The sequence below is a fragment of the Chiloscyllium punctatum genome, unplaced genomic scaffold (assembly GCF_047496795.1).
Source record: "Chiloscyllium punctatum isolate Juve2018m unplaced genomic scaffold, sChiPun1.3 scaffold_341, whole genome shotgun sequence".
Taxonomy (NCBI): Eukaryota; Metazoa; Chordata; class Chondrichthyes; order Orectolobiformes; family Hemiscylliidae; genus Chiloscyllium; species Chiloscyllium punctatum.
The window spans coordinates 51,786-123,874 of NW_027310075.1; the positions used below are offsets into that span (position 1 = coordinate 51,786).

The 72,089-nt window shown below is 44.6% G+C and overlaps 1 long non-coding RNA gene across 2 annotated transcripts; it reads left to right on the forward strand.

Annotated features, from left to right (window-relative positions):
* Positions 1 to 25,298: 25,298 nt before the first annotated feature.
* On the forward strand, positions 25,299 to 43,229 carry LOC140472459 (uncharacterized). 2 transcript variants are annotated; one of them, XR_011957644.1, is made up of 4 exons: positions 25,299 to 25,311; positions 37,605 to 37,691; positions 41,416 to 41,520; positions 42,902 to 43,229. It is a non-coding gene; the product is annotated as an uncharacterized lncRNA (long non-coding RNA). The 2 variants fall into 2 exon arrangements; XR_011957643.1 differs by lacking the exon at positions 25,299 to 25,311 and adding an exon at positions 34,439 to 34,473.
* Positions 43,230 to 72,089: the final 28,860 nt, after the last annotated feature.

The following is a 72,089-nucleotide window of genomic DNA, read 5'->3' on the forward strand; positions in this document are numbered from 1 at the left end:
GAAGTGTTTAGATGATCACACCAAGCACTACAATATCGATTACACGCTGAGTGCCAGAACGTGGGACTAGAATAAATAGGTGCTTGATGACCAGCATGAAACGATTGGGCTGGAAAGCTGACATTTTGGGTCAGGGCTATTTATCAAGACTGACAAAGGGTCCTGACCCAAAACATCAACCTTCCTGCTCCTCTGATGCTGCCTGACCTGCTGCACCTCCCCAGGTCCACATTGTACAGACTCTGACTTCCAGCATCTGCAGTCCTTAACTATCTGCACATCCCAGGACTCATCTGGTGATTCTCCTTTCCACTCTCTCAATAACCAGGAGAGCCTTCCTTGGAAAAGGGAAACAAAGGTGTAAACAGTACTCCAGGTGTGGTCTCACCAAGGCCCTTCCAGAAAGGGATCCCTGTCCCCATCTTATCCATAATGGTCATCAAGCACACATGCCTGGTGTGATCATCTCAACACTTCTTCAAGGCTGCAATGTTTCCTGCATCTGTCACCATTTCAGATGCTGCCAGACCTGCTGAGGATCTCCAGCACTATCTGTTTTCTCTGTTATAGAGTATTGAAAGGGGCGATTTGCAGTTGAGAAATTCAATTTCAACTTCATGTTACTGGATCCGTGCCGATCTGAATATCAATGACCTTTTCATCTGGATGGAAAGGTGTGCATTCTGTCCATGGACGAATATTTCAAATGTCCGTGTGACTGGAAAAAAGTACTGAGACAGCGAAGTCCATGTTAGCGTGGGGACTGTGGAGAGAGATTTCATTGGTTTTTGAAAGTCTAAACAATCATGGAACATTTCCCTGGAACAGGTAAGCCACAGATTGGTTTTGTATGAGGACAATTAACCATGAAACCAGAAAGAAAAAAGGATTCCTGCATCATGGAAAAATCTATGAAAATGGGATTGTTGTAATGGAGTGAATTATCGATCATTGATTGTAATCCATTGGCGTTGTCACATCGGTTCCAGTGCCGTGGGGAAACCCAGGAAATGTGATGAGTGCAGTGTAGGTCTCAGTTATTCAACTGGAAAGGTGAAGAAGAAATTTACAAGGATGATGTCAGGTCTCAGGGGTCTGAGGTACAGGGAGAGGTTGGTCAAGCGAGGACTTTTTTGTTTAGAGCAGAAGAAACTGCGGGGGAATATTCTATCGAAGTGTATAAGACCATGAGGGGCGTGGGTAAGGTGAATGCACTCGGTCTTTTTCGCAGGGGCTCAAGGATTGGAGGGCATCAGGTTAAAGTTAGCGGAGAAAGAATACATGGGAACCTGAGGGACAACTGTTCTACACAAAGGTGGTATGTATATGGAATGAGCTGCCAGTGGAAGTGGTTGAGGTGGGTATATTAACAACAAGTAAAAGACATTTGGACAAATACATGGATAGGAAAGTTTCAGAACCAGATGGGCCAAGTGCAGGGAAATGGGGTTAGCGTGGATGGACATTCTGATTGGCATGGGCCAGTTTGGGCCAAAGGGCCTGTCTCTGCCGTAGGATTCTATTAAGTGCATTTGCTATTTCTCCCCCTAACTCTGTTGGTATCCTGGGATGTATTCCATCAGGGCAATGAGACTTGTTTACCTTTAGCTCCATTAGCTTGCCCAGCTCTAACTCTATCGTGATAATGGTCGTTTCTCGATCCTCACCTTCCTCAGTCTCCTTATCAATTACTGGCATGTTCTTCGTATCCTCCACTGTGAAGACTGACTGCTGTGTGCTCATATTCCTGAACCCTGCTGGATCGGAATAACTGGACACAGAACTCTGAGAGGTCTTCTTTGAGTCTTTTTTATTGATGAGACACGGCAAAACACCTCCAGGCAGCATCAGGTAACTCCCCGCCTGTCCGATATGCCACTCCCATTCTTAAACCTTTGTGGATTAGGACCTTGAATACAGACTGTCTCGCAGTAGTATCTCCATGGCAACGGCAGTTAGACAGTCTAGTTCAGTTCAGCACTTTGTGGTTAAACCACACACCCCTCCCCCACACCCCTGTGGCTCCCTCAAGTACCTGAGAGGCGCTTCAGTTTCAGTGGGGTATCTGTCAGGATTCTGATGTGCAGGAGCCGGGGTTGGGGTGGTGTCGACAAAGTTAAAAATCACGCAACACCAGGTTATAGTCCAACAGGTTTATTTGGAAGTACAAGCTTTTGGGGTGTGCTGTGATTTTTACTTTGATCAGGATTATCTCTATGGTAACAGTTAAGTACTTCAACAATTACAGAGGCCATATGTTCCCCACACAATAGGTTTCCCTCTAACAGTGTAAACTGCTATTCTGTCCCTGGGGATAGTTACTCATCACTTTTTATCCCCAATTCCATCATGCTTTCTGTTGATCTTTGAAGTTTTTCCAATCTCCGAATTTATCCTTGGTCTTTGACAGTTTGTATGCCTTCTCCTTCAATTTCATAGACTCCCTTATTGCCTTAGACATGGCAGATTACTCCTTTTCCTACAGTCCTTCCTTTTCACTGATATACTTTTGCTGAGAAATTTGAAAAATTACTTTGATATTCCTCCACTGTCTGTCAACTGTCCCACAGTAAAGTCTTTGCTTCCAGTCTGCATTCGCCAATTCCTACCTCCTCCTATTGTAGTCTCCTTTGTTTAAGCACAGGATCTTGGGATTGGATTTAATCTTCCTGCTTTCCATCTGTGTTCTAAATTGTATCAGACTTATGACAAGTCTTTTCATCAGATGACGAGGGGAGGCGATGTTTCCTGGGTGTTTTGGGTTTCATTGTCAGTGACCTTGGCTTTGTAACAAAGTCCAGAATAGATATTCACAACAGAGTATTCTGGACGCTGTGAATGTCCTACACAGTCTAAAACCATAAATCACTGTCTCCCCTCAGTTTAAAATTGCAAAATCGTTATCTCCTACACGCTTCCTCACTACCTAAGTTTGGAACGCTAATCCACCTGACTATCCTGCTGTTTCTGAAAATCTCCTTTGGTGAAGATGGTGAGTTTTGGATTTAGCTTTTCAGTTATTACCGTAAGAAGATAAGCACTGGGCACAGGGGAGGCAATGCAGCCCTTCGAACCAGCTCCACCATTTAATACGGTGATGATTGAGCTCACCTTGGTCTCAGCTGGATTTTCCCGCCTGCTCTCTCTCACAGTTCAACTCATTGCAAATTAAACATCTGTATCTCTTCATTAAATTGGCTCATTGTCCTGGCATCCACCGCATTTTGAAATTCCACAGATTCACAACACATTGAGATAGGTACATTCTTCTTCATGAGAATAGAATAGAGTCCCGATAGTGCAGAAACAGGGTATTCATCCATCGGGTCCACACCAACCCTATGATGAGCATCCCATTCAGATCCACCCATTCCCTGTAACCCTGCATTTCCTGTGGCTAATTGCCTAACCAGCACATGCATGGACCCTGTGAGCAATTTGGCATGACCAATCCACCTAACCTGCACATCTTTGGACTGTGGGAGGAAACTGGAACTCTGAACAAAACTATGCAGACATGGGGAGAATGTGTACACTCCACACAGTTGCCTAACGCTGGAATCAAACCCATCCCTGATGCTGTGAGGCAGCATTGCTAGCCACTGAGCCACCTCTGCTTAAAATCTGCTGCCCATTATTAACCTCCCCACCCCGCAATTGGCTGAATGTATATTCCTTACGTCAGAAATCAGGGTGTCTAAGCGGATGTCTCAGTAAATCCCAGTGACCGCCCACATGTCCTGTGTGTCTGAATAGATATCCTATAGACAACACCCTCCAGCCCACACTTTCTCTCACTTTCCAGGGACAGGTCTCCAGAGGCTTCATGGGGACTACAACTCCCACAGTCCCTGAGGCAGGGACCACACGTGTGTGGGGGAACACACCACTGGACATGGACAGAATGTGGGCGGGTTTTGGAGCATGGTCTTTGGAGTAACTAGCGGAAAGCATTTCACACTGTGATTGGCAGGAAGGAGACGCATCTGCCTATGGTATTGATCAGTTGGGGGGGCGGGGGGGGTCAAAGTGTCACTACGCCCAGATGGGACCAAGTTCCATTCGCAACTTGTCATAACACTGGGAATTGACCAATGGGAAACAAGGAAGAATCTGACCCATTCTCCCAGACGGAAGGTTCCTCTTCTGTCCAGTATCTGCCACCTCCCTTTCTGTTTCCTTTTGTTTCATTCTGCTGTTCCATTATTGACTTGCAGCAACTGAAGGGAAAGGAAGTGAACCCAGAAAGAGTGCAGAGTCTAACCAGGGACGGGAAGTGGTGGCATGGATCTGTTTATCAGTTACTCCATGAGAATGAGGAGGGTGTACATTAGGGGGTAGTAGAGTCAGAATGGTAGGAGAGAGTAAGTGGGCTGCAGGGTTACAGCTTTGGGGGAAGAAAGGGGGAAAAAGATATTCCAGAGAAACTAAATTGTTTGCTCTGAATTTCTAATCTGTACATATTCCTTTTATAAAGGGTGCTAGATAGTGAAGATTTGCAGACTGAAATCTCAACATCAGGTGCAGATCGTGATTAAGTTAAACAACATTTGATGAACCAAAGATGGAGAATCACTGGGCCAAAATCCTGCAACATACTCCCTCCCAGCATTGTCGGTCTCTCTGCGCCAAATGGACTGTGAATGGTTCAAGACAGCAGCTCACTACCATCTTCTCGAGGGTAAGGAGAGATGGGGAATAAATGCTGGCTGAGACCGTGATGCCCATATCCTGGAAACGGTTTCTATCTCTAGTTGCTGAAACTCAGTTGATGTTACTGCAGGATGATGAGGAAGGCTGAGTGCAACCTCCAGGAGGCAGCACCATCACATTACCCCTGCCTACACCCACACAGTCACACCACAACACCACTGGAACAAAAGGCAGTGAACCCAAAGGAGGACTGAGATATAGTTCTTCAAGGTAAAGTCATGAAAGGGGATTGGAACACAGCAGGAACAGGAGACTGAGCTGGATGGTCAGCTGTTTCCCATTGAATGGTGGAGCAGGATTGAAAGGCTGAATGGCCTCCTCCTGCTGCTATCTCCCAGGTATGTATGTAGCCATGGAGCCCATGTAGGAAAGAGTGGGCAGGGATTCTCCAGGAGATTGCACTTTCACAACAGTTTTCAGTGAGGGATGGTTTGATGGATTTTATTTCACATTTATCTTTAACACAAGGTTTGTGAATTTTGGTTTTAAAATGTAAGAGCTTTTTGCACCGCAAGTAAAATTAAAGAAAATAAATTGAACTGTTTGAATATAACAGTTTTAAAGCTTTCAACCTTTGTAAATCATAATCCCGTCTATTCCCAGACACCATCACTTTCCAGCTCCTCAAACTCCAGGGAAATATTCCCTCAATGTCTGAACCTTTGGTTTGATTTAACAGCTTTTCAGTTCTCGTTCTTTTCCCAATTTCTCTGACCCAGAAATGTTATCACAGCAACCTTCCCACAATCAAAATCATCATTACGCCTTTTTGCTTTTGGTTAATATATGATCACCAGCAGTGCAAAACTGATGACTGCAGATGCTGGAAACCAGAGCCTAGGTTAGAGTGGTGCTGGAAAAGGCCTTTTGCCAAAACGTTGATTTTCCAGCTCCTCGGATCCTGCCTGACCTGCTGTGCTTTTCCAGCACCACTCAAATCTAGACATATAATCACCAGCAGTAAACTATTTGTGTAACCAATTGAATATTTCCAAACAAAGCCCATTACGGGCCAAGCAAACCATTACAAGTGACAGAGTGAGAAGGGACTAAATCAAAGTACAGTTGTGGGGAGGGGGCAGCGGTGGAGATAAAGCACTATATCCCCTGTGGTGCCCACCTCTCTCTAAAGGCATCGAGAGCATTGATCCACACTACATGTTCCTTCTCCAAGGGCACCCTGCTGTGTAGCCTTAGAATAAAATCCCTACAGTGTGGGAGGAGACCATCCGAAGAACATCACTCCCAGAGCACTCCATCCCTGTAACACTGCATTTCCCATGGCTGATCCACATAGTCTGCACAATCCTGGACACTGTGGACAATTTAGCACAACTGATCAACCTGACCTGCACATCTTTGGACTATGGGAGGAAATCAGAGCACCTGGAGGTGATCCACACTATCATGGAGAGAATGTGGGACCTCCACACAGGCCGTTGACCAAGGCTGGACTCCAACCTTGTACTTGATGCTGTGAAGCAGCCGTGCTACAGTCACAATTTAAATCAAAACAGATGATCCCTGCTCATTGTCATATTGCTGTTTGTGGAGACTTACTGCCCAGAGAGACATCCTGAGGTTCAGAGAGTGGCAATGTAAGTTCAGTCACCTCCAGCCCAGTTAATGTGGTTAACAACAACAACATCAATACTCCAGCAGTGTCATCATGTACAAGGTCCACTCCTGACTCTGATGGACAGTAACATCAGAATCAGAGTCCTGCAGTCCACATGGAGCAGGGGGATGACCACTTCCCTGTGAGCACTCACTGGGCTCTCAATCGTGTTGAAGATGCAGCAAATCCCTTGTCACACAGAGGGGTGAACAGCTCCTACCCAGTGTGAACCCGCTGGAGTCTCAGGGGATGGGATGAATCACTGAATCCCTTCCCACACACTGACCATCTGAATGGCCTCTCCCCTGTGTGGCCTCACTCGGGTCTCAGGAGGGCAGGATGAATCACTGAATCCCCGCTCACAAACTGAGCATCTGAATGGCCTCTCCCATGTGTGGGCTCAGGGGGGCAGGATGAATAACTGAATCCCTTCTCCCACACTGACCATCTGAATGGTCTCTCCCCCTGTGTGGACTCACTGGGGACTCCGCAGGTGCTGCGTTTGAGTGAATCTCCCCCCACATTGGGAACAAGTGAATGACCTTTCCCCAGAGTGAGCTCGCTGGTGTTTCAGCAGGTCAGAGGACTGAGTGATTCCTTTCCCACACACTGAGCAGGTGAATGGCCTCTCCCCGGTGGGAATGCACTAATGTCTCCGCAGGTGAGAGATTTGAATGAATCCTTTCTCACACGTGGAGCAGGTGAAGGGTCTAAATCCACTGTGCCCTCTCTGGTGCCTCAGCAGGTTGTAAGATCGTGTAAATCCCTTCCCATACATGGGGCAGATTAACGGCCTCTCCCCAGTGTGATTGTGTTGGTGGGGGTCCCACTGGGAGGGGTAAGTGAATTCCTAATTCTGATTGAGCCCGTCCTCTTGTTTTCTCAGTTATTATTGACAATCTCATTCCCCGCGCACCAGAACCTGTTCCAGAGAGTGTTACAGAAACGGCAGAATGGTCAGCTGCAGCTGGTCACTGGACACGAACGGTTCACTCTCCACAGATGCTGCCAGACCTACTGAATTTTTCCAGCAATTTCTGATTTTGTTTCTGATGTCCCAGAGTTTGCAGATGTTTAGTTTTCCAATACTCATCTTGTCTGTTGCAGAGGAGTTTGTTGATGAAATTAGAGGGGTTTGACAGTTGTACGTTAGGTCACACATCAGCTATGATCATCATGAATGGCAGAGCAGAGTTGAGGGGCTGAATGGCCTCCTCCTGTTCCAATGAAAGTTATCCCTAGGCAGCTTGTGGTAACATTTCCCCTCACTGCTCACTTCACCTCCATGTCGAACACACTGTTACCGACTGAACAAACCTCCTGTGTTTGAACTAAACCTGCTCATATTCAGTGGATCCCTCTCCTGCCACCCGGATTTAACTCTCATCATGGAATGCTGTCTTGTATTACTGCGGGAATGCCCACAAAGGACTAATCCCGGAGTCTGTATCCCCTGGGATCCACAATCACCGTTTATTTCCTGCTTCCTATTTCATTCTGACATTGAACTCTCGGTTTCAATCCATTCTCCTGTCATGCTCTTCAACGTGCCCATGTGGGTGGATGCGAGACAGCTGGGATTTAATGAAGGGAAGTGGGGATTAGGCGGAAACACGAGGAGAGGCAACAGCAAAAACAGTTCTCATTGTAAGGGCAGAGTTTCTCCGTGACCAAGTGAGTGGCGAGACACCTGAGATTGTGGGGGAGGCAGATTCAATCAGGGATTTGGTAAGACACACAGACATTGACCTGTCCATCTGATTGTTAACTCAGATAGATAGAAAGAAAGATGCACATTTAGATAGCACCTTTGATGATCTAGTGCAATGATACATGCTTCTAACCCAATGATTTCAACCACAAATCTCTGAAAACACAAACACAAAGCTTTCTACTTGTACCAGGCTGTCTCTGAGCCTCCTCTTTTCTTGAGAAAAGCGTTTTGAGCTGTTCAGCCTTTCCTGGTGATTATAACCGCTATGTTCCTGTAAGAATTGTGACTGAACCTTTATTTCCCTGTTCCTTGTGAGTGATGAAAGGAGCAGAAACAGTTCCTGACCTGTGAGGGGTTTTGTTTGGAGTATTTATATTTACAAATCCATTCCCACCCTCTCATACAGTGTGAAATTGATGTAAAACTGAAGGGAATGAGTGAGTGAGCACCCACAGAATCATATGTGTGAGTTGAATGAACCTGGAATGAGGAAAATGGGACAACACCTGCAACTAGTTAGAATCACAGAATCTAGTGGGTGCAGAAAGATTCTATTCTGCCCATCGTGTGCAATGACCTGCTCACTCACCCTACCCCCATGACCCCACGTTAACCATGGCTAGCCCAACCCACATAAATTGCACACTGCAGCCATGTTAGCATAGCCAATCCAGTAACGTTACACATCTGTGGGAGGGTCACAAATGACATCCAAATGCTCGGAATTGTGGATGAAGGTTCACAAATTCTTGACTCTGACACAAATGCTCTGCTTTTCAAAATAAAATCAGGGGGAACTGCATCCGGAAAGATTTCTGATTATCTCAGGAGGAAGAGAATTCAAAACTCGTGCCATTGACCCAGGGGGCGCAGTGATAGTTACAGAGGTCTGGGAACCATCAGAAATGTAACAGGTTGTGAACAAGGTGGGGGTGAGACAAGGACATAAAGACACTCTGTCACACTGGGGAAGGCAGGAGAGATTAAATAGCAGAAATAGTCGACCCCCCCCCCCCCCCCCCAGGTCACGGGGGATAGAATTAGGACTGGGAAAGAAACAAGGAAACAAGGTGTGCAGCTGTAAGTAGGAATATTTTAAAATCGAGATAAAAGGAGCGTTCAGCACCAGCATGTTCCTGTTAGTGTGCAGCTCAATGCTGACTAAATTAGGAAACACTGGCTGAGTTTTGAGGCTGTGGTCAAGAAAAAAGGGGTCACATGTCAGATATAACTGGCTGACTCAAGGGAATCCCTTCAGGAGCATCGGGGCTGTAGAAATACACTTAGGGTGGAAATCAGGAATGTAAAAAGGGGACACGAGATAGCTTTGGCAGAGAAAGTTAAGGAGAATCCAAAGAGGCTCTACAAGTGTATTAAGAGCAAAAGAAGAGCTCGGGACAAACCCGGTCTCCTTAATGATCAATGAAGGCAACAATGTGTGAAACTACAAGATCCAAAACAAATATTTCACTTTGGAACTTACTGTGGATAAAGACTGGGGCACTCAGGGAACTAAACAGTGTTTGTCCTGACCACTATTGGAATACTGTGTGTAATTCTGGTCTCAATGCCATCGGAAGGATGTCGTGGAACATGAAAGGGTTCAGAAGAAATGACCAAAGATGTTGCCAGGGTTGGAGGGTTTGTGCTTCATGGAAAAGCCTGAATAGACTGAGGCTGTTTTTCACTTGAACATGGGAGGCTGAGGAGTTAACCGATAAAAGGTGTTTAAAATCATGATGAGCATCGACAGAGTCAATAGACAAGGTCATTTCCCCAGGCGAGGGAAACTTTTCAAAGGGATCTAAAGGACAACGGTCTCCCGCAGATTGGATGGGGTAAGCTGCCAGAGCAAATAGTGGAGGCTGATAGAAATACATTTAAAAGGCATGTGGATGGGTGTATGAATAAAAAAGGTTTAGAGGGATATTGGCAAAATTGTGGCAAATGTGACTAGAAACGTCATGCAGGAGTTGGTCCGAAGGGCCTGTTTCCGTGCTGTACATCTCTATGACTCAATGTCTTGAAATGAGTCCACATTATAGAAAAGGAGGTGCTGGTGGTTTTAAAATGCAAAGGTAGATAAATCCCCAGGACCTGATCAAATGGATCTCAGGACATTGTGGGAAGCTGGTGAAGAAATTGTAGGGCCTCCAACAGAGATATTTGTCCCATAGAGAGCTGCATTTGATAGGCTGATAGACTGGAGGGTGGCATTGTGGACAGTGAAGAAGGTTTTCTGCGATTACAAAGGGATCCTGATGAAATATGTGAATGGCTGAAAAACTGTTGATGGAGTTCAATCTGAATAAATGCGAGGTAATGCATTTGGTACAACAAACACGTGCAGGACTTATACAATTAATGGCAAGACCTTCGGTAGTGTTGTAGAACAGAGGGAACTCAGGGTTCAGCTACATAATTCTTTAAAGTTTGTAACATGGAGAGACAAGATAGTTTTAAAAAAGGTGCTTGCCTCACTTGCTTTCATTTCTCAGTCCTTTGGATATAGGAGTTGGGAAGTCATATTGAGATTATACAGGCTATTGGTAAGTCCTCTTCTGGAATACTGTGTCCAGTTCTGGTCGCTCAGTTATAGGAAGGATATTATTAAGCTGGAAATTGTTGGGAGGAGATTTACTGGGATGTGGCTGGGTACGAAAGGCATCAGTATAAAGAAAGGCTGAATAGGTTGATATTTTTCACTGAAACCTGAATGTTGACAGATGACCTCATAGAAGTTTATAAAATCATGAGGGGGATAGATAGAGTTAATGGGAGTTGTCTTTTACCATGGACAGGGGAGTTTCAAGACAAGGCACTACATTTTTAAATTTAGTGGAGAGACATTTTAAAAAAAAAGACACGAGAGGCACATTGTTACACAGAGGGTGGGTGGTGTGTGAAATGAACTTCCCAAGGAAGGGGTGAACATGGGGACAATTACAATGTTTAAAAGACATTTGGATTAGTACAGGAATAGGAAAGGTTTGAAGGGATATGACACAGGAACAGGCAGGTGGGGTGAGATCCGTTTTAGAGTATGGTTAGCGTGAACCGAACAGTGCGGTATGACTCTCTGACTATGATTATAATGTTGTGTCATCAATTAATTAATTAATTGTGTCATTAATTAAGAAATCCAGGGAACTACAGACTGATGAGCGAGACATCAGGGTGGGTCAGTTGTTGGAGGTCATTCTGAGAGGTAGGCCTTACATGCATTTGGAAAGATAAGGCCTGATTACGGACAGCCAGCATGGCTTTGTGCATGGGAAAACATGTCTCACAAACTTGACTGGAGTTTGCTCAAGATGTGACCAAAAGGTTAGACGAAGGCAGAGCAACAGACGTTGTTTCTGGCTTCCGCAAACTCTTGTTCAGAGTGTAGCATGATACATTGGTTAGTAAGGGTAGATCGCAAGGGATCAGGGAGAGCTAGCCAACTGGATACAAACTGGGATGACAGTGGGAGACAGAGGGTGGTGGGAAAGGGTTGTTTTTCAGACTGGAGGCGTCTGACCAGTAGTGTGCTGTAACGATTGGTGCTGGGGCCACTGTTGTGCACCATTTACATAAACAATCTGAGTGAAAATATAGGAGTCCCTGTTCGTATGGTTATGGATACCAAGATTAGCGGAAGAGTGGGCAGGGAATATAGTTATCGAAGGGGATGTTAATCAACTGGGCCAAGGAATGAAAGATGGAGTTTAATTCAGGTGTTGGATTTAGTTAAGACAAACCAGGGAGGACTAACACGGGTAATGGTTGGGCACTGGACAGTGTTGTAGAAAAGAGAGAGACTAAGGGGTGCAGTTACATTGTTCCTTGGACTGGCATCACAGGGCGACAGGGTGTTGAAAGCGGCAACTGGCACACTTGTCTTCATTGGTCAGAGCATTGAGTACATGAGTTGGAGATATTGGTAATAATGTCATCAATATTTCTCCTGGGCAGAGGAGGCCACGGGGTGAACTTATAAAGGTTTATGAAACCATGTAAGGTCTAAGTAAGGTGAATTGCCAAGGGTAGGTGAGTCCAAAGCTGGAGGCATAAACGTGAGGTGAGAGAGCACGTATTTAAAGAGGGATCTGAGGGGCAACATTATCCACAGAGGATGGTGCATAGACGGAATGGACTGCCAGAGGAAATGGTAAAAACAAGTACAATTACAATATGGAAAAGACACTCGGGCGGGTTCATGGAGAGGAGAAGGTTTGAAGGGATATGAGCCAAAAATAGGCAAACGTGGCTCATTCCATTTAGGAAACCTTGACCAAAGAGTCATGCCGCACAGAAACAGACCCGATGTCTCCAGTTATTGGAGGAGGAGACTATCGAGACAAGGCATGTTGTAGAGACTGAAGCAAGTTACAGCGATACGGATGGTCATCTGGACTGGAGGTTTCAAATATGTGAAATAATTGGTGAGAGGGGAGGGGATGACAGAGATAGGAACTGTTATAGGAGTTAGAATGATTGAAGACACTGGTCCTCAATACAAGCCATAGATACAGTGTTGGAGAGGCAATAGGAAACAGAAAGATCCCAGGCAGCATTACCACCCTCTCCTGGGAGGCCTGCTTTCCCCTCAGTTGTTCTGATGCTCCCTAAGAAAGCACAGGCCTGGACTGATAACTGGGAACTCCCGATGCTGTCTCATTACAACAACACTTGCAACAGGCGTGGTGATTGAGCCTGGGGTGTGTCTGTACTGTGCTCCCCCTCCAACACTTTCTCTATGTCAATTCTTGTTAGCTGATGTTTGGATCCCCCTTATTACTTTCTGCTCTGTGCACTGGAATGATCTTACCTGGCAGCAGGATTTATTGAAGACTCCCGACCTCCCTGACTTTGTCTTTCTAGCTGACTAACCATCGTCCCAACCAGCTGTTGGCAAGTCTATTGAGTCAGGAACTCCATGACTACCTGTAGAAGACACAGAAATAGGCAGAATGGGAATTAGACTAATGCTTTGAGGGTTACACATATAGAGTGGCACTGAGCCCACAGAGATCTGGAAAATCCCAGTCTCCATTCCTGACCTGTGTTGCCTCATTTCTCTGGAGTGGAGAATTCTGTTGGCTCATGATCGGGAGTAGCTTCAAGAGTGAGAGACGCTGACAGAGGCAGCAATTAGACCCACACAGTGAGGGATACCACATGGAGAGTCACATCACCAGAGTGCCGGGTCAAACAATTGTGCAGGAAGAAAGAGTTTTGATTCATGTTGCACTGCGATATACAAACTGTAAGCAGGCGAAGTAATGGCCAAGTGGCATTATTGTGTGATAATTTATCCAGAAACTCAGCAAATGTTCTCTGGACACAGGTTCAAATCCCACCATTGCAAATGATTGAATGTGAAGTAAATGCTTCAAAACGATGTAATTAAAAACCTGTAAGTGAGTATTAAACAATTGCTGATGTTAAGAAAAATCCATCGGGTGCATTCCTGTCTTTAGTGAAGTAATCTAAGATGGGACTGGGATATCACAGGTATTACAGAAACAACAGCTGAGGGAGGGACAGGACAGGCAGCTCAATGTTCCAGGGGACAGATGATGCAGGAAGGACAGAAGGGGAGCTGAGAGAGGAGGAGAGCTGCTGGTTCTGATGGGGTGAAACATCCCAGCAGGACTGAGAGAGGAGATTCCTGCAGGATCGCCCAGTGAAGCTGTGTTCGTGGAATTAATCAATAACAATGGGTCTTCCCTTTCCTCGGATTGTTCTACAGACCCCCATAGCCCCGCCCTCCTGCTCCTTGACCTTCTCAAGATGGCGGCCCTGAGCGCTCCCTCTTCCCTCAAACAAATGGCGGATTGAGCCTGGGCCGCTTCCCTGATCAGAGACCGCCACCTCCTTAATCGGGCCTCGATGGTCTTTTTCGAGTTATTTTTAAACTGTATCCAGGACTTGTGAAATCTCTCCGATCCTTTCTCCCAGCGAACTCCCACACACCGTCTGTGAGCGCCGCTCTCTGAAGCCGATCGCAGCCGCTGCCAGAAAAATCAGCTCCATGTCTTTTTTCTCCGTAACCCGTTCAATGTGACATTGCGCATGCTCTGCATGGAAACCAAACCGCGCGTGCGTCTGAGGTTATCAGTGAGTTTACAGAGAATATTCATATCTGCACAGGATCATGGGTGAAATAATAGTCATTGACAATTGCTCTGTCGAATTACAGTCATTGAGATGATTAGTCTGCAAATAGATTGTTTGGTCCAACTTAACCATACTAGCCAGGTATGTAAATTACCAATCGTTCTGGGAGTTTGAAAATAAGTTTCTTACTCGAGTTGTGTAAACCGACCTGTGAATTATTCACGCCGACCTATGAATTATTCTCAGCTCGTCCCCCTACACTATTGCAAAATCACCCATGTGTTTATCTAAGGATTGTTTAGACCTCCCTAATGTACGTTATCATATTTACATCTCAACTATTTCTTAAAAATCTCATATTGATTCATGGGAGAGGCTTAATACTCCACTATATAGTGAGAATGATCAATCCTGAAGCGTTCACTCTCCGAGAATGCTTTGGCCGCACTCCTCACTCACTCTGGTTAGACGAGCGGCCGCTGCTCGGTCCTCCTGTTCCGCCCCTTCCTCCCAATTGCGGAGTTGATTCAGGCGCGATTCAGCAGGCTAAGGGACAAGGGAAGTTAGAGTCGATGTCTTGTGATGTTGTGAAAATATCACGAATCTTGGATCGAGAGGCCTGAGTTCATTTCACAGCTTGTGCAGGTGTGTGTAATAACGACTTTATTAAGAAAAAACAAGGGAAGGCAGGAACGGAGTAAAAACAATAGAACATGCAAACAATGTGGTGGGGCTCTCAATGCTCTGGTGATTTTAGTCTTTACCATGTGTTTCAGGGCCCCAGTGCATCCCAGTACAGACTGTGCCACTTCTCTTTGTGCACAGCCAGATACCACGATTGTGGGGCAAGGTGATGTGGTGGGTACAGATTCTGGATTAGTGGTGCTGGAAGAGCACAGCAGTTCAGGCACCATCCGAGGAGCAGTAAAATCGACGTTTCGGGCAAAAGCCCTTCATCAGGTATAAAGGCAGAGAGCCTGATGGGTGGAGAGATAAGCTAGAGGATGGTGGGGTTTAGGAGAACGTACCATAGAGTACAATAGGTGAGTGGGGAGGGGATGAAGGTGATAGGTCGGGAGCAGTCGGAAGATGGAGTGGATAGGTGGAAAAGAAGATAGGCAGGTAGAACAAGTCAGGACAAGTCACTGGGACAGTGCTGAGCTGGAAGTTTGGAACTGGGATGAGATGGGGGAAGGGGAAATGAGGAAACTGTTGAAGGTTGCCCTGGGGTTGAAGTGTTGCGAGGCGGAAGATGAGGCGTTCTTCCTGCAGGCGTCTGGTGGTGAGGGAGCGGCGGTGAAGGAGGCCAGGACCTCTATGTCGTCGGTAGAGTGGGAGGGAGAGTTGAAATGTTGGGCCACCAGGGCAGTGGGGTTGATTGATGTAGGTGTCCCGGAGATGTTCCCTAAAGCGCTCTGCTCGGAGGTGTCCAGTCTCCCCAATGTAGAGGAGACCGCATCGGGAGCAACGGATACAATAAATGATATTACTGGATGTGCAGGTAAAACTTTGATGGAATTGGAAGGCTCCTTTAGGGCCTTGGATAGAGGTGAGGGAGGAGGTGTGGTTGCAGGTTTTGCAATTCCTGCGGTGGCATGGGAAGGTGCCAGTTTGGAAGGGTGGGTTGTGGGGGGCGTGGACCTGACCACATAGTCATGGAGGGAACGGTCTTTGCGGAAGTCAGAAAGGGGTGGGAAGGGAAATATATCCCTGGTGGTCGAGTCTGTTTGGAGGTGGCGGAAATGTCGGCGGATGATTTGGTTTATGCGAAGGTTAGTGGGGTGGAAGGTGAGCACCAGGAGCGTTCTGTCCTTGTTACGTTTGGAGGGGTGGGGTCTGAGTGCGGAGGTGCGGGTTGTGGACGAGATGCATTGGAGGGCATCTTTAACCACGTGGGAAGGGAAATTGCGGTCTCTAAAGAAGGAGGCCACCTGGTGTGTTCTGTGGTGGAACTGATCCTCCTGGGAGCAGATACGGCAGAGGCGGAGGAATTGGGAATACGGGATGGCATTTTTGCAAGATCTAGTGTGGGAAGAGGTGTAATCCAGTTAGCTGTGGGTGTGTAAAAAATATCAGTGTCAAGTCGATCATCATTAATGGAGATGGAGAGGCCCAGGAAAGGGAGGGTGTTGTCAGAGATGGTCCAGATAAATTTAAAGTCAGGGTGGAATGTGTTGGTGAAGTTGATGAGGTGGCGCCAATGGGGTCATCAATGTAGCGGAGGAAGAGTTGGGGAGGGGTGCCGGTGTAATTACAGAAGGTCAACTGTTCTACATAGCCAACAAGGCAGATCTGGGGTCAATCATGTTCCCATGGCTACCCCTTTGGTCTGGAGGAAGTGGGAGGATTCAAAGGAAACTTGTTAAGGGTGAGGACCAGTTCGGCCAAACGAATGAGAGTGTCGGTGGAAGGGTACTGTTGGGGACGTCGGGAGAGGAAAAAAACAGAGGGCTTGGAGGCCCTGGTCATGGTGGATGGAGGTGTAGAGGTATTGAATATCCATGGTGATGATGAGGCGTTGGGGGCCGGGGAAACTGATGTTTTGGAGGAGGTTGAGGGCATGGGTGGTGTCTCGAACGTATGTGGGGAGTTCCTGGACTGGGGGGATAGGACAGTGTCGTGGTAGGTAGAGATGAGTTCAGTGGGGAAGGAGCATGCTGAGACAATGGGTCGGCCAGGGTGGTCAGGCTTGTGGATCTTGGGTAGGAGTTAAAACCGGGCAGTGCGGTGTTCCCGGACTGTGAGGTTGGAAGCTGTGGGTGGGAGATCTCCTGAGGTGATGAGGTTCTGTATGGTCTGGGAGATGATGGTTCGGTGATGGGGGGGTGGGATCATGGTCAATGGCAGGAGGAAGAGGTGTCCTCGAGTTGACGTTTGGCTTCAGCGGTGTAAAGGTTAGTGCCCCAGACTACCACCGCACCCCCTTTATCTGCTGGCGAAATGGTGAGGTTGGGATTGGAGCAGAAGGATTGGAGGGCTGCGCGTTGTGAGGGTGAGAGGTTGGAGTGGGGGAGGGGGGTAGACAGGTTGAGGCGGTTAATGTCCCGGCGGCAGTTGGAAATGAAGAGGTCGAGGGCAGGTAATAGGCCAGCACGGGTATCCAGGTGGATGCAGTGTGTTGGAGGTGGGCGAAGGGATCCTCAGAAGGTGGGCAGGAGTCCTGATTGTGAAAGTAAGCTCGGAGACGGAGGCAATGGAAGAATTGTTCGACGTCATGGCGTGTATTAAATTCATTGATGCGTGGACGGAGGGGGATGAAGATGAGTCCTTTCCTGAGGACTGATCATTCGTCCTCAGTGAGGGGAAGGTCTGGAGGGATGGTGAAAACTCAGCAGGGATGGGAGCTGGGATCTGGTGTCGGTGTGGAGCTGGGAGTGTGAGCGGAGCCTGTAACTGGAGTGGGGGGAATGGAGGTGGATTCATGAGCAGGGTTCCACCCCCATTCCCCCCACGCTGACGTCATCATCCTAAGAAAAATAATTGCATTGTCTACCTTTCTAATCTTCTGATCATCTTGTAAATCTCTATCAAATCCCCTCTCGCCTTATTCTTGCCAATGAGAAGAGTTTCAAGTCTCTCAGCCTTTCCTCACAAGACCTTCTCTCCAGACCAGGCAATGTTCTGATAAATCTCCTCTGCACCTTTTTCCAATGTTTCCAGATCCTTCTGGAAATATGGGCACCAGAACTGAACACAATATTCCAAGTGTGGCTGCACCAGCGTTTTGTATAGTTGCAGTATGGTATTTCAACTTCGGAACTCAATCCCTCCACGAATGAAACCTAACACACCGTTTGCCTTCTTAACAGCACTATCAACCTGGGTGGCAACTTTCAGGGATCTATGTACATGGACTCAAAGATCCCTCTGCACACCACACTACCAAGATGTTTTCCATTGTACCAGTATTCAGCCTTCCTGTATTCTCAAAGTGCATCACCTCACATTTAAGTTGCATTGAACTCTATTTGCCACCTCTCAGCCCAATTCTGCAGTTTATCCAAGTCCCCTTGCAACCTGTAACCTTCTTCCACACTGTCCACTACTACACTGACTTTAGTGTCGTCTGCAAATTTCCTAATCCATTCACCTATACCTGCAGTGGTCCCAAAACAGATCCTGGTGGCACATGACTAGTAACTGGACTCATCACGTTCGCCTCATACGCGAAAAGGCCCCAGTTTGAAACTGGGCAGAAAATCTTTTGTTCTTCAACTGCAGCTTTTTACATGGACAAGAATGGAGCTTTCTTGCTTGGTTTCCCATCTACAAACCTGCCTTCGAAGTTGCTTGAACAAATCTGCTCTCGTAGTGAGTTTTGTTTCTATGCTTCTGCATTTTCTCCAACAGTGTACTATGTGGAACCTTCTCAAAGGCTTTACTTTTGTCCATGTGCATCACGTCAAATGCCCTACCCTCATCTACAAGCTTGGTGACCTTCTCAAAAAACTCAATGAGATTTGTGAGACATGACCTGTCCTTGACAAAACCAAGATGACTATCTGAAATCAAATTGATGTTTGCCAGATGATTTTAAATCTTATCTCTTATAATCCTTTCCTAAACCTTTCCTACAACAAAAGTAAGGCTAACTGGTCTCTAATTACCTGGATCATCTCTACTGCCCTTCTTAAACAAGGGCACAACATTTGCAATCTTCCAGTGCTCTGGTACCAAATCTGCAGACAATGACAACTTAAATATCTAATCCAAAGGCCATGCTACCTTCTCCCTAGCTTCTCAGAGTATCATTGGATAAATCCCATCCAGCCCAGGGGACTTGTCATGCCTTCCAGCATTGATAATACCTGTTCGTAACTAACTTTGATAATTTCTAATCTAATATCTCATTCCTCATTCTCCTCCTCTACAATATTCTCCTTCTCCTGAGTAAAAACGAATGAGAAATGTTCATTTAGCATCTCTCCGATCTCCACAGGGTCAACACTCAACTTCCCATTCTCTCTGTGATTGGCCCTATTCCTACCCTAATCATCTTGTTATTCCTCACATACCGAAAGAAAGCTTTAGGGTTCTGCTTTATTCTATGTGTTAAAGACTGGTCGTATCCTCTCTTTGGTCTTTTTAACTCTCTCTTTAAATCCTTCTTAGCTGATCTGTAATTCTCCATCGCCTCATCTAAACCATCTTGCCTCATCAACACCTAAGCCTCCTTCTTCTTCGTAACAAGAGATGCAGTTTCTGCAGTAAACCATGGTTCCCTTACCTTATCACTTCCTCCCTGCCTGATAGGGACATACCTATCAAGGACACGCAATATCTGTTCCTTAAACCAGCTCCACATTTCCATTGTCTGAATCCCCTGCATTTTGCTACCCCATTCTGTGCATCTAATTCTTGCCTAATAGCATTATAATTGCCCTTGCCCCATCAATAACTCTTGAACTGTGGCATGTACTTATTCTTTTCCATCCCTAAACTAAACTTGACTGAATTATGGTCACTCTTTCCAAAGTGCTCACCTACAACTAAATCAAACACCTAGTCTGGTTCATTACCAAGTACCAGATCCATTGTGGCCTCCCCTCTTGTCGGCCCTTCAACATTTCAGGAAACCCTCCTGTACACGTCAGATAAAAAAACAATTCATCCAATGTATTAGAGTTATAGCATATCCAGTCAATGTTGGGGAAGTTAACGTCCCCCATAATGACCACCCTGTTACTTTCACTCCTATCCAGAATAATTTTGCTAATCCTCTCTTCCACCTCCCTGGAACTCTGCAGAGGCCTATTAAAAAAAAACTCCAAGCAATGTGACCTCTCCTCTTCTGTTTCTAACCTCAGCCCACACTACCTCAGGAGACTAGTCCTCATCAAAAGTTCTCTGAGCCACCGTTATACTCTCCTCGACTAACGTGACATGCATGGACCCATAGCAGAGCTTCAAACTCCATAAGGTAAACGTACTCTCTGACAGACAGACTCAGTCTGGAAACTCCTCTGTCCTTAAGACCTTATGCACTGCCTGTGCTCCTCCATTTCCTCTTTGCATGTTCCCTGTCTAACCCACCCCACCTGCATCACTCCACATCTGGTGCTGTCAAGGGCAGAAGTCTGTGGAATACCCTCCCTAACCTTCTCTATCCTCCTTTAAGATGTATTTTAAAATCATTCTCTTTAATCAATATTTTGATCATCCATGAAGCACCTTAGGAGATTTGCCATTGTAAAAGATTCCATTCAAAGCAAGTAGTTGTTGTTCTTGCTGTACATTAGGAGAAACTGGAATGATGCATTCAAAATTCCAACAATAAAGTCACTGACAGATGTAGTATGCAGGCCACCAAGTAATAACACCACATTAGGATGGGCAATAAACAAAGAAATAACTAATGCCTGTAAAACTGGTACAGCTATTATCATGGGCGATTGTAATCTACATGTAGTTTGGTCGAACCAGCTCAGTCAGGGTAGCCTTGAGTTTATTAAGTGTATCCATGATAGTTTTCTTGAACAGAATGAAATGGAACTGACAAGGGAGCAATCTATCCAGCATCTGTCCCTGTGCAAAGAGACAGGAATAATTAATGACCTCAGAGTTAGGGATCCTCTTGAAAGAAGTGATCACTGTATGGTTGAATTTAGAATACATATGGAGAGTGTGAAGATAAAATCTAATACCTGGGTCCTGTGCTTCAACACAGGGAACTATAATAGAATGAGGGAGAACCTGGATAAAGTAGACTGGAAACAAGGATTTTTTAATGGGACAGTTGATGAGCAGTGGAAGATTTTCAAAGGCTCTTTACAAAGTGCTCAACAATGGCATATTCCAGTGAAAAGGAAGGACTGTAAGAAAAGGCATACTCTGTGATGGGTATCTACGGAAAGCGATCACATTGAAAGAGAAGGCATGCAAAGTGGCCAAAAACAGCCTGAAACTAGAACTGGGAAAACTTTAAAGGTCAACAGAAAGCCACAGAAGAGCTATAAAGAAACGTAAGATAGAACATGAGAAAAATAAACTAGCACAGACCATAAAGACAGACAGCAAAATTTTATATTGAATGAGAAAAGAGTGGCTAAAGTAAATGTTGGTCCTTTGGAAAATGAGAAGGAGCATTAAGTTATGAGATATCACAGTGGAGGACACTAATATCTTGCCAATAATTAGCAAACAGACAAAGATAGGTGAGGATTTGGAAACTATCATTATTACTGAACAGCTTGTGTTGGACTGTTGGAGTTAATTGAGCTAATGACAGAAAAGTCCTCTCACCCTGATGGAATGCATCCCAGGATACTAAAAGAGATGCCAGGAGAAATAGCAAATGCACTGGCAGTAATTTCCCAAAATTCACTGGACTCTGTAGCAGTCCCAGCAGATTGGAAAGCAACAAAAGTGTTGCTACATTTTTAAAAGGAGGTGGACAAAAGGTGGGGAGTTATACACAAGTTAGCTTATTCTCTGTAGTGGGAAAGATGCGTGGGCCTATTATCAAGGACGAAATAGCAGGGAATCTCGATAGAAATTGTCCCATTGGACAGACAGAGCATGGATTCATGAAGGGCAGGTCATGCTTCACAAATCTTTTGGAATTCTATTAAGACATTTCGAGCAAGGTGGACAACGGGGACTCAGTGGAGGCGGTGTACCTGGATTTCCAAAAGGCCTTCAACAAGGTGCTGTGCAAGAGGCTGTTGCATAATATAAAGGCGCATGGCGTTAGGAGTAGAGTATTAGCATGGATAGAAGATTGGTTGACTAACAGGAAACAAAGTGTGGGGATAAATGAGTACTATTCTGGCTGGCAATTAATGACTAATAGTGTGCCTCAGGGATCAGTGTTGAGACTGCGATTATTTATAATTGATACCGATGATTTGGAGTTGGCAACCACATGTAGGGTGTCAAAGTTTGCATATGACACTAAGATGAGTAGCAGAACGAAGTGTGCAGAGGACTGTGAAACTTTGCAGAGGAACATAAATACATTGAGTGAGTGGGCAATGGTCTGGCATTTGGAATATAATGTTCATAAATGTAAACTCATTCTCTTTGGATGGAGTAACATTAAAAAAGAGATTATTACATGAATTTTAAAAAGTTGCATCATATGTTCTATGTTCTATATGCTATGCAGGGGCACCTGAGTATCCTTCTGCATGAAGGTTGGTTACAAGGTACAACAATCAATTCAGAAAGCAAATGGAATTTTGACCTTCATTGCTGAAGGGATTGTGTTTAAAAGCAGAGGTTATGTTCCATCTGTATTGGGTGCTGGTGAGGCCACACCTGGAGTACTGCATGCAGTTTCTGTCTCCTTACTTGCTCAAGGATGTACTGGCACTAGAGGGGGTGCAGATTGATTCCGGAGGTGAGGGGGTTGGCTTAACAGAAACTGAGTAGATTGGGATTATATTGGTTGGCATTCTGATGAATGGGAAACATAAAATACTGAATGGAATGGATAAGTAGAGAGAATGTTTCCACTGTCAGGTGAAGCCAGGACAAGAGGGCATCACCTCAAGATTTGAGGCAGCAAAGTTACGACTGAATTGAGAAGGAACTTCTTAACCTCTATGGAATTCATTGCCCAGGGGAGTAGTTGATACGAGTTCAGTAAACGTTTTTAAAGCGAAGGTAACTTTTTTGAAAATAATTATTTAATTAATTAATTAAGAGATATGGTGAGAACGTTGGTAAATGGTTCTGCGTCCACAAAATGATCAGCCATGATCTTAATGAATGGCAGAGCAAGCTCAAAGGGCAGGACGGCCTTCTCCTGTTCCTAGTTCTTTTGTTATTATATTTTGCATTCCTCCCGCACTCTTGACTTTCAGGTGCTGGTGTTGGATTAGGATGGACAAAATTAAAATTCACAGAACACCAGGTTATAGTCCAACAGGTTTATTTGGAAGGACTCGGTTTGCAGCTTCTTCATCAGGTGGTTGTGTGATTTTTAACTTTGTGTCTCACTCTTGTAACTGATAAACAGCAAGAAAAGCCACGAAACAGTGCGCATGCTCCAGGCAACAATGGGCCCCTGGTGGTTCATGTCAGCGGAAGACCAATGGAAAGGCAGGGGCACAGCTGGAAGACCTGGCGGGGCATTTGATCCTCCGACCAATCAGAGTAAATGAGGGACGGGACTTGACGATACCACGTGATCATCCTCGCGGCGGATGTGCGGATGGAGAGCTGTTGGGAAGGAAGGAAATAAACAGTAGGAAGTGGGAGGGAAATGGTGTTGGTATGGGCTGAGAGGTTTTACAAACATTTGGTGCATATCGGAAAATACAAATTTGAAACATACCGACCCGTTTTTCCAGTAAACTGGAAAATAACCAAATTGTGTGATCACCGCCATCTTTATTCGGGGCAAAGATTCACTGGACACGTGCGCGGCCGCCAGCTTTGTCGGGGGCAAAGTTCAGAGGTGTGTATGTGCAGCCCTCCCTGGAAGAGATTCATAGGGCAGGATTTACACAGACCACATTCAAACCCAGAGAGATGGATGGTTTTTTTTCTGGATTTGTTTCTTCATCCATTTAAATGATTTGGATGTGAATACAGCCAGTAAAGTTCGTAAGTTTGCAGATGACACAAAAATTGGAGGCATTGTGGACAGTGATAAAGGTTGTCTCAGAATGCAATGGGACATTGAACAGATGGGCCAATGGGCTGCAGAGTGGCAGAGAGGGTTTAATTTAGATAAATGTGAGGTGCAGCATTTTAGAAAAGCAAATCAGACCAGGACTCTCACTGAATTGTAAGGTCTTGGAGAATCTTGCTGGGCGGCACGGTGGCACAGTGGTTAGCACTGCTGCTTCACAGCGCCAGAGACCCGGGTTCAATTCCCGCCTCAGGCGACTGACTATGTTGAGTTTGCACGTTCTCCCCGTGTCTGCGTGGGTTTCCTCCGGGTGCTCCGGTTTCCTCCCACAGTCCAAAAATGTGCAGGTCAGGTGAATTGGCCATGCTAAATTGCCCGTAGTGTTAGGTAAGGGGTAGGGGTAGGGGTAGGGGTAGGGGTGGGTTACGCTTCGGCGGGGCGGTGTGGACTTGTTGGGCCGAAGGGCCTGTTTCCACACTGTAAGTAATCTAAATCTAAATCTAAAGAGACCGTGGAATGCATGTTCATAGTTCCTTGAAAGTGGAGTCACAGGTAGATAGGATAGTGAAGAAATTGTTTGGGATTCTTCCCTTCGTTGGTCAGAGCATTGAGTGAAGGAGCTATACAGGACATTAGTTAGGCCACTTTTGGAATATTGTGTGGAATTCTGGTCTCCCTCTTATCAGAAAGAGGCACTGAAACATGGAAGGTTTGAGAATTGATTTTTTTAAAGATGTTGCCAGGGTTGGAGGATTTGAGTTGCAGGGAGAGGCATAATAGGCTGGGGCCATTTTCCCTGGAGTGTCATAGGCTGAGGTGTGATGTTGAAGAGGTTTATAAAATCGTGAGGGGCATGGATAGCGTAAATAGACAAGGTGTTTACCCTGGAGTGGTGGAGCCCAGAACTAGAGGAGAGAGGTTTAGGGTGAGAGAGGAAAATTCAAAAGGAGCCTAAAGGGCAAACAAAATTGTAACATTTAAAAGGCATTTGAATAGGAAGGGTTCAGAGGAATGTCAGTCAAGTGCTGGCAAATGGGACTAGTTTAGGTTAGCATATCTGGTTTGCATAGATGGGTTTGACTGAAGAGTCTGTTTTTGTGCTAGACATTTCTGACTGTGGGATCATAAAAGTGAACACTGCTCTGATTCACCTCTGGGTTCCTTGATGTCCACTTGTTCGTTATCCAGCTTCCTCAGTCTCACATGAGTGTATTTTTGCCATGTTAAGTATTTTACTACTGCTACGTTTACAGACCTTTTTGTAAATGGATTGTCCACTGCTGCCCGACTCCTGACCGTATGCTGCTCCATTATCACGTTATTGATTTCCACAATATCTTTGACAGTCAAGAATTCTTGTTTTCCAATAGTGAGTGGATTTTTCTTCCATTTCTGACAGTCAAATTCTGCACCATTTTCATTCCCCGTAATCCATTTTGCATTCCCTGAAACATCATGTGTATTTCTCCCACAGATACCAGTGCTCATTGCCAAAGCCCTGTTGCCTGTGGAGAGGGTGATGTTTGACTTCCTTGTACAGCTGCAGTTTGAATGGTGAAGGCGCTCCCACAATGTGGTTGGGTAAGAGACATTACAGATTATTCACTCAGCGATAGTGAAAAGAAGAAAATATCTGTACAACTCAACATGTATTTAATTTCACAAAAATATTGAAAACTTTTGACATAAGGCCACAGCTGGAGAATATTATGCCCAGTGACCAAAACCATTGCCAAATAAACATTTTTCCAGGAATGCCGTAAAGGAAGAAAGCAGATCTTAGAGGGTGGGAATTCCAGACCATGTTGCCTTGGAATCTATAGAAACAGTCACACAGCTGAACTCAAAAATAAACACATAATTGGGAGTCTAAACTAAAATGAGTTATTGAGATATGAAAGAGTGTCTGGTGCATGGAGATAAGAATGATTATAGCCAGGAATTAAGTCAAGGGTGTGAAAGTAAATTGTTGTTGCTTATAAATGGGAGCCTTTTGATGGATCAGCAAGTTCTGGTACAAGTGAGCACTGGGGTGGTCGAGTTTTCAATATTCTGGAGATTATAGGGAGGGTGATTGTTGGATCCTGGCCTGGAGTGGGTTTAGATAATGAAATCTAGAGTTAACAAAAGGAATGAATGAGAGTTTCAAAAAATGAGCTGAGACTGTGGTGAGGTCCGGTGATATCACTGAAGTCGAAACACTGGTCTTGGAGTGGGACTGGGCTATCACCCTCGCCTCACCTCTGGAATTCAGCTGTTTGTCAGTTTGTGAATCAAGTCTGTAACAGGATCAGGAACTGAGTGGCCCTGGCAGAACCCAAACTGGGTGTCACAGAAGGTTATTGCTGAGCAGCTGCGTGACAGCACTGTTGATGACACCTTCCGTCACTTCACTGCTGAGCGAGTGTCGACTGATGGAGGGAAATTGGCTGGGTTGGCTCTGTCCTGCGATTTTGTGTTGAACATCCCTGGGAAATGTTCAACAATGTCAGTAGGTGCCAGTGCTGGACTTGTCTTTGTGGGCAACAATTTCTGGAGCACAGCCATCAGTATTATTTCCACAATTTTGGTAGGGCTGACAGTCTTTACACTACTTCTCCATTTCTTGATCTGATTTGAAATAAGTTTTCAACCAAGTTGATTCACGTCTCTGATGTCAGGGACCAATGTAGAAGGCTCATCCACTTGGCACTGCTGGCTGAAGATTGCTGCAAATGCTGTTGTCTTGTCTGTTGCATGGATGTGTGAGACCCCTCCATCAGTAAGGGTGGGGATATCTGTGATGCTTCCTGCAGTGAGTTGTTTAATTGTCCATCACCATTCCTGACTAGGTGTGGCAGAACTGCAGAGCTCAGATCTGATCCATTGGTTGTTGGATCACATAGTTCTATTTGGTGTTGCTTGCGCTGTTTGGCATGCAGGTTGGGTAGCTTCACCAGGTTGGCACCACATTTTTAGGTATGCCTGGTATTGCTCCTGGCATGCCCTGCAGAACTCTCTACTGAACTAGGGTTGATCCCCTGGCTTGATGTTAATGGTTGAATGACATATATACCACGACATGAGATTTCAGATTGGGCTGGAGTACAGTTCTGTTGCTGTTGTTGGCCCACAGTGAGGCGGAAGTTGCAGGGTCAAGAGGGCTGATTGTGTTGTTGTATTTTCCAGTGCATTGGTAGATGTAATGTGGTCCATCCAGTTTCATTCCTTTGTTGAGACTGTGCAGTGATTAATACAATGAGTGATTTGATGGGCCACTGTCAGGAATGCAACATTTAAAAAAAAAGGTTTGGTGATTGACACATGAAAGAAGTGAAACTATCATGGTATTCGAACAGCTGAAAGACTGAACAGACAATCAAGGTATTTTTCAATGGATAATTTCAGTTACATCACACTAAATTTTTGCTATAAATTCTGTGCCTTAGAATTGTGCCCTCCACAATCACCTGATGAAGGAGCAGTTCTCCGAAAGCCAGTGTGCTTCCAATTAAACCTGTTGGACTATAACCTGGTGTTGTGTGATTATGAACTGAGATTATGACCGCACTACTAACAGGGCAGCATGTAAACAGGCTCAGTCCAGTTAATCAATACATTCGGAAGGATTTCTTCCAAGTTTGATGACACAATATTCGTCAAAACCGTCAGCTTCAACCTGCAATGTTGTTATTCACAAAACTTCAGGCTGACACAAAGCTGCCCACCCCACTGCAATGGGGTAACTGGGCCCGGCCCAGGAATTGGAACTGGGACATTTCTGGACTGTCATCTCAAAGGAAGCGAGCAAACACAATTCTGACAGATTAGTCCTCAAAGATGAGTAGCAAGTTTGAGACAAGGCTGGTGGTATGCCGCCTTGCACTTAGCTTAATTGCATTTCTTATTTACAGTCGTGTTTTGCAAAGTATAAAGAACCGGTTTGTTTTCCGTGGTTGGGGAGTTTTGTTCTAGTTGATCACAGTTGCTGCCTCTCGCTCCCCAAGTCAAATCATAGGATCAATAACAAAACAATAAACTGCAGGTGCTGGAGATCTCCTCCCCAGGAACAAAGTGCTGGAGAATATCAGCAGTTCTGAGGGCATCGGTGAAGAGAAAAATAATGTTACATTTCAATTTCATTGACTCTTTGTCTGAACGGTAAAATGGTCATGAGACTTGGAGCTTCCAATGTTTTATTCCCCTCAGAGATGCTGCTGGACCTGCGGTTCTCCAGCACTGTGCTTTCTATAGTGAACTTTATTTACAAAACAGATCGGAAAATACTAATCTCCAAAAGTGAAAGGTTCATTGCAAACATGAGCATAGTTTCCACACTTGAGTTACACAAGCACGTCTCAGTTTAAAAACAAGATTTAACTCACAATAATATTCCATCTCAAAATTAGCCAAGTTACACCAGTAATAAAGCTCATCCACCCAATGAGGCACTTCAGCATAACATCCTGCAGTGTTACACACAGCCACCTTTACCAAAGAATGATCACATGTCACAAAATTGAAAGCCAAGAGCATATCTCTTTAAAGGAGCTGAAATCAAACTCAATTTTTGGAAGGATTTTTATTAAACCTGATTGAACATTTAAATCTCAGAGCATATCTTTGCTTTTTTAAACAAAGTGTGTGGGAAACATCCTACATCTTGCTAAAGGTTCAGTTCAGTCTGATACATAGAGCCAAAGGTCAAGCAAACATCACACTTTTCATTCACTTCTACAAAGGGCTGACATGATATTTCTTCAGGATTTAAAGTATTTTATAAATTGCTTGTAAAATCATTTGTCACATTATAGAACTGGACAATAAATGTCATTGTATGCAATAAGAGTGAAGCCTGTGACAGCAGATTTATCTTTGGAGGGCAGTGTGTGCGCTTTCTAAATTCTGGGAGCACTTTGGGAGACTGCGCCCAGATGGTGATAGTGAGTATATCTGGAATGCACTGTTTAGATTTGGGAATCCATGGGAGACAATCTATGGTTTCACTAATACTTGGCTTGCGTTGTTGGTGTACAGTAAGCAATTCATAAAGTTACTTATGTATTCTTGTTGACTAGCTGAATGGAATTCAAATCTGCCAGGTTGCCTTCAATAGTGTAAATGCATCTATTGTAAATATTTGGAATATTCCAGAACTTCCTAGTGCTTGGCAAATTCAGGGGGGACAAAAAAATCTCATTGAGTAATTTAAACTTAAGAATCCAAGAGGACGTAACCACTGAAGTATTCAATCCAAATAGTTAAATGGAGTGCTCACATTTAAAATACCTGTTATCCATAGGAATGGATGGACTGACAGAGGTGGAACCAAATTCCTGGCTGGGGAGTGTGAAATGTGCTTTGATAAAGTCACCTGCATTTACCAACAATAATTTGGCAAGCTCGGAAAGTTAAAAAGCAATACGAGCTTCATTGATGCTCCAGTCGGGTCCCAAGCTCGATATTTACCTATGTACCTAAAAGAGAAGTTGTCTAAAATTACAAGCTCTAGAATGATTATAGAATTAAACCTGGAAATAAAGCTGGTGAACAAAGTGAAGTCCCATCAGTAATGCCTTGGGTCAAGTAAGAATTTGACAACAGAGTTGCCACTTTGGTGTAACCTGCAGTCTGGCCAAATTGCAAAACTCTGTTCAATTTTATCTGCAAACTATTGAATGCAAAATCCTCCTTGCACAATAATGAGGCAGCATTTTGGGATGTCATTTTAAAAATATATTATTTTCAAAGTTACTCACAATTAAGAGGGATCACTTGGTGCTGTCTACATAACACAGTACGAAATGGAATTAACAAAAAAAAAACATTATAACCCAAATTCAGAGTCACTAATTCATTGATATTGCATGGGTCCAGCATTTATAAGTAATCAATTGTTAAAAATAAATACAGATACATTTACTAACTATACTGGAGTACAGTCAAGTTTCTTACTGAACAGTGAAAGGATTGGACAGAGTCCGCATGGATTTAAGAGAGGGGAATCATGCTTAGCAAATCTACTGAGAGAATCTACAGAGTCGAATATTAAAGAAAGAAATTGCAAGACATTTAGAAAAACGTATAATTAACCATGGTAGACTGGGTTTTGTGAAAGAGAAACTATATTTGACAAATTTACGACATTTCATTGAGGAGATAACAAGCAGGGCTAATAAAGGGTAATCCAATGATGTTCTGTATTTGGATTTTAAAAATGTAAACGATGAGGTGTTACATAAAAGTTAATTGCACAATTTAGGAGCTCATGGTATCGGGATAATGTATTAGTATGGACTGAGGATTTGTTAACCATATTGGCTGTTGCTGAGTCCTCACTTGGAGTACTGTATACAGTATTAGCTCCCATATTTAATAAAGGATAAACTAACATCGGAGACCATTCAAAAAAGATTCACTTAGCTGCTTTGAGGACCAAAGGGTTGACCTATCAAGAATAGATAAGCAGGAGTGATCTTATGGAAACAAGATTCTGAGGAGCTTGACAGGGTAGATGTTGACTAGATCTTCCAGCACCAGTGAAGTCTCAAACCAGGGGACGTTACATAAGGGAACATTCATTTTAGAAGAAGTAAAGATTTTTTTCCCCTCAGTGAATGACTAGAATTTTCTCGCCCAAACAATTGTGGAAGTTAAATGAGGGAGGGGAATGGTTGGGTTACTCTTCGGAGGGTTGTTCTGGCTTGTTGGGCTGAAGGGCCTGTTTTCACACAGTAGGGAATCTATGATTCTATCTCAAATTATTTTAAAAGAGGGCAGATTGATTTTTGAAATATTGAGCAGTTGAGGGCGATGCGGATCAAGCATAAAAGAAGTGTTGAGGTCTGGGTTGGCCAAGCCATGATCTGATAGAATGGGGGAACAAGCTGAAGGCGATGAATGCCCTACTCCTGCTCCGTTCCTTGAGGCTCCGTTTCATGTTTTTTTGTTTCTAAAGAAGAGTGTGATATAATGTGCTAAAGATCTCAGATGTTGTGAAAAGCAGTGAAAATGGGGTGTTTATGTACTGGTTCAGATGGCATTGATTCATCAACCACAGCTATACAGTCATGAGTAGGAAGGCAAATCCCTCCATGAATAAAGGAAATCTACTGCAGAGCTCACACAAAGGGATCCTTCCCCTCAGTAAACTCTCCCATTACATTACCCAACATATCTGCAAAAGCAGGACACATTGCGCATGCTCTAGCCAACAAAGTGACCCGCGGGTGATTGATGTCAGCTCCGGACCAATGAAAGGACGGTGGGTGGATCTGGATGACCTTGCGGGATGTTGGTCCTCCAACCAATCAAAGTGAATGAAGGGCGGTGCTAAACCAAACCATGTGATCACCTTCGCGCGCGGCGCAGTGTCGCTGGAATGAATGCTCGGGAAGTTATGGAGAGAAAGGATACGTTAAGGAAAATACACTTGCCTATTGGAAAAAAGAATTCTTGACTGTCAAAAATATTCAAGAAAAAAGTAATCTGATAATAGAGCAGAACATGGACAGAGGCTGGGCCGCAGTGAAAAACTCATTTACAAAAGGTCTATAAAAGTAATAATACAATAGTAAACAGACCAAAACTACACCCATGGTTCGAGACTGAGGAAGCTAGATATTGACAAAGTGGTGATGAGGGAGCCCAGAGGTGAATCAGAGCAGTATTGGCTGTTATGGTCCCAAAGACATTATACGAGAGAAAGGCTGCACATGCGCCTGGCTGCACTTTACCCCCTACAAAGATGGCGGCTCCGCACGTGTCCAGTGAATCGTTGTCCCGAATAAAGATGGCGGCGCTCACTCAGGTCTGCAGCCGCACTGAGGCCATTCCTAATTTACTCCAAACACGGGACTGAGACGTTCAAATTTGTGTTTTCCGACGTGCACAATTTGTTTGTAAAACTTCTCCGCTCATAGCAACACAGTTTTTATCCCATTTCCCTGTTTAGAACATAGAACATAGAACATAGAACAATACAGCACAGAACAGGCCCTTCGGCCCACGATGTTGTGCCGAACTTCTATGCTAGATTAAGCACCCATCCATGTACCTATCCAAATGCCGCTTAAAGGTCGCCAATGAATCTGACTCTACCACTCCCACGGGCAGCGCATTCCATGCCTCCACCACTCTCTGGGTGAAGAACCCACCCCTGACATCTCCCCTATACCTTCCACCCTTCACCTTAAATTTATGTCCCCTTGTAACACTCTGTTGTACCCGGGGAAAAAGTTTCTGACTGTCTACTCTATCTATTCCTCTGATCATCTTATAAACCTCTATCAAGTCACCCCTCATCCTTCGCCGTTCCAACGAGAAAAGGCCGAGAACTCTCAACCTATCCTCGTACGACCTACTCTCCATTCCAGGCAACATCCTGGTAAATCTTCTCTGCACCCTCTCCAAAGCTTCCACATCTTTCCTAAAGTGAGGCGACCAGAACTGCACACAGTACTCCAAATGTGGCCTAACCAAAGTCCTGTACAGCTGCAACATCACCTCACGACTCTTGATTTCAATCCCTCTGCTAATGAACGATAATACTCCATAGGCCTTCTTGCAAACTCTATCCACCTGAGTGGCAACCTTCAAAGATCTATGTACATAGACCCCAAGATCCCTCTGTTCCTCCACCTGATCAGCTAGAAATAGCGGTCTTGGAGTGGGACTGGGCTGTCACTCTCACCTCACCTCACCTCTGGGATTCAGCTGGTTGCCTGATTGTGAATCAGGGCAGTAACACAATCAGGAGCTGAGTGGCCCTGGTGGAGCCTAAAATGAGTGTCGCTGAGCTGACTGTTGCTGAGCAGTTGCTGCTTGGTAGCCCTGTCAATGACATCTTCCATCACTTTACTGCTGATCGAGTGTGGACTGATAGAGGGAAATTGCCTGGGTTGGATTGCCCTGTGTTTTTGTGTTGAACATCCCTGGGCAATGTTCCACATTGTCGGTAAATGCCCGTGCTGGAGCGGTACTCGGCTTGGTGGGTGGCAAGTTCTGGAGCACAAACAATTAATATTATTGCCAGAATATTGGTCGGACCCGTAGCCTTTGCACTACTTAAGCATTTCTTGACGTTATTCAAACTCAACTGAACTGGTTTAAAACTCACATCTGTGATGTTGGAAACCACTGGAGAAGGCTGAGATGGATCATCCCACTTTGCACTTCTGGCTGAAGATTGCTGCAAATGCTGTCGTCTTATCTGGTGCATGGTGTGTGAGGCCCCTCCATCAGTAAGGGTGGGGATTTCTGTGATACTTCCTCCAGTGAGTTGTTTCATTGTCCATCACCGTTCACAACTGGGTGTAGCAGAACTGCAGAGCTCCGATCTGTTCCATTGGATGTAGGATCACTTAGCTCTGTTGCTTGCTGTTGATGCTGTTTGATATGCTGGTAGTTCTGTTTTATGGCTTCATCAGGTTGGCACTTCATTTTTAAGTCTGCCTGGTGCTGCTCATGGCATGCCCTCCTTTCCTGTCCATTGTGATGGGTGCGAGCAGGATTTACAAACCCATGAGATTACAGATTGTGCTGGAGTACAGTTCTGCTGCTGTTGATGTCCCACAGTGCCTCAGAGAGATCCAGTTTGAGATCCTACATCTTTTCAAAAATTGTCCCATTTAGAACGGTGATAGTGTCACTCAACACAATGGAGGTTTTTCTCAACTTTAAGGCAGGTCTCTGTCTCCAAAAGGAATGTGTGATGGTCGCTCGTACTGATACTGTCATGGCCAGATATATCTGCATCTGGTCAATTCATAACAATGAGATCAAGTATGTTTTTCCCTCTTGTTGGTTCCCTCACCACCCACTGCAGACTCAGTTGAGCAGCTATGTCCTTTAGGACCTGGTCAGCTCAGTCAGTAATTCTATTACAGAGCTAGTCTCAATTGTGGACATTGAAATCCTGTACCCAGAGTACATTTGACACCATTTTATTGCCTCGATGCTTCTTCCAAATGTTATTCAACATGAAGGAGAAGTAATTCATCAGCCAAGCAAGGACAGTATATGGTAATCAGCAGTAGCCATGAGACTTCCTGGTCTCCGGAGCCAATGCTGTGTACTCCCAGGGCAAATCTTCCCTATCTGTACACCACTGTGCCACCACCTCTACCTGGTATGTCATATCCAGAGATTTCAGGAGAAACTGAAGACTGCAGATGCTGGAGATCAGAGTCAAGAGTCTGGTGCTGGAAAAGCACAGCAGGTCAGGCTGATGAAGGGCTTAGGCTCGAAATATCGATTCTCCTGCTCCTCGGATGCTGCCTGACCTGTTGTGCTTTTCCAGCACAACACTCTCGATATCTATTGGTGGTGATGGTGGTGTCTGGTCATTGTTTGTAAGGGAAGATTCCGTGAGTTTGACTATGTCAGGCTGTTCCTTGACTAGTCTGTGAGACAGCTCTGCACATTTTGGCACCAAAATCCATATGTTAGTCTGGAGGACGTTGCACCATCGAGAGGGCTGATTCTGTGGTTGTAATTTCTGGTGCCGTGTTCGTTGCCAACTGGTCCATCCAGTTTCATTCCTGTGTTGAGACTTTGCAGTGATTAGTACAGTGAGTAGCTGGCTGGGCCGCTATCAGGTTGGCAGGATTTTTTTCGCCATTGACAATGGTTTCATGGAGATCAGGAGATTCCTAATACGTTGTTTTTTTCTTGAATTCAGATTCCACCATCTGCCAAGATGGGATTCGAACTAGGACTTCAGTCATTGGTTTTAATATTCTGGATAAAAGCTAAATACATCAGGTTTGATCAGTCATTTTAAATATCACTAACCCTGGTTTTGTTTATTTGTAAAACACTGTCCATCATCCTGTCTCCTCCATCCTCCCCTCCAACAACGAGTGAGGATCACATGGAGTTTCTCTGTCACTAAGACTGAGATAATCCGATCTGCTGCTTCTCTCCCTCCCACTAGCCCACTGAGCCAAACTGCGTCACGTGGTGTTCCTGGTTTTTGTTCTAAACCTACATCTTTCTCCAGTCTCTTGTCAAGCCTTATCAGAGCTCACCTTGACCCTTTACCCTAATCTCACTAAACTCACTTTCCAACTCTCTTTCCTTTGCTGCCGCCTCATCACTCCCCCTCGCCAATTCATAGATATTGTTCCTTGTTCTGTCTGTTGGTCTTTTCTGGTGATGTCCTTCTCTCCCATTCTGTGAAAAACTAATATTTGACCTCACCGTTGTTGGAAAATCCTGCTCCATCTCCACTCTCCCTTTCCTTTCTGAATTCCTTGCATTTGGTGTCCCTCAACGATCTATCCTTGGTCTCTCCTGTATCTCACGTACACAGTGCCAGGAGGTGATATCATCCAAAAACACTGTTAGGTTTGACATGTACACTGACGATGCCCAGTTCACTCTCCCCATTATCCATCTCCATTACTCCACTGTTACTCAGTTATCAAACTGCTTATCACATTCTCACTCGTCGATTAGCTGCAATTTCCTCCAATGAAACATTGTCAAGGTTAAACCCATTGCCTTACTGCTGAGCCCCTCCCTCCCACTGGGAACTCTGAGGCAGAACGACACTCAACAATATTGCTGTTATATCTGACCCCAAGGTGACCTTTTGATCAGACATCCACACAATCACAGCACCAGGAAATCCAATCTTTTAAAAGTTGCTTTTCTCCACCTCACCCCAGCTCCATTGCTACTGGAACCCCTTACCCACGTCGGTGTTCCCTTATACTTGAATCCAAAACAGAACTCTTGATTCCGTAACTCAGAATCTGGTTTCAGACTCCCCTCTCAGTATTTACCCTCGGACACATCCTCTCAGTATTTATCCTGTCAAACCCCTGAAGAATCCCATCTGTCTCAATGAGATCACCTCTCTTTCTCCAAAATCCAGTGAGTAGAGTTGCAAACTTTTCAGCCTTTATTTAAAAGATAATCCCTCCAAACCAGGGATCATCTCATTGAATCTTCCCTGAAATGCCTCCAATAAAGTGACACATTTCCTTCTCAAAAGGGACCAAAACTTCTCTCATTACTGCAGATATGGTGGTCTCACCAGCACTTCCACACGTTACTCTCAGGTATATACTCCAAACTCTAATACTGAAAACTTTTGAAACAAGCATTCGATTCCCCTTCCTGATTCCCTGGTGTAACTGTGTGGTAGCTTTCTGTGTTTCCTGAACAATTACCCCAGGTCCCTTTGTGGTGCAGCTTTCTACAGTTTCCACCATTTAAATAGTACTTTGTTCTTTTATTATCTCCTCCAAAATGAGCAACTTCCCATTTTTCCCAAGTTACACCCCATCTGGCAACTTGTTGCCTCCTTCTCCTGTGCATCTCTCTCTTTTCATAATCCTCTTAGACCTTTACAGTTATGCCTTTTCTAGGAGATATCGCCCCCCCCCACCCCCCCCCCCCCCCCCGTTCCCATTCTTCCAAACATTTACTGGGAGCACTGGGCAGTGGGAAGCAGACAGAGTTGCTATCTTTTTAGGGATACGCTTTGGAGTGATTGGGAGGATCTTCCTACCCATTGGTCAGGATGGAGACAACGTGCCCATCGTTAGGCAATAGCCTTTCACACCCATGTCTTATTGATGAGGCAGAGCGGCAGCACGGAATGAAAGAAAAGAAAGTCATTCTTGTTCCCCATAACTCACTGACGCTTGGATCATTTTCTCCAATGTGTCAAAGAACTGCTGTGTTCAGTCACATGAGATCTCAATTTGGAATCTCCTAGAAACCCACAGATTTCACTCTGAGTTGACTGCTGATGTCCTCTAGGGTAATATGTACAGTAATCCTGGGCCACAAGGAGGGGATGATGTGAGTTTCTAACTTGAACTGATAGTGACAGATTTTATAAACTTGTATTACGGGATATTACAGGTGGACATTCAGATGGTAATCTCAGTAAATATTCTACTAAACTCTGATTGAATTACTCAGTATATCAGGATCTGGATATTCGCATTGTGTGTGTGAGTATTGTGCTCCAGATCAATCCCATTTGCTGCTTAAAAATTCTCCTTTGAATCATCGCATTCTCTCAAAAGGTCTCCCCAAACCTTCAATGTGTCATGTAATCCTTTTATGATGACCTGATGAGTGTATGGTTTATTATTCGAATGTGTAATTTTTGTATAAGGATGTCTCAGAGAGGGAGCAGAATATTCTTAAAGGGGAGAATAACCATTTTGAGGGGAGGCTGTTGTTTATTGGTATCAATGACATAGGAATAGAAGAGTTCACATTATTGGATCAGTGGAATCTCTTGTGGGGTAGAATTGACCTCCATCAGAAGGATGGATTATACTGGCACTGGAAGGGAACAATTGCTAGTGCTATTAAGGAGGCATTAAACCAGTGAAGGAATGTGGGTAAACCCAGAGAGAGAGTGAGCGAAGAGCTAAGTCTGATGCTTGTACAGTTCAGACATCAAACAGTCAAGGCAAACAAGGGCAAGGAACAGAATGAGCAGTTACACTGCATATGTTTCAATGCGGGGACAGAGGAGCTCAGGGTATGGTTTTGAACATCGCACTGGAATATTATAGCAATTACAGAGGCATAACTTAATGATGGATAGGACCAGCACCTTAATGTTCCAGTGTATAGATGCTATAGCAAAGATAGAAAGGGGGCAACAGAGCAGGGGAAGAGGTATTTTTGATTAGGGATAACATTACAGCTGGGCTTCAAGAGGGTATTCCTGGGAGTACATCCAGGCAGAACTGAGAAATAAGAAAGGGATGATCCCCTTATTGGGATGGTACTATTGACCGCCTCTCCACTTCCCCAATAGTCAGCAGGGAGTTGAGAAGCAAATTTACTGAGAGATCACTTATCTGTAAGAACAGTATGGTTGTGTACAAGACTTGACCTTCTTTGTTATTCATTCACAGGATGAGGGTGTCACTGGCTGGGCCCAAAGGGCAGTAAAGAGTCAACTACATTGCTGTGGGTCTGGAGTCACATGTAGGCCAGACCAGGTAAGGATGGCAGATTCCTTCCCTGAAGGATATTAGCGAATCTGATGAGTTTTTTTTCGCAATAATCAACAATGGATTCGTGGTCTTTAATAGATTCTTAATTCCAAATTTTTATTGAACTCACATTCCACTGTCTGCCGTGACGGGATCCAAACCCTGGGCCCCAGAACGTTACCTGGGTGTCTGGATTATCCATCTAATGATAACCTCACTAGGCCATTTGGTAGGGTGAGTGACTGAAGTATCCGTGGGGCAGCACATCAGCACCAAAGATCCCATGGTCTCTGCAGAAGATAGAAAGGGCTGGGGAGGGAGATATATCCCTGGTGGTGGGGTCTGACTGTAGGTAGCAGACATAGCAGAGGTAAATGGAGATTAGTGGGTGGCAGGTGAGGACCGGGGGATTATATTCTTATTGTGGTTCGAGGGGTGGGGGGAAGACGGAGGTACAAGAAGTGGAGGATATGCGTTGGAGTGCATTGTTGATCAAGTGGGAGGGAAATGCGGTCCTTGAAAGAGGAAACCTTTCTGGGATGTCCTGGAGTGGAATTGCTTCTTCTGGGAGCAGATATGACAGAGGCGGAGGAATTGGGAGTACAGGATCACGTTTTTACAGGAATGTACTCGAGGGTAATCAGGAGAGCAAAAAGGGGACTTGAAATATCTCCAGGACATAGTTTAAGGAGAATCCAAAGAGATTCTACAAATACTTTAAGCATAAAATAATAACCAGACAGAGAATAGGACCCCTTAAAGATCAACAAGGCCATTTATGGAACAACAGGATGTGGGAGAAATACTATGCTATTCTATTCTAGAGAGTTTGGAGAAATAAATAGTGATAACTTGAAAAGTGTCTATGTTACAGAGGAGGAAGTACTGGATGTCTTAAACAGTAGAAAGGTGGATAAATCCCTGGGACCTGATCAGGTGTATTCCAGAAATTTGTGGAAAGCTAGGAAGGTGTTGGCAGTGCCCCTCCCTAAGGTATTTATATCATTGTTTGTGACAGGTGAGGTGCTGGAAGATGGGTGCCATTATTTTAAAAAGGTGGTAAGGAAAGGCCAGGGAACAAGAGAACAGTGAACCTAACGTCAGTGGTAGGTAAGTTGTTGGAAGGGATTCTGAGGGACTGGATTTACATGTATTTGGAAAGACGAGGATTGATTAGGGCTCGTCAACATGGCTTTGTGTGTGTTAAATTCTCTCTCTCTAACTTGATTGAGTTTTTTTGAAGATGTGACAAAGATGATTAATGAAGGCAGACTGTGGACGTTGTCTATATGGACACTGAACGATGTTCCACACAGCAGACTGGTTAGCAAGGTTAGATAACATGGAATGTTGGGAGAACTAGCCATTTGGATACAAAACTGGCTTGAAGGTAGGAGGCAGAGGGTGGTGATGGAGGCTTGCTTTGCGGACTGGAGGCCTGTGAGCAGCATTGTCCTGCAGGAATGGGTATTAGGTCCTTAAATAAATGACTTGGATGTGAATGTATGAGATATGATCAGTGGGTTTACAGAAGACACCAAAATTGGAGGTGTAGTGGACAATGAAGCAGGTTAGTTCAGAATGCAACAGTATCTTGACCAGATGGGCCATTGGAGCGAGGAATGGCAGACTGGGTTCAATTTAGACAAATGTAAGCTGTTGGAATTTGGAAAGGCAAATCAGAGCAGGTCTTGTACACTTAATGGTAAAGTCCTTGGGAATGTTGCTGAACATAGAGACCACGGAGTGCAGGTTCATTGTTCCTTGAAAGTAGAGTCGAAGGTAGGCAGACTAGTGAAGGTGGTGTTTGTTATGCTTATATTTATTGGTCAATGCATTGAGTTCAGAAGCTGGGACGTCAAATTCTGGTTGGACAGGACATTGATTAAGCCATTTCAGGAATTATGTTTTAAGTTTGAAATTCCCTGTTCTGGAAAGGATGTTGTGAATCTTGAAAGAGTTCAGACAAGATTTTCAAAGACTTTGCTCGGGTTGGAGGATTTGGGCTACAGGGAGAGGCTGAATAGGCCAGCGTTAATTTCCCTGGAGAGTCAAAGACTGAGAGGTGACTTCATGGAGATCGATAAAGTCATGAAGGGCATGGATAAGGTGAACAGCCAGGGTCTTTTCCCTCCAGTTAGGTGGGTTCAAAACAAGATCACATGGGCATAAATTGAGAGGGCAAAGATTAAAAACGGATTTAAGGGGCAAAGTTTTCAAGCTGTGTGTGGTGTATGTGTGGAATGAGCTGCCGGATGAAGTAGTGGAGGCTGATACAATTACAACATTTGAAAGGCATCCGATTGGGTACGTGAATAGGAAGAGTTTCCAATGATACGGACCAATAGCTGGCAAATGGGACTCCGTTTGTTGAGGATTCCTCGTTGTCATGGACAAATTGGACCAAAGGTCTGTTTCTGTGCTGTACATCTCTATGACACTAATAAATGAAAATAAGATGTTTTCCTCTTTTGTGGAGAGCTAGCAGAAGCACAGATAATTGTCCTTGGAGCTGAGAAGGTTCAGCAGTGATTTTGACCAGGTGCAAATTTGTTTCTAGGATATCTAATCTGCAGAGTGAGGGGAATTGTTAACAATGTCACAATTTTAGTAACTGTTTTCAGATAATTGGCAAATAATGTGAATATGTGAACATTATTTTATTCAGTAAGTTCTGAGTATCTGGAACAGTCTGAATGACAGCTGGACACAGACTCAGCAGTTATTCATAATCAGATTTAGAATTTTACTTTTTAAGGGAAGATTTGGGGGGCTATGGGCAAAGGGGAAGGGAATTGGGACAGATTTGCAGCATCTCCAGAGGAAGAGGGTACATCCCAAATGGGCTGAAAAGCCCCAGCCCCTGTGCTCTGTGATACTGCCCCCATTGACTGTGAATGTTGAAGCTCATCCCAGGGCAGAGAGAGGGACGATCCCACCACTCACCTCACAATGGGCCCCGAATGATTGGTATCAGCGCAGGCCAATAGGGGGCAGAGGGCAGTACTGGAGGACCAGGTCGTACCAGTTTGTCCTCCAACCAATTGGAGTGAATGAGGGCATCCTCAAGGCTGGAACTAAAGAAAGGCACATATCGCAGAGATCTGAGAAACTGGAGGACATGAGATAGGGAGCTTTCTGTGGCTGGTGAGGAATTATATAAATAAGGAAGAGTTGTGAGGCTGGATGAAGTGACAGTGATCGGGAGAGTTGAGGATGGAGGAATTTAGAGTTAGTGAGGATTAGAGTCATAACGTTATACAGCAAGGAAACAGGCCCTGTGGTCCAACCAGTCTATGCCAACCATAATTCCAAACTGAACTAATTGTACCTGCCTCCGCTTGGTCCACATCCATCCAAATATTTCCTAGTTATGTACTTATCTGAATGTCTTTTAAATATTGTAATTGTATTCACAGCTACCACTTCCTCTGGAAGTTCATTTCACATGTATAATTTTTTTAAAAACCCTAATGTCTTTTCTGAAATCTTTCTAATTTCTTCTCAAAATGAATGCAGCACAGTTTTGAATCCCCCCCGTCCCCCCCAGCAAAACACTCTTTCTGATTTTGTAAACCTCTAATAAGGTGACCCCTCAACCTCGTGCACGCCAGTGAAAAAAATTCCCAGCCTATCCAGCCTCTCCTTAGAACACAATCCCTCCATTCATGGCAACATCCTGGTAAATCTCTTCTGAACCTGCTCCAATTTAATATCCTTCCTATAACAGCACAACCAGAACTGGACAGAGTATTCCAGAAGAGGCCTCCCCAACGTCCTGTACATCCTCAACATAACGTCCCAACTCCTGGACTCAAAGGTCTGAACAATGAAGGTAAGTGTACTAAGCACTTTCTTAACCACCCTGTCTACATGTAACACAAATTTCAAAGACCTGAAGCCCTCGGTCGCTTTGTTCCCATATCACTACTTAAGGCTCTACTTTTATTGAGTGTAAGTCCTGCCCTCGTTTGTTTTGTCTAGATGTTATATTTTGCATTTATTCCAATCAAAAAAATTTTTTGAGTATAAAGGCAGTAGGAGTATAATTAAAAGAGAAATCAGGAGTCAAAAAAGGGACGTGAGATAGCTTTGGCAAATAGGGTTAAGGATAATCCGAAGGGCTTTTGTAAATACATGAAAAAAAAAGGCTAACTAGGGAGAAAATAGAGACCCTCAAAGATCAGCAAGGCAGCCATTGTGTGGAGCTGCAGGTGATGGGTGAGATAGGAAACAAGTATTTTGCATTAGTGTTTACTGTGAAGAAGTACATGGGAGATATAGAATGTGGGGAAATAAATGGTGACATCTTGAAAAATGTCCATATTACAGAGGAGGAGGAGGAGGAGGTGGTGCTGGATCGGTGGCTAAGGAGCTGGTGCAAGGGAAAAGGATTCACGTTTTTTGGATCATTATGATCTCCTCTGGAGTAGAGTTGACCTGCATAAGAAGGATGGATTGTACCTGAATTGGAAGGTGTCTAATATCTAGGCATGGAGACTGGCTGGTGAAACTCGGGAGGCATTAAACCAGTGAGGGAGTGGGTATAAACCCAAGAAGATAGTGAGAATAGAGGTATGTCTGAGGCTGTTACAGTTCAGAAGTCAAATAGTCAAGGCAGGCAAGGACAAGGAACAGAATGAAGACGGACTGAGCAGTTGCACTGCATTTACTTCAATAGAAGACGCCTGACAGGGAAAGCAGATGAGCTCAGGGTATGGTTTTGAACATGGCACTGGGATATTATAGCAATTACAGAGGCATCACTCAGGGATGGATAGGCCTGGCAGCTTCATGTTCCAAGGTATAGATGCTATAGCAAGGATAGGAAGGGGGACAAGAAAGGAGGCGGAGTGGCATTTTTGATTCGAAATAGCATTATGTTTTTGCTTAGGGAGGATATTCCTGGTGGTATGGTCAGTGAAGTTATTTAGGTGGAACTGGGAAATGAGAATGGGATGATCACCTTATTGGGGTTTTCTGCAAGGATTTCGTCTGGGCCCTCTGGTTTCCTCCCACAGTCCAAAGATGTGCAGGTTGGGTGGATTATCCAGGCTGAATTGCCCGTAATGTTCAGGGATGTGCAGGCTCTGGGAAAAGCAATGTTACAGGGGCTGGTTAAGAGGCTTTCAGGGTCAGTATCAATGTGATGGGCTGAATGACCTGTTTCCACACTGTTGGGATTCTCTGATAATTCTATTTTTAAATAGTTACAGAAAATAATAGACCAGATTGAAAAGTTAAGGTTCTGAATTGGACAAAGGCCAATTTTGATGGCACAAGGCAAGAACTTTCATCTGGCCCCTCAAGCCTGCTCTACCATTCAATAAGATCAGGCCTGATCTTTTCATGGCCTCAGCTCCACATTCCTGCTCTCTCACCATAACCCTTAATTCTTTTCCTGTTCACAAATCTACATTTTGCCTTAAAGGCATTCAAGTTGATAACGTCAAATGCTGCACTCGGCAGGGAATTCCACAGATTCACAACCCTTTAGCTGAAGAAGCTCCTCCTGAACTCAGTCCTAAATCTGCTCCCCCTTATTTTGAGGTAATGCTCTGTAGTTTCAACCGACCCCAGTGGAAATAGCCTCCCTGCTTCTATCTTATCTACTCCCTTCATAATTTTATTTTTTCCTATCCAACCTCCCATTCCTCTAAATTACAATGACTATAGAACCAGTTTTCTCAATCTCTCCACATACACCAACCCTCTCAACTCCCAACTCAAACTAGTGAACCTCCTGTGCCAGTGCATCCTTGCTAATGTAAGGGGACCAAACCTGGACACAGTACTCCAGGTGTGGCCTCACCAGCACCCTGTACAGCTGCAGCATAACCATACCTCTAGCAATGAAGGACAATATTCCCTTCACTGCCATAATTACCTGCTGCACCTGCAAACCAACTTCCTGAGATTCATGCACAAGGCCACCCAGCTCACTCTGCACAGCAGAATGCTGCAAGATTTCACCATTTCATCATCCAGTTTTCTGTTCGTACGACCAAAATGGATGACCTCACATTTCCCAACATTGAACTCCATCTGCCAGATCATTCACTTAACCTATCTGTGTCCCTGTGCAGACTGACAGTGGCCTCTGCAGACATTTCTCTACCTCATCTTTGTATCAAATGTGAACTCTGACACCGTACACTTGGTCCTCAACTCCAAAACATTTGTGTAAATTGCAAACAGTTGTAGTGCCAACACTAATCCAAACACCCATTTATCCCCATTCTTTATTTTTTGCTGGTTAACCGATCCTGTATCTATGATAATACATTACCAATAATGCTGTGCATCTTTACCTTATTCAGCAGCTTTTTGTGTGGCAACTTATCGGATACCTTCTGGAAATCCAGGTACACCACATCCACTGAGTCTGCCTTGTCTAACGCACTCGTCGTATCCTCAAATAATTCTAGTAAATGTGTTCTACATGACCTGTCTTTCCTGAATCCATGCTGTGTCTGCTCAATTGGACAATTTCTACCCAGATATCTCACCACTACTTCCTTGAGAGGTTCAAGCATTTTCTCCACTACAGATGTTAAGCTAACGGGTCCTTTTGAAAAATAGTGGCACCACATTTGCAGCTTCCAGTCTGTCAAAACCATCCCAGAATCCAACAACTTTTAGTGAATTTTCACGAGGTCTATTTGTTATTTCCCCCCTCCCCTCCCCTCCCCTCCCCACCATCTCTTTTAGTCCCCTGGGATGCAATCCATCAGGGCCTGGAGACCCATCTACCCTTAGGCTGTTATCTTTCCCAACATTATCTCTTAACTGGAAATGATTGCTTCTGTATCCTCATCTGCCATTACCTCCATAGGCCTGCGACAATGAGAGTATATAGGCAGTATGTTCCTGTTAAGGCCAAGGCTGGTAGGTGTAGAGAATGCCGCCTGTTGAAAGAAATTGAGGGCCTGGTCAAGAAAATGAAGTAGGCGTATGGCAGGTAAAGACAGCTGTGTTTGTTTAAATCCCTAGAGGAGTATAGGGGCAGTAGGAGTATACTCGAGGTAAACCAGGAGGGCAAAAAGGGGACATGAGATAGCGTTAGGAAATAGGTTTAAGGAGAATCAAAGGTGATTGTACAAATACACTAACGACAAATGAGTAACCAGGCAGAGAATAGGTAACCGCAAATCAAGGCTGTCTGTGGAACCGCAGGAGGTGAGAGAGATTCTGTATGAGCGGAGAGGTTTTACAAACAAAATGTACACATCGGAAAACACAAATTTGAACGTCACAGTCTTGTGTTTTCAGTAAACGGGGAATTGCCTCAGTGTGGCTGCAGGCATGGGTGCGCGCCGCCATCTTTATTTGGGGCAAGAATTCACTGGAAACATGCGGAGCCACCAGCTTTGTAGGGGGCAAGGTGCAGCCAGGCGCATGTACAGCCTTTCTCTGGTACAGAGTCATTGGGCAGGATTTACACAGAGCACATTCAAACTCCGAGAAATGGATGTTTATTTCTGGATTTGTTTCATCATTCATTTAAATAATTTGGGATCGTAAATGAGTTTACAGGTCATACAAAATTGGAGGTGTTGTGGATAATCAAGAACGTTACCTCAGATTACAATGAGATATTGGTCAGATGGGGTATAATTTAGATAAATGTGAGGTGCTGCATTTTGGAAAACCAAATCAGGGCAGGACTTATACACTGAATGACAAGGCCCTGGAGATGTTTGCGGAACAAAGAGACCTTGGACTGAAGGTTCATAGTCCTTGCAAGTCAAGGATAGGATGCTGAAGAAGGTGTTTAGTATATTTTCCTTTATTGATTCGAGCATTGAGTATAGGATGTGGGAGGTCATGTTGCTGTACAGGACATTCGTTAGTCCACTTTTGGAATATTGTGTGCAATTCTGGCCTGCCTCCTTTCAGAAGGGTGCTGTGAAACTTGAAAGGTTTCATAAAAGACTTACAAGGATGTTGTTAGGGTTGGAGGATTTGAGCTACAGGGTGAGGCATAAAAGGCTGGGGCTGTTTTCCCTGGAGTGCCATAGGCTGAGCAGTGATGTTATAGAGATTTATACAATCATGAGGGGCATGAATAGAGTAAATGAACAAGGTGTTTTCCCTGGAGTGGTGATGTCCAGAATTAGAGGGCATTGCTTTAGGGTGAACGGAGAAAATTTCAAAGGGGCCTAAAGGACAACTCTTTCATGCAGTGGGTGGAATGAGCTGCCAGAGGAAGTGATGGAGGCTAGTACAATTAAAACATGTTAAAGGCATCTAACTAGATATATGATATGTTTAGGAAGCGTTTACAGGGATATAGGCCAAGTGCTGGCAAATGGGAATAGACCAGGTTCGGATACCTGTTTGGCAAGGATGAGTTAGACTGAAGGGTCTGTGTCGGTGCTATACATCTCTATGACTGTGGGATCATAACAGCTTACACTGCTCTGCTTCATCTCTGGGCTCCCTTATGACCACTTTGTCAATGTCTCGCTTCCTCAATCTTGAACAATGGGTGTATATTTGGTCTGTTTGGTTTTTTACTATTATTGTTACAGACATTTTTGTAAGTTAATTTTTCACCGCCGTCCAGCCCCTGACCATGTGTTGCTTATCAATATTTTCTGGAAAATCTTTAATGGTCGAGAATTCCTTTTTCCAATAAGCAAGTGTATCTTCCTTCCATTTCTGACTATCTCATTCTGCACCGTTTTCATTCCCTGTAATCCATTTTGCACTCCTTGAAACATCAACTGTGTTTCTCCTTCCACAGATACCAGTGATAAATACCAAATCCCTGTTGCCTGGGAGAGGGTGATGTTTGACTTTCTTGTACAGCTGCAGTTTGTGTGGTGAAGGTGCTCCCACAATGTGGTTGGGTAAGAGACATTACAGAGTATTCATTCAGCAACAGTAAAGATCTGAAGGTAATGTCCAAATCAACAACAGTTCGTATTTTTATTGTCATGCTTATAATTCCACAAAAATATTATTTAGAATTTTAAACATAAGGCCAGAGATGTTGCTATTAGGTATGGTGACCAAAAGCATTGCCAAATAAGCAGGTTTTGAGAAATGTCTTAAAGGAGGAAAGCACACCTGAGAGGTTTTGGCTGTGAATTTCAGAACGTGTTGCTTTGGCAACTGTAAAAGCAGCCACACAGGTGAAGTAATGAATTAACAGGTCATTGGGAGTCTCGAACAGAATGGGTTGTCGAGGTCTCAAAGGGTGTGTGACGCAGTGAGCTAGGGATGATCACAACCAGGAATTAAAGCAAGGGTGAGAATTTTAAATTGAGGGATGTGGGCCGGATGCTGGCAGGTGAGACTAGATTGGGTTGGAATATCTGGTCGGCATGGACGGGTTGGATTGAAGGGTCTGTTTCCAAGCTGTACATCGCTGTAGCTCTATGTTCTTGATTATGAATAGCAGCCTTTTGATGGATCAACAAGTTCTGGTACAAGGGAGTACTTGGGCAACAGAGATTTAGTTTTTCTTGAAATTACAGGGAGATTGAATGTGGGAAGCTGGCCAGGAGTATGTTTGGATAATGAAGTCTGGAGATATGACAAGATGGATGAGAGTATATGAGCTGAGACAAGGGTGGAATCAGCTTAGTGGCCTTAGAGTGGGACTGGGCTGTCACCCTCACCTTGTCTCTGGGATTCAGCTGGTTGTCAGGTTGTGAATCAGGGCGGTAACACAATCGGGAGCTGAGTGGCCCTGGTGGAGCCTAAAATGAGTGTCACTCGGCTGGCTGTTGCTGAGCAGCTGCTGCTTGATAGCCCTGTCGATGACTACTTCCATCACTTTACTGCTGATCGAGTGTGGACTGACAGAGGGAAGTTGGCTGGGTTGGATTGCCCTGTTTTTTTGTGTTGAACATCCCTGGGCAATGTTCCACATTGTCGGTAGATGCCAGTGCTGGAGCGGTACGTGACTTGGTGGGTGGCAAGTTCTGGAGCACAAGCTATCAGTATTATTGCCAGAATATTGGCAGAGCCCATAGCCTTTGCATTACTTAACCATTTCTTGATGTTATTCAAACTCAACCGAACTGGCTTAAACTCACATCTGTGATGTTAGAAACCACTGGAGAAGGCTAAGATGGATCATCCCACTTTGCACTTCTGGCTGAAGATTGCTGCAAATGCTGTCATCTTATCTGGTGCATGGTGTGTGAGGCCCCTCCATCAGTAAGGGTGGGATATCTGTGACGCTTCCTCCAGTGAGTTGTTTAATTGTCCATCACCAGTTCACAACTGGGTGTGGCAGAACTGCAGAGCTCCATTGGATGTAGGATCACTTAGCTCTGTGGCTTGCTGCTGATGCTGTTTGATATGCAGATGGTCCTGTTTGGTAGATTCACCAGGTTGGCACTTCATTTTTAATTCTGCCTGGTGCTACTCTTGGCAGGCCCTCCTTTACTGTCCATTGTGATGGGTGAGAGCGGGATTTGCTAACCCATGAGATTACAGATTGTGCTGGAGTACAGTTCTGCTGTTGATGTCCCACAGTGCCTCAGAGATACCCAGTTTGAGATCCTAAATCTCTTCAAAGTCTGTCCCATTTAGAACGGTGATGGTGTCACTCAACACGATGGAGGTTTTTCTCAACTTTAAGCCAAGACTTGTGTTTCCAAAAGGAATGTGTGATGATCGCTCGTACTGATACTGTCATGGACAGATGTATCTGCAGCTGGTCAATTCATAACAATGAGATCAAGTATGTTTTTCCCTCTTGTTGGTTCCCTCACCACCCACTGCAGACTCAGTTGAGCAGCTATATCCTTCATGACCTGGTCAGCTCAGTCAGGAATTCTGTTGCAGAGTTCGTCTCGATAGTGGACATTGAAATCCTGTATCCAGAGTACGTTTGACACCATTTTACTTCTTCAGTGCTTCCTTCAAATGTTGTTCAACATGAAGAAGAACTGATCCATCAGCCAAGGGAGGACAGTACGTGGTAATCAGCAGGAGCCATGAGATTTCCTGGTGTCCGGAGTCCATGCTGAGTACTCCAAGGGCAAATCCTCCCTGTCTTGTGCCACGACCTCTGCCTGGTCTGTCCTGCTGGTGGGGCAGGACATATCCAGAGATTTCAGGAGAAAGTGAAGACTGCAGATGCTGGAGATCAGAGTCAAGAGTCTGGTGCTGGAAAAGCACAGCAGGTCAGGCTGATGAAGGGCTTAGGCTCGAAACATCGATTCTCCTTCTCCTCGGATGCTGCCTGACCTGTTGTATTTCTCCATCACCAAAATCTCAATCTCTTGGGATGGTGATGGTGGTGTCTGGTCATTGTCTGTAAGGGTTGATTTCATGAGTATGAGTATGTCAGGCTGTTCCTTGATTGGTCTGTGAGACAGCTCGGCACAATTTGGCACCAAACTCCAGATGTTAGTCTGGAGGACATTGCACCATTGAGAGGGCTGATTCTGTGGTTGTATTTTCTAGTGCCTTCTTAGATGACGAGTGGTCCATTCAGTTTCATTCCTTTGTTGGGACTTTGCAGTGATTAATACAGTGAGTAGCTGGCTGGGCCACTGTCAGGTTGGGAGGGTTTTTTCTGCCATTGACAATGTTTCCATGGAGATCAGGAGATTCCTAATTCCAGTTATTTTTACTTGAATTCAGATTCCACCATCTGCCAAGATGGGATTCGAACCAGGACTTCAGTCGTTTGTTTTAATATTTTGGATAAAATTTAAATACATTAGGTTTGTTCACTCACTTTAAATATCACTTACCCAGGTTTGGTTTCTTTGTGAAACACTGTTCATCATCCTGTCTCCTCCATCCTTCTCTCCAACAATAAGAGTTTGGAGCACATGGAGGTTCTCTGTCACTAAGACTGAGATAATCCGATCTGCTGCTTCCCCCCCCTCCCACTAGTCCACTGAGTCAAACTGCCTCACGTGGTGTTCCTGGTTTTTGTCCAAACCTACATCTTTCTCCAATCTCATCTCCTGTCAAGCCTTATCAGAGCTCACCTTGACCCTTTACCCTAATCTCACTAAACCATAGAGTTTCCAACTCTCTTTCCTCCTCCTCCTCATCAGTCCCCCTCACCGATTCACAGACATTGTTCCTTGTTCTGTCTTTTCTGGTTATGGTCCTTCTCTCCCATTCTGTGAAAAACTGATATTTGACCTCACGTTTGTTGGAAAATCCTGCTCCATCTCCACCCTCCCTTTCCTTTCTGAATTCCATGCATTTGGTGTCCCTCATGGATCTATCCTTGGCCCCTCCTGTATCTTGCCTACATACTGTCAGGAGGTGATATTGTGCAAAAGCACCATGTTGGGTTTCACATGTAGACTGATGATGCCCAACTCTCCCTCTCCATTACTCCACTGTTACTCAGTTATCAAATTGCTTACCACATTCCCACTACTCGATTAGGTGCAATTTCCTCCAATGAAACATTGTCACGGTTAAACCCATTGCCTTACAAATTCCTTTCCCTAACTGCTGAACCTCTCCCTCTCACTGGGAATTATGCAGCAGAACTAGACTCTTCACAATGTTGCTGTTATATCTGACGTGAAGCTGACCTTCTTATTAGACATCTACACAATCCCAAACACCAGGAATTCCAATCTCTAAACCGTTGCTTATCTCCTCTTCACCCTAGCTCCATTGCTACTAAAACCCCTTACCCATGTCTGTGTTACCTTTAAACTTGACGAATCCAATGCAGAACCCATGATTCTGTGACTTGCTCAGAATCTGGTTTCAGACTCCCCTCTCAGTATTTACCCTCAGACACATCAGTATTAATTCTGTCAAACCCCTTAAGAATCTGGTGGTGCGGTCAGATTGTAGGTGGTGGAAATGGCAGAGGATGATGTGTTGTATCTGGGTGGAAGGTAAGGACTTGGGGGGGGGGGGGGTGTTCTATCCTTGTTGCAGTTGGAGGTGCGGGTTTCAAAGGCAGTGGTGCAGGAAGTGGAGGAGATATAGTGGATGGTATTGACCACATGGGAGGGGAAATTGCAGTCCTTGAAATATGGGGCCATTTGGTATGTTCTGGCCTCACTGGAACACTGCAGTAAGCATGAGACAGAGATGTTGGCCAGGGAACAGGCTCGTGTGTTAAAGTGGCAGGCAGCTGGAAGCTCGGTGTCTGTTTTTGCAGCAGAACGTAGATCATCAGTCGCCATTTCCGCCACCTCCACTGAGATGCTGCCAGACACAGGTTCCTGTCCCCTCCATTAACAGCAATGCACACCCCCCCCCCCAAGCCAGATGGTAATCGACTCCTTTGTCTTTCCAAATGATCGAGTCTCTCTTTGGGTTCTGTCCCTGCCTATTATTTACTCTTTAACCCCTATGATCTGCAGATTAGTTGAATTGGCCAAGCTAAATTTCCCATAATGCTCAGGGATGTGTAGGTTAGTTGCATTAGTCAGGAGAAATATACAGTAATAGGGTAGGTGAATGGGTCTGGGTGGGATACCCTTCGGAGGGATGCTGTGGACCTTTTGGGCCAAATGGCCTGTTTCCACAGCGTCAGAATTCTAATTTTCCCAGCTCCATCGGTTTTGAGGAAGGGCCACTGGACAGATTTTTGTTCCCAGATGCTGCCAGACCTGCTGAGCTTTCCCAGCACCTTCTGCTTGTTGTTCCTGATTGACACCATCCATACACCTTCTGGATTTGATTCAGACAGGGGGAGGATCCCACCACTGACCTCACAATGGGGTCCAGCTGATTGATGGCAGCTTCGGACCAATAGGAAAAGGTGGTGGGACTGGTGGACCAAGTGCAACTAGTTGGTCATCCAAACAATGGGAGTGAATGAGGGGCGTGGCCAGTGGGATGACATGTCACCAGTAACTCTGCTGATGCAGTGCCACGTAACTCGGCCATTGGTGAATGTGGGAGACACAAACAGGGAAGGGGAGAGTGGCCTTGGAGACGGAGATAATGAGTCACTTTCGACTGGAAAGTTTTAATTACACTCTGTGCGGTTTGAAAGTCTGAACTAGAAACTCTTAATCCCCCGTTTGCAGCAGATGGGAAAGTGGCTGCGGCCCTCAGGCTGTGAAAGTTCCTGGGATATGGCCGCCATTTTTATTGGGGGTAAGGTATAGTGAGGCGCATGTGCATGTCCCCTTCCTCGGGTGGTGGGGGGGGGGGCGTGCAACTTGAAAAGAGGCATTTACACATCAAGCACATACCAAGAAAAAAGTGTGTCTTTATATTCTTCCTGTACTGACTGAGTTTTGTTTTGTGAATTCATTTCATAGGATATTAAATGAGAATAATTGGGGCTGGGATCTCAAAAGCAAGTTTTTACAGTCAATGGGGTCATCAGGATCTGAATGTTATTGGCATTTAACTGTGGAAGGAGAAAGGTTTCTCTGCTCTGTTTGTGGGAAGATATCTCCAATATTTTTGTTAAGAAGAAAGATGTACAAATTCATGATTGGGTCACCCTTTGGGTATCTGCTCTGTTCTGGGCCCTACAGCTGAGGAAGGAGATATAAGCCTGAGAGGGAGCACACATTTATCCAAATTACACCTCGTCTCTTTGTAAGAACTCTCAGATTTAGACCCAATCACCCACTTCATGATGTTAACCTGTAAACTTCATATTTTTAATTACCTGTAAACTTCCCATTAAAAATCCTTTTGGACTAAAATTCCAGTACATTTTCAGGTGGAATGTTCCAGCTTCTGACAATTGTCCATTCATCCAGAAACTGCTGAGGTCCATGTTGACTCTGGGGTTACAAAGGGCTGAATTGAAAGATGCGGTGCTGTTCCTGAGCTCCCATTGAGATGCTTTGGAACAGTACAGGAGGCTGAGGGCAGTGTAGGTGTGAGCAGACAATGAAAATGACAGGGCTGCACTGTGAGGGCTGCTTGGCTCAATGAGAGTGTTCTGGAGTTGGGTGTAAACAGAGTGAGGTGAGACAGGGAGAAGGTGAAGCTGAAACTCAGTTTTAGTTCAGGCCTTTCAGAAATTCACAGTCCCAATGGGAACAGTCAGTTTTTAAGTGATACCTGCGGAGTATTTTTTTTAACAGTTTTTAAAGTATTTTTTCCTGAGGGCAGTTGAGAGTTAACCACATTGCTGTGGGTCTGGAGTCACATGTAGGCCAGACCAGGTGAGGATGACCGTTTCCTTCCCTACAGGACATTAGTAAACCAGATGGGTTACTAACAATCAACAATAGTTTCATGGTCATCATTCGCCTTTTCATTCTAGATTGTATTGAATTCCGATGCTGCCATCAGCCATGTTGGGATTCTATCCCTAATCCTCGGAACACTGTACATATCACTCATCTGGCAGGAATACCATTAAGCCATTGCCTCCCTTTTTTAGCAATGTTTAAAATAAAGTTCCATCATTCTACGTGTACAATGTGAGATAAAATACTGCAACGTCCATGTGTCAGCCTCTCCAAAAGGTCAATCAACAGAAATTTGTTTGAGGGCGAAATATTTCACTTTTTTTCGGGGGGGTGAGTTATTAAACAAAAATGAATCCAAATAAAAACCTGAAGCCACGGCCATGTAATTTCTGAAGCCGGAGGGGGATTACAGAGACAGGGAGGGTGGTGAGGCTGGAGGGGGATTACAGAGACACGGAGGGTTGTGGGGCCAGTGGGGGATTGTTGTCCAAACATCACTGTGGTGCACATGGACTGCAGCATTTCAGGGAGGCGGTTAACCACCACTTTCTCCAAGACAAGTAAAGGTGGCCAGTAAATACTGGTCTGGGCAGCAAGGGCAACCCCCAGTGAATAACACCAAGCAGTGACCTCTCTGAGCTGACTTGTTGTGAATTTAAAAACCTCTCTGGAAATGGAGTGGGCAGAGAAGAGAAACAGTGACATTTCACAGCTGCCCTCAGAGAGACCTCACCCTTGGAAGTACTCAGAGCCGGGGATCAGCTCAGTGAGTTTCAGTCTCTTCAAATATCAATCTTAGTCGGTTTTATTTTATTAAATCTACAATCGTGAGTCAGGTGACGATTTCTTTTTAATGTCTTAGGGTTTCTTGATTAAATGTTTAAGATATAAAACGTAAGCATTAAGTTATTCTCGGGCAGTATTTTTTTGAGCAGTTAGACTGTCTTTGTCTTGGTCTGTAGATTGTTAAGGCGGAGAGATGGCCTGTTGTAGAGTGGCGTGCTGTTCCTGTCGGATGAGGGAGATTAGGGAGAGTTTCAATGATCCTGATAATTGTCTGCAGGAAGTGTGATTGCAAATCCTATTGGAACGTATGGATTGGTGGAGGAGTGATTAAAGGCAGTGAGGAATTGACAGTAACCGGGGGTGAGGTGGGGTGGGGTGGGGTGGGCGGTGTGATAGGTGGCAGTCTCAGGAATGCAGGATACTGCAGATACAGTCAGGGAGATGGGTTACCGCCAGGAAAGCTAGGAGGGGTAGGCAGGTACTGCAGGAGTCTCCTGTGGCTATCCCCATCTCAGACAAGTATACTGTTTTGGAAAATGTAGGTGGTAATAGACTTTCAGGGGAATGTAGCACTGACAGCCAAGTTACTGGTACTGAGACTGGCTTCTAACACAACGTGAGGTATATCCAGTTCCCCACGATCGATGGTGATCGGGGACTCTCTAGTCAGGGGCACAGTCTGCCATTTCTGCAGCTGACAGTGAGACATCAGAATGGAGTGGTGCTGCCCTGGTGCCAGTGTCAAGGATGTCTCTGAGGGAGCAGAATATTCTCAAAAGGGAAAATAACCAGTGGGAGGACATTGTACATTGGTACCAATGGCATAGCAAGGGGAAAGCATGGGGTCCTGACGAGCAGGGAGATTTGCTAGTGCCACTCGGGAGGCATTAAACCAGTGAGGGATTCAGGGTAATCCTAAAGAGATAGTGAGAAAAGAGGGGAGTCTGAGGCTGGTACTGTTCACAGGTCAGACTGTCAAGGCAGGCAAGAGCAAGTCACAGAATGAGGTGCGACGGACCAGTTACACTGCATTTATTTCAGTGCAAGAGACCTGACAGGTCAGGCAGATGGGCTCAGGGTATGGTTTTGAACATGGCGCTGGGATATTACAGCAATTACAGAGGCATCACTCAGGGATGGACAAGACTAACAGCTGAATGTTCCAGGGTATAGATGCTATAGCAAGGATAGAAAGGGGCCAACAGAACAGGGAGTGATGTGTTTTTGATTAGAGATAACATTATGGCTGGGCTTCGGGAGGATATTCCTGGGAGTACCTCCAGGTAAGTTATTTGGGTGGTACTGAGAAATAAGAAAGGGATGACCATCTTACTGGGATTGTATTACAGACTCTCTCCCAATAGTCAGTGGGGAATTGAGACACAATTTTACCAGGTGACCTCAGTTATCTGTAAGAATAATATGGATGCAATGATAAGTGGTTTTAACTTTACCAACATGGCCTCGGAGTGTTGTAGTGTTAAGGGCTTGGATGGAAAGGTATTTGTTCATTGTGTACGAGAACATTTCAGATTCAGTTTGTAAAATGTACCAACTAGAGAAGGAACAAAACCTGATCTGTTTTCTTTACTCATTCATAGAATGAGGCTGTTACTGGCTCGGCCAGCATTTATTGCTGTGTTTACCCAGAGGGCAGTTAAGAGTCAACCACGTTACTATAGGTCTGGAGTCCCATGCAGACCAGACCAGGTAGGGATGGCATTTTCCTTCCCTAAAGGTCGTGAGTGAACCACATTGGTTTTTCCAACAATTGACAATGGATTCCTTGTCGTCACTAGATTATTTTTTCCAGATATTTATTGAATTCACGTTCCAAAATCTGCCGTGATGGGACTCAAATCCAGGTCCCCAGAACGTTATCTGGGTCTCTGGATTAACTGTCTAGTGATAATTTAGCTCCATCATCGCTGCCTCTTAGTAAATGAGGCAGGGTGAGTGACCGAGGTATCAGTGGGGCAGCACATCAGCACCAAAGATCCCACAGTATTATGGCTCAGTGGTTAGCGCTGCTTCCTCAGCACCAGGGACCTGGGTTTGTTTCCAGTCTCGGGCGACTGCCTGTGTTGGAGTTGGCACATTCTCCCCAGTGTCTGTAAGGGTTTCCTTCGGTTGTTCCAGTTTGCTCCCACAGTCCAAAGATGTGTAGGTTAGTTGGATGAACCACGTTAAATTTCCCATAGTGTCTAGATGCAGTATATGAGGTTTTGGGATGTGCAGGCAAATCGCTGCCTGATGTGAAAAGATCCTTTTGGGGTCTTGGACAGAGGTCAGAGGGAGGTGTGGCCGCACGTTTTACATTTCCCATGGCGGCAAGGGAGGGTCAAGGGTGTGGAGCATGGGTTGGTGAGAGGGTGTGGACCGAACAAGGAAGGCGTGACAGGAATGGTCACTGCGGAACACAGATAGGGGTTGGAGAGGGAAATATGTCTCTGGTGGTGGGGTCTGACTTTAGGTAGCAGAAATAACAGAGGTTAATGTGCTGTATCTAGAGATTAGTGGGGTGGAAGGTGAACACCGCAGGGTTGTATTCTTTATTGTGGCTGGAGGGGTGGGGTAAAGGCGGAGGTGTGGGAAGTGGAGGGTATGTGTTGGAGGGCATTGTTGATCAAGTCAGAGGAAAATTACGGTCCTTGAAGTCGGCCTTTCTGGGATGTCCTGGAATAGGATCCAAAGAGATTAAACAAATATATCACAGACAAAAGATTAACTGGACCAGAGAATACGACCCCTTAAAGGTCAACAAGGCTGTCTATGGAACCACAGGGGGTGCAAAAGATATGCAAATATTTCACGTCATTTTTATTGGTGAAGTATATGGAAGCTCGAGAGTTTGGAGAAATAAACAGTGATAACTTGAAAAGTGTCCATGTTACAGAGGAGGTGGTACTGGATGTCTTAAATCACATCAAGGTGGATAAAGCCCAGGAACCTGATCATGTGTATCCTGGAACATTCTGGAAATCGAGGGAAGTGATTGTTGGGCCTCTCCTGAGGTATTTGTATCATTGATAGCGACAGGTGAGGTGCCATTATTTTTAAAAACGTGGTAAGAAGAGGCCATGGAACAAGAGAACAGTGAGCCTGAAGTCAGTGGCAGGCAAGTTGTTGGAAGGGATTCTGAGGGACAGGATATCCATCTGTTTGGAAAGGTAAGGAATGATCAGGGAGAGTCAATGTGGCTTTGTACATGCACAATTGTGTCTCACTAACTTCAGTGAGTGTTTTGAAGTGACAAAGAAAATTGATTAAGCCAGGCAGTGAATGTTGTTTATATGAACATTCAACAAGGTTCCACAAAGCAGACTGGTTAGCAGGGTTAGATAACATGGAATGCACGGAGAGCAAGCCATTACAAAACTGCCTTGAAGGTAGGAGACAGAGGAGGATGATGGAGTGTTGATTTGCGGACTGGAGGCCTGTGAGCAGCAATGTGCTGCAAGGATGGATATTGGGCCCTTAAATAAATGACTTGGATGTGAATATATGAGGTATGGTTAGTAGGTTTACAGAAGACACCAAAATTGGATGTGTAGAATAAAGAAGGTTAGTTCAGAATACAACAGGATCTTGATCAGATGAGCCATTGGAGCAAGGAATGGCAGACGGAGTTCAATTTAGATAAATGCGAGCTGTTGTATTTTGGAAAGGCAAATCAGGGCAGGACTTATAGACTTAATGTTAAAGTCCTGGGGAACATTGCTGAACAAAGAGACCGTGGAGTGCAGGTTCCTAGTTCCTTGAAAGTAGAGTCACAGGAAGGTAAGGGAGTGAATGCAGCATTTGGTATGCTCCCCGTTATTGGTCAATGCATTGAATGCAGCTGTTGTAACGTCATATTGTGGCTGGACAGGGCACTGATTGAGGCCCTTCTGGAATTCTGTTTTCAGTTCCAATGTCTCTGTTCTCGGAATAACGTTGAGAAACTTGAAAGGGTTCAGAAAACATTAGCAAGGATTTTGCCAGGGTTGGACGGTTTGAGCTTATTGGGCAAGGCTGAATAGGCTGGGACTATTTTCCCTGGAGAGTTGGAGGCTGAGAGGTGATCTTATAAAATCATGAAGGGCATGGATAAAGTGAGCAGTCAGGGACTTTTTCCCAAGTTCGGTGGGTCCAGAACTAGAGGGTACAGGCTTAAGGTGAGAGGGAAAAGATTTAAAAGGGATCTAAGGGGCATATTATTCATGTTGAGGGCATTGCAAGTATGGAGTGAACTGCCAGAGGAAGGGGTGGATGCTAGTACAGCAGCATTTAAAAGGCATTTGATTGGGTACATGAAGGGGAAGGTTTTAGAGGGATAAGGGTGAACCGCTGGCAAATGGGACTCCATTAACGCTCTCCGTTATTGATCAATACATTGAATACAGAAGCTCGGATGTCATATTGTGGCTGGACAGGATATTGATTAAGCCACTTCTGGAATTCTGTTTTCAGTTTGAATTACTCTGTTCTGGGAAGGATGTTGTGAAACTTGAAAAGGTTTGGACAAGATTTACAAAAACGTTGCCAAGATTGGAGGATTTGGGCTACAGGGAGAGGCTGAATAGGCTGGCGCTATTTTCTCTGGAGAGTCAAAGACTGAGAGGTGACTTCATGGAGATTTATAAAATCACGAGGGGTGTGAATAAGGTGAGCAGCCGGGGTCCTATTTCCTCAGGTTAGGTGGGTCCAAAACTAGAGCACCTGGGTTTAAGTTGAGAGGGCAAATATTAAAAAGGGTAACGTTTTCAAGCTGAGTGTGGTGTGTGTACGGGAGGGGCTACCAGATGAAGTAGTGGAGGCTGAAAAATCGCAACATTTAAAAGGCTTCCAATTGGGTACATGAATGAAAGGGTTTTGATGGATACAGGCCAATAGATGGTAAATGGGAATCCATTAGTTCAGGATTCCTCGTTGGCACGGATGAATTGGACCGAAGGTCTGTTTCTTTGATCTTAACAAATTAAGATGCATTCCTGTCTTTTGTGGAGAGCTAGCTGAAGCGCAGATAATTATCCTTGGAGCTGAGAAGGTGAAGCAGTGATTTCGATCTGGTGCAGATTTGTTTCCAAGGTCTTGAATTTGCAGAGAGAGAGAGGAATTGTTAACACTGTCACAATTTTTAGTAACTACTTTCAAGTAATTGGCAAATAATACAAGGTGAAAATGTGAACACTATTTTACTCAGTGAGTTCTGAGCATCTGGAACAGTTTGAACGACACAGATTCAGCAGGTATTCTGAAACAGACTTAGAATTTTACTTTTTAAGGAAAGATTTGGGGGGATATGGGCACATGGGAGGGGACTTGGGACAGAAGTGCAGCATCTCCAGAGGGAGTGAGTACAGCCCCAATGGGCTGAATAGCCCCCAGCCCCTGTGCTCTGTGATACTGCCCCATTCACTGTGAATGATGAAGCTCGTCCCAGGTCAGAGAGAGGGATTAGCCCTCCACTCTCATCACAATGGGGCCTGGCTGATTGACGGCAGCTCCAGACCAATGGGAGGAGAATCTGTGTAGTCCTGCAGCCAATGGGAGTGAATGAGGGGTGTGGCCAGCAAGACAACACCTGTCCATGAGCGGTGCAGGTGCAGTGTCACTGTTTGGGGTTGGGAGAGACAGCAGAGTCTGGGACAGAGGCTGTTGGACCTGAATTACAAACTCCCGGTAAATTAGAACCAAAAGAACTGCGGGAGATGTAAATCAGAAACAACGGGATTGTTGTAAAGGAGTTCATTCTCGATCATGAATTGTAATCCATTGGCATTGGCATTGTCATGTCAGTTCTAGCGCCATGGGGAAATATTGGAAATATGATGAATGTAATGTAGGTTTCAGTTATTAAACTGTAAAAAGTGCAGAACAATTTACAATGATGTTGCCAGGGCTCAGGGGTCTGAGTTATAGGGAGAGGTTGGACAAGTGAGGATTTTATGTTTAGAGCAGAGGAAACAGAGAGGGGTTCTTTTCGAGAAGTGTATAAGACCATGAGGGGGATAGATAAGGTGAATGCACTCAGTCTTTTTCCCAGGAACTCGAGGATTGGACGGCTTGATTGGATCAGTTTAAGGTTTGAGGAGAAAGAATAAAAGGGAAGCTGAGGGGCAACTGTTTTACACAGAGGGTGGTATGTATATGGCATGAGCTGGCAGTGGAAGTGGTTCAGGCAGGAACACTCACAACAGCTAAAAGACATTTGGAGCAATACATGGATAGGAAAGGGTCAGAAGCAAATGGGCCAAGTGCAGGGAAATGGGGTTAGCGTGGATGGACATTCTGGTCGGCATGGACCAGTTTGGGCCAAAGGGCCTGTCTCTGCTGTAAGATTCTATAACTCTAAGTGCATTTGCTATTTCTCCCACTAACTCTGTTGGTACCCTGGGATGTATTCCATCAGGGCAATGAGACTTGTCTACCTTTAGCTCCATTAGCTTGCCCAGCTCTAACTCTTTCACGATAATGGTTATTATCTAGGTCCTCACCCTCCTTAGTCTCCTTATCAATTACTGGCATGTTCGTCATATCCTCCACTGTGAAGACTGACTGCTGTGTGCTCATATTCCTGAACCCTGCTGGATAGGAATAACTGGGCACAGAACTCTGAGAGGTCTTCTTTTGAGTCTTTATTGATGAGACATGGCAGTTACATGGATAGTGTACATGCAAAACACCTTCAGGCAGCATCAGGTAACTCCCTGCCTGTCTGACGTATGGCTCCCATTCTTATACCTTTGTGGTTTGGGACCTTGAATAGAGACTGTCTCTCAGTATTATCTCCATGGCAACGGCAGTTAGAAAGTCTAGTTCAGTTCAGCACTTTGTGGTTAAACCACACACCCCTCCCCCACGCCCCCATGGCTCCCTCAAGTATGTGACAGGCACTTCAGTTTCAGTGGGGTATCTATCAGGATTCTGATGTGGAGGAGCCGGTGGTGGGTTGGACAAAGTTTAAAAACCACACAATACCAGGTTATAGTCCAACAGGATTATTTGCAAGTACAAGCTTTTGGAGTGTGCTGTGATTTTTAACTTGATCAGGATTATCTCTATGGTAACAGTTAAGTGCTTCAACAATTACAGAGGCCATATGTTCCCCACACAATAGGTTCCCCTCTAACAGTGTAAACTGCTATTCCATCCCTGGGGATAGCTACTCATCACTTTTCTCCCCCGATCCCATCTAGCTTTCTGTTGATTTTTAAAGTTTTCCTAATTTCCTTGGTCTTTGCCAATTTGTATGCATTCTATTTCAGTTTGATAGACTCCCTTATTTACTGAGCCACCCACGGCAGATTACCCCTTTTCCTAAAGTCCTTCCTTTTCCCTGCTATATAATTTTGCTGAGCACTTCGAAAAATTGCTTTGATATTCTCGCACTGTCCGTCAACTTTCCCACCATAAAGTCTTTGTTTCCAGTCTACATTAGCCAACTCCTGCCTCATCCTATTGTAGTCTCCTTTTGTTTAAGCACTGGATCTTGGGAGTGGATCTAATCTTCCAGCTTTCCATCTGTGTTCTAAGTTCAACCAGACTTCTCAGAATTCTTTTATCAGATTACGAGGTGAGGCAATGTTTCCTGGGAGTTTTGGTTTTCATTGTCAGAGACCTTGGCTTTGGAATAAAGTACAGGATAGATATTCACAACAGAGTATTCTGGACACTGCGAATGTACGACACAATCTAAAACCATAAATCACTGTCTCTCTTCAGTTTTAAATTGCAAAATGATTATCTCCTACACGCTTCCTCACTATCTAAGATTGGAACGCTAATCCACCTGACTATCTGTCATTTTCCAAAAATCTCCTTTGGTGAAGGTGGTGAGTTTTGGATTCATCTTTCCAGTTATTACCGTAAGAAGATAAGCCCTGGGCACAGGAGAACCAGCCCCACCATTTAATACGGTGATGATTGAGCTCACCTCCGTCTCAGCTGGATTTTCCTGTCTGCTCTCTCTCTCACCGTTCAACTCATTGCAAATTCAGCATCTGTATCTCTTCATTACATTGGTTCATTGCCCTGGCATCCACCGCATTTTGAATAGGGAATTCCACAGATTCACAACACATTGACACAAGTACATTCTCCCTCATGAGAATAGAATAGAGTCCCTATAGTGCAGAAAAAGGGTATTCATCCATCGAGTCCACACCAACCCTATGATGAGTATCCCATTCAGACCCACCCATTCCCTGTAACATTGCATTTCCCATGGCTAATTGTCTAACCAGCACGTGAATGGACACTATCAGCAATTTAGCATGGGCAATCCACCTAACCTGCACATCTTTGGACTGTGTGAGGAAACTGGAGAACTGCACAAAACCATGCAAACATGGGGAGAATGTGTAAACTCCACACAGTCGCCTAAGATCCCTGACGCTGTGAGGCAGCAGTGCGAGCCACTGAGCCACCTCTGCTTAAAACCTACTGCGCCTTATTAACCTCCCTATCTCCAAATTAGCTGAATCTATGTTCCTTACGTCAGAAATCAGGTTGTCTAAGCGGATGTCTCAGTAAATGCCAGTGACAGCCCACATGTCCGGTGTGTCTGAATGGTGATCTGATACACAACATCCTCCACCCCACACTTTTCATTCATGTTCCAGAGACAGGGCTCCAGTGGCTGCATGAGGACTGCAACTCCCAAATTCCGAGGCAGGGGCCACACGTCTGTGGGGAAACCTGGCATTGCACACGTACAGAATGTGGGTGGGTTTTGGAGCATGTGCTTTGGGGTAACTAGTGGAAAGTATTTCACATTCTGTCTGGAGGAGGAACGTATTTGCTTGTAGTATTATCTGTTGGAGGGTCAAAGTGTCACCACACCCACATGGGACCAAGTTCCATTCCCAACTTGTCATAACACAGGAATCGACCAATGAGAAACAAAGAAGGATGTGACCCATTCTCCCAGACTGAAGGTTCCTCTTCTGTCCAGGATCTGCCACCTCCCTTTCTGTTTCCTTTTGTTTCATTCTGCTGTTACATTATTGACTTGCAGCAACTGAAGGGAAAGGAAGTGAACCCAGAAAGGGTGCAGAGTCTAACCAGGGACAGGAAGTGGTGGCATAGACCTGTTTATCAGTAACTCCATGAGAATGGGGAGGGTGTACATGAGGGGCTAGTAGAGTCAGAATGGTGGGAGAGAGTAAGTGGGCTGGAGGGTTACAGCTTTGGGGGAAGAAAGGGAAACAGGTATTCCAGAGAAACTAGAATTGTCTGTTCTGAATTTCTAATCTGTACATATTCCTTTATACAGGGTGCTGGATGGTGAAGATTTGCAGACTGAACTCTCAACATCATTTGCCGATCGTAATAAAGTTAATCAGAATTTGAAGAACCAAAGATGGAGAACCATTCGGCCAAAATCCTGCAACACTCTCCCTCCCTACATTGTCGGTCTCTCTGCGCCAAATGGACTGTGAATGGTACAAGACAGCAGCTCACTACCATCTTCTCAAGGGTAAGGAGAGATGGGGAATAAATGCTGGCTGAGCCAGTGATGCCCATATTCTGGAAACGGTTTCTATCTCTAGTTGCTGAAACCCAATTGATGTTACTGCAGGATGATGAGGGACGCTGAGTGCATCCTTCAGGAGGCAGCACCATCACATTACCCCTGCCTACACCCACACAGTAACACAACAACATCACTGGAACAAAAGGTAGTGAAACCAAAAGAGGACTTAGATATAGTTATTCGAGGTAAAGTCATGAAAGGGGATTGGAACACTGCAGGAACAGGAGACTGAGCTGGATGGTCAGCTGTTTCCCATTGAATGGTGGAGCAGGATTGAAAGGCCGAATACCCTCCTCCTGCTGTCTCCCAGGTATGTATATAGACATGGAGCCCGGATAGGAAGAAGTAAGCAGGGCAGGGATTCTGCAGGAGATTGCACTTCCACATCAGTTTTCAGTGAGGGATGGTTTGATGGATTTTATTTAACATTTGTCTTTTACACAAGGTTTGTAAATTTGGTTTTAAAATATTGTAGCTATTTATTCCACAATAAATAAAACTAAAAGAAATTAAACTAGCAGTTTTTTAAAATTTCAAACGCCCTGTAAAACAAAATCCTGTCTATTCCCAGACACCATCTCTTTCCAGTTACTCAAATTCCAGGGAAATATTCCCTCCCTGTCTGAACCTTTGGTTTGATTTAACTGCTTTTCAGTTCTCCTTCTGTGAGCTGTGAAGTGTTCTTTTTCCCCTCATTTCTCCTACCCAGAAGTGTTATTACACACCGCTGAGCAACCTTCCCACGTTCATCATTACGCCATTTTGGGTTTTTGTTAATATATAATCACCAGCAGTAAACCACCCGTGTAACCAATTGAATATTTACAAACAAAGACCTTTACGGGTAAAGCAAACCATTACAGATGACAGAGTGGGAAGGGACCAAATCAAAGTAGAGTTAGGGGTGAGGGGGCAGCAGTGGAGATAAAGCACTGTATCCCCTGCGATGCCCACCTCTATCTAAAGGCATCGTGAGCATTGATTCATACCACATGCTCCTCTCCAAGGACACCCTGCTTTATCCTCAATCATAGAATAGAATCCCAACTGTGTGGCAGGAGAGCATTGGCCCATCAAACCCCACCAACCATCCAAAGAGCATCCCACCTGGAGCACTCCATCCCTGTAACACTGCATTTCCCATGACTGATCCATTGAGTCTGCACAATTATGGAGACTGTGGACAAGTCCACACCGACCCGCCGAAGCGCAACCCACCCATACCCCTACATTTACCCCTTGCCTAACACTACGGGCACCCACAGAAACACAAAAGGCAGCATGTGTACCTGAGTTGACTGAACCTGGACTTAGGAAAATGTGACAACAATCACAACTAGTTAGAATTACAGAATCCCTTAGGCGCACAAAGAGACTATTCGGTCCATCGAGTCTGCAATCATCTGCTGTCCCACCCTACCTCCATAACCCCACATTGAGCATGGCTAACCCAACCCACTAACCTACACACTACAGGCCATGTTAGCACGGCCAATCCATCAAACTGACACATCTGTGGGAGAGTCACATATTATGTCTAAGTGCTCAGGATTGTGGATGACAGCTCACAAATACTTGACTCTGACGCAAATCCTCTTTTTTTTTCAAAATAAAACCTGGGGGAAACTGCAGCCAGAAAGATTTCCGTTTATCTCATGAGGAAGAGAATTCAAAACTCGTGCCCCTGACCCAGGGGGCGCAGTGAAGTCAGAGGTCTGGGGACCATCAGAAATGTAACAAGTTGTGAGCAAGGTGGGAGTGAGACAAGGACAAAAAGACAGTCTGTCACACGGGGGAAGGCAGGAGAGATTAAATTACAGAAATGGTCGTCCCTCAAGGCCATGGGGAATGGAGTTAGGGCTGGGAAAGAAACCAGGAAACAAGGTGAGCAGGTGTCAAAGAAATACATTGAAAAAACAGATTATAACAACATAGAGGGCAGAGTACACAGTCTGAAATTGTTGCTCTCATTTGTGAGTACAGAATGCTGTAAAGCCTGGGTTATTCTATTATAGCCAACACATGCAGGATAGGCCAAGTGTCCTCGATCTGTGCTGTACCTTTCTGATAAGTTTATTCTGACATTTGGAATTTAGGTCGGATGATGTTCATAAATTCTCAAATTGGACTTGAGTTTAATATTCTGCAGAAATGTTAAATAAATCACAATGATCCCATTCTGCAGACTTTAGTCCGCAGCCCTGCATGTTCCAGCATCTCAGTTACATCCATGTCCTTTTATTCTAATGTGATGCTGGTTACTCCCTCTGCCACCCATCAATGAGTTCCTGCTCCACCATATCTGAGTGAAATGAATTCTCCCCTCCCCTTCTTTCTGAGAATTAGTTTCAATCTAAATTCTCCAGTTTCTGACTTCTCAGTTAATGAATACCTCCTTCCTATCCACTCGATCTGGATTCCTCAGCATTTTATCACTTCAATTAAATCTCAGCTCATCCTCCTCTGAAATCATCCCCAGCCTATCCAACCTTTCCTCAGAGCAGAAATTTTCCAATTGTAGAAACATTCTGATCAATCTCCTCTGTACCCTCTCTGGTGTGATCACATTAACCCTGGAATAAGGGGATCAGAAGTGTGTGCAGTACTTTAACCGCAGTCAAACGACTGTTCCTGACATTTCCCATGTCACCTCCGTGTTCTTGTGGTTGTCGCTCAGACAAGAAGTGTCCTGGTTTTCCCACATGGAACTGGATGTGCACTCCATGGGGCTGGGATTCCCTACCATGTGTTTATTTGTTAACTAATCAGAAATTAACTTCAGATTAAAACAAGATTATCAGATACCTACCAATCAATTTCTTCCATTATACTCAAGTCACCTTACTTTTTAAAATCTCTTTAAAAATATTGCTCTCTAAACACAACAGGCTTTAAGTTGCTGATCAAGTATTCAGATGTCTCCACTGTTACAATCACTTGAAGATTATCTTTACCTTCAGCTACATTTGGTGAATTGAACACTGATTGTAAATATATGAATATCAAACGGACTTGAGTTTTATGGTAATTAATCCAGTCTGACATTCTTGTTGGTTAATATCTTGAAGAGAACTGTCCTCAGAATTCCAGCTGTGCTCTGACTTCATTCACAACTGGATTTGGTTGGACTGCAGATCTTAGATCTGTTCTGTTGTTTCCCGGATTGCTTCACTCTGTCTATCACTTGCTGCTTATGCTGTTAGGCACACAAGTAGTCCTCTTTGGTAACTTCATCAGGTTAACACCTCATTTTTAGGTTTTCATGCGGCTGTTACACTCATGCTCCCCTGAATTCTCTCAGTTGAATGAGGATTGATACTCTGGTTTGATGGTAAGAGGTAAGTTGGGGAAGATGCGGGGCCGTGATTCTGTAAGTTTTGTTGGAATACAATTCTACTGCTGTTGGTGGAAGGAAAGACCTAAACTCTTACACTGTTGGCCCTATATACTACATGCAGTATCATGAACACTGATAGGCCAAGACATGAAATACGAGCAGCACTGTACAATGATGCAGGATCACAACTGCAGTAAGGGGAGTTTAAGATCCAACTTGACATAGGAGTTGGGAAAGAAGCAGCTGATCAGATTGTCTCATTCATAATCATAAAGAGACTCTGTGAGATTATTGTACTCTTGGGGGTGAGGATGGAGGATGTTGGGGAGATGGAGAGCCCTTCAAAAGAAACTAATCTGCCGAAGAGTTGTGAGATAGAATTGATTGCCATGCATTTAACAGAAAGCTAATTGAAACTGTTTTTATCCCCAATAGATAACAAGACTGATGGTGCTTCCAAACATCACCAGAAACAAACTCCAGAATAGATGGTTCGGAGATGGATGTCAATAGCCAATCAACATCCAACTCCTGCAATTATTCAGCAAACGTATGTGTGATTACCCAGTTCTGATGAACCAGAAAATCCCTGTTCACTCTGTGCAAAGGGACAGCGATATGTCGGAAGTATTGGCCGAGTGGTATTGTCGTGAGACAGTTAATCTAAAACCCCAAATAGTGTTCTGGAGACCTGGGTACAAAGCCTGTTGCAGCAGATGGGGGAATTTCAATTCAATAAAAAAAACTTGTGAATTTAGAGTCTAATGATGACCATTAATCGATTGTCAGAAAAACCCATCTGGTTCAGTAATGCCCTTTCAGGAAGGAAGCTACCATCCTTACCTGGTCTGGCCTACATTTTGACCTCAGGCCTACAGCAATGAGGCTGACTCTTAAGTGTCCTTTGGGCAATTAGGGATGGGCAGTAAATGCTGCCGGGCCAGCGACACCCTCATCCTGTGAATGAATAAAGGAAAATAAAAGTCTCTACCCAGTGTGAATCTGTACATGTTCAACAATGTTGTGAACATTTCCAAAGCTAAGATATCTATGTGCGCAACTTTATGAGCTGCCAAAACCATTGTTCATTACTTGGCGTGAAAAAGCAAAAAAAAAATCCTTCAACTGTGGCTATCAGTAAATTGACTGGTGTCTCAGCAGGATGGATTAGTGGTGCTGGAAGAGCACAGCAGTTCAGGCAGCATCCATGGATTTCGCTGCTCGTTGGATGTTGCCTGAACTGCTGTGCTCTTCCAGCACCACTAATCCAGTATTTGGTTTTCAGCATCTGCAGTCATTGTTTTTACCTCAGCAGGATGGATGCCTGAGTGAATCCCTTACCCCCTCTCTCTCACTCACACACAAAAACACACACACACACACACACAGAGCAGGTGAACAGCTTCTCCCCAGTCTGACTGGTTTGGCCAGTTTCCAGGTGGGATGGTTAAACAATTTCCTTCTGGCATTCCCCACATTTCCAGATTCGATCTCTAGTGTTTTGCCATTTCAGATAAATGCTAGCAGACTGTTATACACACCGTTAGCCCCCTCCCCTCCCAAAAGAACCCAGTATAAAGCAGTAAACATTATCTCCTGCTGCGGAGGGACAGCCTGTATTGGTCTGTGTAGGAACACTGAGCAGATTTACCTTAATGAAAATTTAATCGGTGATCAGAGAAAGTTAAGCAAGTCCAAATAAAATGCATTATAGCACAGAAAGAGGCCCATCAAATCCAAGCTGGCTCTCTGTAGCAGAATCCCATATTCTCATTCCCCATACGTACCCCAAACTCTGCAAGTTTATTTCCCTCAGAACTGATTTAATTGTTTTTATCAATCATTGATCTTCTCTACTTGCACCACCAAAATAGGCAGCATATTCTGCATATTTCCAACCAATACAGTCAGAAGAGATACTTACTCATCTCCCACTGTCTCAAAACCTTACATCTAGTCTTGTGCCATTACCTATCAAATACAGATATTTTTGTCTGCTATATCTAGGTCTGTTATAATCTTATACAGCTCTATCAAGAATATATTTAACTTAAAATAGCAATCTCTTCAAATCAATCCAGTGACTGCATTTTCCTCATCAATGAACCACTTCAGTAAGCCTGTACTCCACACCCTGAAGATCACTCATATCCTTCCTTGTTAATGTCTGTTTTGTTCCACAAATCCAGACAACACAAGTTTTTTGTACAACAGCAGGAGCTTTATTATCGGACAGCTGACAAGAGATTCAAAGCATCTCTAAAGTAGCCTTGTGTCTACTTGTACAGACTCATCTTCACGAATCTCTGCCTTACCCACAGAGACAGTATATTTGATAACAATTAGACAAAAGCATATCGGTCACATGGGCGATTGCCATTACATAGTTTAAAGCTGGTAATTATGACCTTACAAAGCTTGATGAATGGCAATGTCCTGTGATAATGTGTGTTGGATTACAGAAACTGATTATCGTATTGTCCATGATTATGTGTTGATGGGAAGAGATTAAGGCAGAAGGGTTCTTCTTTCAGTAAATGGGGGATTCACTTACCTATGCTCATATGGAAGGGAGGTAAGACAATGGGAGCAGGAGGCAGCTTAACAGGGTTGTGCCCAGGGCTCTCAGTCTTGTCTGGAAAGGGCAAATTGCTCTATCTGGGGTTATGGTGGAATCCACATGTGTGGCTCCAAGAGGTTCTGTTTCAAAGATACGGTCTGCCTCACCCCTACTGAGGTGTTCAGTCTGTATTGGAAGAGTACAGGCCTTGTACTCTTACATTACGGCAGGAAGACCTTTGGCAGGAGAATGTTTAACCCTTGAGTCGCCAATGCATCCTGAAAGAGAAGCAAAGTCTGGAACAGGCCCCTCTGTGGTATTTTAACTTCCTCATCATGACCAGGAATCTGTTGACCACAGTTGGATGCAATGATTGACTACGACCTAACTAGAACTTTGTCAATGGTCAGCATCTTTTCCATGAGTATGTTATCATTCTCTCTGTTAATGAAGCCCAGCATCCTATACGTTTACTCAAAACACTTTATGTTCTTTCTCCTTTAAGGATTTGTACACATTGTCCCGCATTCCTGCTGTCCTGCTCTCTGTGTCTGTGCCATTCAAATATATGTTCCCTTTCTACATTGCTTCTCTCAAAATGCATCAACTTACTGTGTGTTCTAAAGAAGACATATTATACTCAAAATATTATCTCTCGCACCACACATTCTCTTCCCCCCCCCCCCCCCCCCCGGAAAACAGAACAGTACCGCACCGGAATAATTGGCCCACCATGTCTGTGTGGATCATGATGCCATTCCAAACTGATTCCATCTGCCTGTATATGATCCATATCCCTGCCAACCCATGCCTGCTTATCTGTCTGTCCAAATGCCTCTTAAACATTGTGATTGTTTCTGCTTTTACCATCTCTCAGGCAAGTACATTCTCGTCACTGACCACCTTCTGCATAAGAAACTTGTCTGACACAACTCCCTTTTAACTTGCACAGATGTTGTTGAAAATGCTCAGCAGGTCATGCAGCATCTGGGAAGAAAAATCCGTTAAAGTTTCGGGTCCGGTCCCCCTTCCTCAGAAATGTTAACTAATTTCTCTTCACAGATGCTGCTAGAACTGCTGAGCTTTTTCAGAAACTTCTGTTTTTCTTTCTGGTTTACAACATCTGCTGCTCTTTCAGTTTTCATTTCCTTTAAACCTGCCCCCTCTCCCCTTAAATCTATGGCCTGTGGAATTGGTAATTTCCACTTGGAAAAAGATTCAGATTATTCACTCTGTCTGTGCCTCTCGGATCACTCCACAGCCACTGACTTTCCAAAGACAACAATCCATGATTTTCCAACCTCTCCCAATCCAGGCAACATCCTGGTAAACCCATTTCCACCCTCTCCAAAGCCTCCACAGCCTCCTTATAATGTGGTGCTCAAAACAGCACACAATCCACCAAAGGTGGCCTAATGACAGTTTTATATTCAGTCCCCTGACAGAAGAAGGCAAGCCTGCCATCCACCTCCTTCACCATATTCAGGGAGCTGTGAACTTGCACCTGAAGATCCCTCTGGCTATCAATGATGCTCAGGGCACTTCCTTTTAGTGTATACATTGCTCTTACAATGAGCTGCCCAAAATGCATCACGTCACAATTTTCTGAATTAAAATCTATCTGCAATTTCTCTGCATAACCTTCCAACTGATCTCGTCCTTGATGTTTCCTTTGACAACATTCTTCACAATCCACGACTTCTTCACTTTGTGCCATCTACAAACTTGCTAATTAAACCATTTACATTTTCAGGCTAATCATTTATATGTATTACAAACAACAGATGTCCCAGCTCTGACCCTTGTGGAACAGAGGCACTGGTCACAGACCTCCAGCCACCAACATACCCCTACACAACTGTTACTGGGAGAAATATCAAAGAGGAGCCTTGAGTTCTGTGCTGAACAGCACGACCAAAGTTTATTCAGAGCTCCTTACTAATGCAGGATGGAAGAGTTCCCTCTCTGGAATTCTGTGGCTCCCCCAGCCAAGTCCAGCATTTGGATGTGTTTCTTTCATACGTTCCACTAATATTTCCCCCCTGACCCGATCTCCTGGTTTCGGGATGTCAGCTCGGATGTTTATGAGCTCCCTTTCCCAGTCTCTGATTCTCTGTCCGTCTGCAACTTCCCCTCTCAGCTCATGCAGTTGCTTTGTCAGTTCTTTCACAAATTGTTTCACCATATCCTTGCCATTGTACATCTCCTGCCCTCCCACTACCATACCCTCTGGCAGCTGCATAGTCCATCCGGTCACTAATTCAAAGTGGGATTGCTCAGTTCCCTTTGCTGGAGTTGACGTCAGTTTCATTAGGATTGTGGGGAGTACCCTAACCCATCCCGACCTGTCTCTGTCAGGGCCTTAGTCAGACTAGCTTTCAGTGTCTGCTTCATTCCTTCTACTGTCCCTGAGCTCTGGGGGTGGTATGTGAGATGGGATTTCTGCTCAGTACCAAACAGGCCACAGAGCTGCTTAACTTCATTTCCTGGAACATGTGTCCCTTGGTCAGAATCTGCAGGGGAATGCTTCCACCCACTGAGTAAACCTGTTTATTAAGACCCAGCAGGATTTCCTTCCCTGGGATTGGGATGGGGGTGTATGTAAAATCCATCTGTAATTGTTCCCGTGGGCCCCTGGGTCCCTGCGACTGCCTCCATTTTATCCTGATTGTTTTCCCTGGCTCACACTGTGTACAGACTACACCTCTTCGACATAACCTTCTTGTTCCAGAACACCCCTGTAGTTGATCATCCAATATTGCATTTTATCCTGCTCACTATGGGCCAGCCCATGATATGTGTTTAATAATGTCTGTCTTATACAGTGGCACTGCTGGATCATCCTATGTCCTATTACTGCCCCACCCTTTTCCCATTCCTGTTTCTCCTGCTGTGGGACTGTTTCTGGAAATGTCTTTCAACTTTCCTTTCTCGCTTCTGTAGCTCCTGCCACTGCATCCTCCTCAAATGTCTGTACTGTTTCAGTAAGTATGCTCACCCATGCTCACCAACTACCCCGTTGGTGTGGGGTTTCTACTTTCCTGTGAGCTCGAATCTTCATTATTGATGCTTCACTGGG